This window comes from Vitis riparia, chromosome 5 (genome assembly GCF_004353265.1).
Source record: "Vitis riparia cultivar Riparia Gloire de Montpellier isolate 1030 chromosome 5, EGFV_Vit.rip_1.0, whole genome shotgun sequence".
In the NCBI taxonomy this organism is placed as follows: Eukaryota; Viridiplantae; Streptophyta; class Magnoliopsida; order Vitales; family Vitaceae; genus Vitis; species Vitis riparia.
This window is the reverse complement of record NC_048435.1, coordinates 9,699,394-9,771,482: the sequence shown is the minus strand read 5'-3', so window position 1 is coordinate 9,771,482 and position 72,089 is coordinate 9,699,394. Positions and strand designations below refer to the sequence as shown.

Sequence of the window (72,089 nt, the reverse complement as noted above, 5' to 3'; positions counted from 1 at the left end):
AAGATCTATGGTGAATTAGAGAATTGAGCCTGAATTGTAAAGGTAATTTGATCCAATTGATTGATTAATTGAAATTTGGGGATTTTTCTCTTCAAATTGTCTTGGATGATTACTACAATGCAAGCTAGGTAGATTCATCAAATTCTTAATGCTAGATTTGATGAAATTGAATAGTTGCATTGTGTGAATCATTGGAAGATAGTTTAAGATGAATTGAATTTATGATTCAAATTGATCTCTTAGATTAGATTACCTAATTTTAAGAGAAATTAGATCTAGATCTAAAGCTAAATCAAAAATCGGTTTAGATGAAAATTTAGGTTTTCAATCTAACTTGATGAAAATTAAATCTCAACACCTATTCACCATGGAAATTGCTCTCTAGAAAATCCTAACTCCGAGAATCTCACATCTTATTAATTTTCTTCTCTTTTACACTTCATTTTCCTCTGAATTTGAAATCATTGTTATTTTGAAATTTTATCATGCATTTTCAAATCCATTTCACTTGATCACAATCATTTCTTATCATCTCATTCAAGCCTTAATTACCAAGAATAATCCATCCTTGTGGACGATACCTAAAAACCACTATACTATAGTAGTTTGTACTAAAACCACTTTTTGATCGGGTACAAATTGCTATAGAATAGTGAATTAGGTTATAAATTTTGTTTTGATCCAACAAACGACAAAATCCGAGTGATCAAAGGGTACGTGTAGTTTACTTTGTGTGCCTTTGGATGACTTTGACTTGATCCTTGGTGTAGACTTTCTCTTAAGGGCCAAGGTGGCCTTGATTCCACATCTTGGTGGACTGGTGGTGCTAGAAGAGAAGCAGCCTTGCTTCGTGAAGGCCTTGAGGACGAAAAATGGTGGTAAGGGACAACCTGAGATGTTGTCTGGTATTCAACTAAAGAAAGGATTGAAGAAGGGCCAGGAGACCTATGTTGTAGCCTTGATCGAGATCAAGGAGGGACGGTCAATGGAAGTCCCTAATTCAGTGGTCAAGATCTTTAAGGAGTTCAAAGATGTGATGCCTGCAGAACTCCCCAAGGAGTTGCCACCCCGGTGACCCATTGACCACAAAATCGAGCTGCTACCTGGAACAAAGGCCCCGACTCAAGCCCCTTACCGGATGTCTCCTGCAGAGTTGCTGGAGTTACGTAAGCAACTGAAGGAGTTGCTGGATGCCGGTCTGATCTAGCCCTCCAGGGCCTCATATGGTACACCAGTGTTGTTCCAAAAGAAGCAGGATGGCTCACTCCGCATGTGTGTGGACTACAGAGCCCTCAACAAGGTGACCATCAAGAACAAGTATCCGATCCCCTTGGCTATCGAGCTATTTGACAGATTGTCAAAAGCTTCTTACTTCACCAAGCTGGACCTGAGATCGGGTTATTGGCAGGTTTGAATCGCAACAGGAGATGAAGGGAAGACCACTTGTGTAACTCGGTATGGATCATATGAGTTTCTGGTAATGCCCTTTGGCTTGACAAATGCTCCTGTTACATTTTGTAATTTGATGAATGATGTTCTGTTTGATTATTTGGATGCCTTTGTGGTGGTGTATCTAGATGACATTGTAGTTTATAGTAAAAATCTAACAGAACATGAGAAACACTTGAGATTGGTGTTTTAGAGATTGAGGGAGAACAAACTTTATGTAAAGCCAGAGAAGTGTGAGTTTGCTCAGGAGTATATCACATTTCTTGGGCACAGGATTAGTGCAGGCCTGATCAGGATGGACAAGGGCAAGATGCAGGCTATTATGGAATGGACAGTCCCTACCAAAGTGATGGAGTTACGGTCCTTCCTTGGCTTGGCCAACTACTACAGAAGGTTCATTAAGGGGTATACAAAAAGAGTGTCTCCCCTTACTGACTTGTTGAAGAAGGACAAACCGTGGGATTGGAGCATGTAGTGTCAGATGGCCTTTGAAGGCTTGAAGGAAGCCATCTCCACTGAGCCTGTGCTGCGGTTGCCAGACTTGGACTTGCCCTTTGAAGTCTAAACGGATGCCTATGATAGAGCCTTGGGTGGAGTCTTGGTGCAGGAAGGGCACCCTGTGGCATTTGAAAGCAGGAAGCTGAACAATGCAGAGCAGAGGTACTCCACTCACAAGAAGGAAATGACGGTTGTGGTGCATTGCCTGCAGCAATGGAGACATTACTTGTTGGGAAGTATCTTCACAGTGGTCACGGATAATGTGGTCAACACCTTCTTCAAAACCCAAAAAAAGCTAAGTCCCAGACAGGCGCGATGGCAGGAGTTCCTGGCCGACTTCAAATTCGAATGGCTGCATCGACCAGGAAGACATAACACTGTGGTTGATGCCTTGAGTAGGAAAGAGGTAATTGCCTACATCACGACCCTCTCTGAAGTCATCTCTGACTTCAATGAGAAGATCAAGCTAGCTGCGGAGCAGGATGCTGTATATGGCAAGCTGAAGCAGCAAGTAAAGGAGGGGGTGATCAGGAGGTATTGGCTAGAGGGTGACCTCCTTGTGGCAAAAGGAGGAAGATGGTATGTTCCTGCAGGCGGCCTGAGAAAGGATTTGTTGCGGGAAACTCATGATTCGAAGTGGGCAGGCCATCCCGGAGAAGAGAGGACCCTGACGTTGCTAGCCAGATCCTACTATTGGCCTAAGATGGGTGAGGATGTCCAGGCATATGTGAAGTTTTGCCTGGTCTGTCAGATGGACAAGACTGAAAGGAAGAAGGCTGTAGGGCTGCTGCAACCCCTCCCCATTCCAAAAAGACCTTGGGAGAACATTTCCATGGATTTTATCACTGGATTTCCAAAGGTTCGTGATTTCAAATCTGTCTTTGTTGTGGTAGATAGATTTTCTAAGTATGCTGTGTTTATACTTGCCCCTGATGCTTGCTCTGCGGAGGAAGCTGCTAAGTTGTTTTTCAGTAACGTGGTGAAACATTTTGGGTTGCCTAAAGACATAGTCAGTGATTGAGATGCACGGTTCACAGGCTGATTTTGGGTTAAGCTATTCAGACTCTTGAGTTCGGAGTTGAAATTCTCTATAGCCAACCATCCTTAGACTGATGGGCAGACGGAGAGGATCAATGCATTGCTGGAGGAATACCTCAGGCACTATGTCACAACAACACAAAAGAACTGGGTGGACTTAATAGACACTGCACAGTTGTGCTACAACTTGCAGAGAAGCTCAGCAACAGGGATGAGTCCCTTTGAGTTAGCTATTGGGGTGCGGCCACGGATGCCTTTGGAGGTGGCTAAGTAGAAAACAGGAGGAAGTAGTCCTGCAGCATACAAGTTGGCTTAGTCCCGGCAAGAGATGTTTGATGAAGCCCGGGACAGTCTAGAAAAGGCAGCTAGACGAATGAAGAAGTATGCGAATCGTGACCGCAGACCCTTAGAATTTCAGGTTGGAGACAGGGTCCTCCTGAAATTGACTCCTCAGATCTGGAAGAAGATCAGCAGCAAGACAAGGCAGAGGGGTCTAATTCCAAAGTATGACGGACCATTCGAGGTAATCAAGCGAATTGGACAGGTGGCCTACATGTTGAAGCAGCCTGAAAGGCTTAAGCTTCAACCAACTTTCCATGTGAGCTTTCTGAAGCCTTACCATGAGGATCTGGATGAAGAGAGGGTGCAGACAAAGCGAGCCCCTCCCTTGGTCATGAAGCAGTTTGATCGAGAGATAGGGAAAATCTTGAATCATAAGACCATGGGACATAGCAAAAAGAACTGGCGAACTGATTTCTTGGTTCAATGGAAGGAGACTTCAGAAGCAGAAGCTACTTGGGAGAGGGATGTTACCTTGTGGCAATTTGAGACGTCGGTCCAGACATACTGGCAGACTAAGTCGACGAGGGCATCGACTTCAGTAGGCGGGGGTGGGTTTGTCAGCCCCTTAGACCCTTGACTTAAACATGGAGGAATAGGCCTCATGGGTAGGCCTTGCACCCATGAAAGCCTAGGATGAAAGCAAGGAAATCCTGGAGGTTTGGTCGTTCAAACTCCAGGAGCCATGTAAGGAAGCCATGGGCACCTAGACCTGGCACGGGCTCATACATCAGTGTGAGGAAGGCACACTGATGCACCAGATGCTTGGTCAGATGGGTAGTGCACGCTCCCTAGCTCAGAGGGCCTTGATCAAAGGCATGCTGATGGGCACCTGGTCACAAGAGGCACCTTGAGGGGGAGGGGTCGACTTGTTAGGGGGACTCACCAGCAGCTTGGCGAGCAAGACCTAAGGAGATGGCAATGCAGCTAGCTAGTGGCAGCTAGCTCAGACAACCAGTGACCAAGTCAAGCCGTCATTGACCAACAGTTGGCTGAAGGATGATGGCTGGTGCAAGTGGGTGGCAAGTGCAGGCCACTGTCTGGGTGGTGGGTGGTTATGTAGGGCAGTTGAGGGCAGTTCTGGCCAGTTGCATGACCACCAAAGTTGGCTCCAAGATTTGAATTAGGGAATTCAAATTGGTAACTGCAGATTGAGTCATTTAAAAAAGGCTCATGCAGCCTTGAAACAGAGAGACAAAGTTTTTTGGGCAAAGGGTTCCTTCTCGTATGCCTTGGGTGAGTGCATTATACTCTGGTTCAAGAAGCAATTTTGTCTTGTAAGAGTGATTAATACAAGTTGGGAAAGGATTCCCGTAACCTCGTGTGTCCCTGTTGCTTGTTTATTTCTGTATTCTATTATATTCTTCTAAACGTTGGGAAAGGAAGGTTGGCTAAGGAAGAGTCCTTAGCACCACACACTCGTGAAAAATTAAGTGAGATAACCAGGGGTGTGACACCTACTATTCACGTGCATGGCTACTTCAATCTACATGTGACCAACTCTTGCTTGCTCCCAATCTTGTTGCCCTTCATACCTACCACCATCAGCCTACTCTACATCACTAAACCCATCATACCCCTATCATTTACACCCATTAGCTTATCCCATTGCACCTAACCCACCTAGCCATCAACACCTACCCACCATCATCCTTCCCAACCTGTCACAACCCGTACAGTCACCACTCTCTCTCACCCATTCCACCATAGCTATGGTTTCTCTCCAACAGCTTGATATGCAACCACCATATGCCATACCCCATTATTTTCCTATAATCGCAACTTCGCATGCCACTATCAACATCTCCAACTCCACCGTTTTATTTCTGGGTCTTCTTTCTTCCATTTTGATAGTCATCACCATAGTCGGTGATTGTCGACTCCTCCACGATGCGTCATTGCAATGTTGCTCATCCACTTAAGACCATTGTGCTCCTCTCTCTTGGTGCTCATCACTGTGCCCGAAACTCAGGATAACTTCAAATGCAATTCCAGTCCCACCTTAGTACCCCTCAAACCCCATATTTGCATGGACATGCATGGCCACTTTTGGGTGTGCCATTTTCAAAGCTCACAACTCTTAGTTTCCTTAGTCCCCGACATGTTTCCGATAACCCCACTCTTCCAAAGTCTTGGAATGGTTTGATTGATGGAAGCTCTTACATACTCCACTATTTTTCAACCAAAAATAAACATGGGCTTCTGAGAAATAGTTTGGAGAAAAAGAGACACCATGAAAAACAGACATGGCTTTCTGAGCAACTAAGAGAGAGAAAACTAGAAAGGTAGACAAACATGGCAATTTCAGCATTTGTTTCCATTCTTCTCATTTTCTTCACTCTCTAAGTTCCTTTACTCGTCCATGGAACTTCAGAGCTCAGAACTCTTCAGGTGGTAAAGTCCACATTGGACGCCCACAATCTCTTTTTCTCTTCTTGGACCATCAATATGAGCCATGTGATGGATCTTTTGAAGGTGTGGCCTGTAATGAAAGGGGCCAAGTGGCTAACATTTCACTGCAAGGTAAGGGTCTCACTAGCAAGCTCTTACTTGCCATTGTCAGGCTCAAGCACTTGACGGGTCTGTATTTGCATTATAACTCTTTGTACGGAAAGATACCTATTAAGATTGTCAATCTAACTTAGCTTTCTGATTTGTATTTGAATGTCAATAATCTCTTTGGGACCATTCTTGTGGAGCTTGGGAAAATGGCAACTTTACAAGTTTTGTAGCTATGTTATGACTAGTTAACAGGAAGCGTACTCGTGCAGCTGGGGTCTTTAAAGAAGCTTAGTGTTCTTGCTCTCCAATCTAATCAACTTACAGGTGCAATCCCTATAAGTTTAGGAGATTTAGGGAATGCTAGTGAGGCTAGATTTGAAGCTCTAACTGCCTTTTTGGTTCAATTCCTAGAAAACTAGCTAATGTTGTTTTGCTAGAAGTTCTAGACATTCGAAACAATACTTTCTTTGGCAAAATACCTCCTACTCTGAAGAAACTAAATGGAGGATTTCAACACAAAAATAATGTGCGGTTGTGTGAAGATAGGTTTTTATATTTAAAAGTTTGCAATTCTTTAGATCTTACTAATCAAAGCAAACCTGAACCTTGTGGACCTAGCCCAAATACTTAGTCAACAAGAGACATTCTGGAGAATGCAAATATGCAGTTGCATTATGACAAAGCTTATTGCTCAAATCCTTCTAAATTTTCACATGCTTTAGTGGTTGGAATGATAGTGTTAACTATTGCCCTGTCTGCTATTGGAATACTTTTCCTTGTCCAATATCGTCGCAGGAAATAGAAGCTAGGTAGCTCATTTGATATTTTTGGTAGTCATCACCATAGTCGGTGATTGTCCACTTCTCAGCACGATCCACACACGAGTTATCTCCATTAGCTTCATCTGCGCCATTGTTTTTTTTTTTTCTATGAAGAAATAACTTGAAAATTGAGAAGAAATTGATATATCTCTATGTCTTCATCTCAAGAAGGTTGCATTGGAGTGGCTAGCTTTTTAGGGGTCGAACCTGGTGAAGATGAAGACATTTTTGTATTGTTCAGATGGAAGAAAACTATAATGACCGGGTATTTTAGGTCACGTTAGAATTTTTAGTTTGAAAAGTCTTCTTTTGAGTGGTGGTTGAAAAGTAAAAAAAAAAAAAAAAAAAAAAAGTGATTGGAGAACACATGTTAATTTTGAATTGGTGGAATTCGAAATATTTTGTTGATCAATTAGATGAGTTGAAAATTTCTTAGGATCGTAGAAATTGAAAATTTTCGAAAATGAAAAACGAAAAATGAATTAATTAAAATTAACTAGAACTAATTAAGTAAAAAAAAAAAATAAATTGCTTAATAATAAATTTGAGAAAATTAAAATTTTGGGATGGTGTTTAATAAATTATTTTGTGTGTTGTTTAAAAAAAATGAAAATAAAGCGAAATGGAAAATGAATTAATGAAAGAATTGGAAATGAATTGAAAAAGAAACAAAACAAAAGAAAAAAAAAATTCAAAGGCTTTGGATGTTTGGGTCGTGGGCCACTTGTGGTGGAGAGTTAAAGGCAAAAGATTGTGGAATTAAAAAGGAAAAAGAAGAGAAGAAAGGGAGAAGTGACAGAAAGGAGTCTCAACGGCTGTAGGGAAGAAAATTTCCGCCAATTCTTTGGCCGACCGTTTGGAAGGCCGAACATCGTCCGTTTTGCGTGAAATCTCGAGGAAGAGTTCTACTCGACACAACAAATGTTTCTACGATGGCTGATTTTGGTTTTAACGGTCCGATTTGTAGATCTGTGATAGGAAAACTTAACCCTAAAACTTCAATTAAATGTTTTTTTCTTGAAAAAAAATTATAGATCTTGTTGCTAGGAGTTAAATAGGTAATATTTGTGATACGGGAAATTTTATTGGATGATTTGGGAATATTTTTGGAATTTTGGTGATTACGGGAATTTTTATTTTTTATTTTTGTTGATAAATGACTGCATTTGGGTTGTTAAAATTATTGGAATTGTTGGAAAATTACGAAATTGTGATATAATTTATAATTTATTAATATATGGATTTTTTTTAGAATTATTAGAATATTTTTGGTAATTTTATTTTGGAAAAATAATTATATTTTATTATTGGAAATTATTGGAGTTGTTGGAAAATTATGGAATTTTTGTATAGATTATGTTTAATTGAGATTTGAATTATTGGAAATTTATTTGGTTGTTTTTGGTAATTTTAATGTGGAGAAAATAATTATATTTGATTATTGGAATTATTGGAATTGTTGGAAAATTATGGAATTGTGGTATGATTTTAATTTCAATGATATTTGGACTAGTTAGAAATTTATATGATATTGATGATACTTGTGAATGAGGGTAATTAACCTCATGGCATTTCATTTGCATCATGGTTATGTGAAGGAAGGATAAAAACTGTGAAAAATGCATGAAATGGAAAAAAAATAGTAATGAAAAGTAAAGGCCCGTGTGAGGCGAATTAAGAAGGGAATTAGATCTCTAGGGTGAAAGACCCAAAAGTTTACCTCGGGAAGACTCCGAATGGGGAGTGTATTCGGGTGCGGACGCATATCCTTCGGTGAAAGCCCAATAACGACAATGCATGGTATGATTGTGTGTCACATGTCCATATGCATTTTATTTAATTGTTGGAAATTATGGAATTGTTATAATTATAGAAATTAAAAATGTGGGTGATCAATGCTGATGAAATGATTCTTTTGTATTCATTTGAAACTTAGTAATCCCCATTAACCCCTTGGGTGTTAGGCACCCTACTGAGCAATGTGGAATGTTCACCCCATCCTTTTTACATCTTTTTAGATGTAGATGTCACTCCTGAGGATCCACAGGTAGGGCGAGGAGGACTTCAGGATGCCCTAGGAAGTTTTGGAGCGGCCTAGTGGAGTGTAATGTATTTGTTATGTTGGTTACATTGGAACTTGTATTAGCAAACTGTGAATTATGTATTTGTAATGAAACCTTATTTTGATTAATTTGCTCAACTGTGAACTTTTATTTCTAGACTTTAATGATAATCATTATTTCTTGTTGCTCTTGAGTAGTGATTGGTATATTGATAGTTTGGATTGTTAATTGGAGGGAACTCTAGTGTGATTATGCGTAGAGAAAAAAAAAATCAGAGCGTTTTGGTTTACTACCAGCATGGATTAGGAGGAACCCTTAGGGTCAAACCTTTGACTTGAAGTCGTGGGCCAAATTTTGGGTTGCCCAGAATTTGAGTCATGAAAAAAACCTTGGCAAACATTTTATGTGGTGCTCCCCAATTCAGGCCCATTAATTCTTACATAGATTGGATATCCCTTATAGTGATAAGAGGTTTGCTGAATTCAAGGAGGATGGCAAGCAATTTGATGTTGATGTTCGTCGCAAGTATGTCTTTGGTAGCCTTGTTGGTGCATATATGGCGTCTTTGATGAAGGACATTGAGTTGAATCTCTTCATAAATCCCTAAAATGTTTGGGAAACATCCTTGTTGTTGAAATGAATTGAGAACCTCCCCGAGAAGTAGTTGTGTAGCATGCTAAGCTGGCTGCTTTTTGAAGGCATTAAGTTGAACAAATATCATGAAGAATCAGTTGAACTAGGTGCAAATGGCCTCCAGAATTTGGTTTGAGGAAGATAACGTGAGTAACGGTAGTGCATGGGTTTTAGTTCAGAAGCTTAATCAACCCATGGATGATAAAACAAGTTGAAGAACATCAGAAAAGTGACTCGGAGAAGCTCCCCTGTCTGATTTCAATTTTGTCTTCCTTAAGTGGTCCCTCCAGCTTTCCAAAAAGCTTGTCTCAAAGCATTATCCAGCACCACCACCAATCCCCACAGTGCAGTTTCACTTACGAGCCTATTTCTGCACCCATGCATGGCCACTTTCTGCATGCAATCTCAAAGACCATGTGTTTCCATCCTCTTGTTTCCTTTTTTGCTTTCCAAACTTGATTTTCAAAAATCGTCTTTCAAATGGTTTTAAATCTCTTAAATTTATTTATTTATTTGTTATTATTACTATTATTATTATTATTATTTCTTTTCTTTTTCTTCTTTAAAATCTTAAATCATCAAAACGTAAATTTTAATAAACTTACTATCATATTTCATTCAAACATGCATTCTGTGACTTTCTTTCATTTTTAATCATTTTCATGTTTTTCAAGATTTTTAATAAACATGAATGAGTTTTCGTAATTCCAAATAATGGAATTTATAGGATTGATTCATGCTAAAATAATTGGGCTTTGGTGGGGGCCCTACATGTGAGTATTCTCCTCTGATTATTGATTGCTAAACTTAGTGAACATCGCTCTTTGATATGCATGTGATTATTTTATACTTAAGCTAACCTTGTTTCCATGATAACACATTATTATTTGTTGCTAAGGTATGCTCCCACTCCCACTTTCTTTATTTATTCTTCGTGCATGACTTGTTTCCATGATGAGATTCTTTCTCGGCATCCATTAATTTCCTTATCAATTGTCACAATTGCCTCATCTTATTTAGTAGAAATTGTATGTATACGGGGCTTAGAGGGGTGTTATGACTCACCACCGTACCTTCCCAATAGGTAACCTGACTCCTAGACCTAGACTCGATTTTTCATAGACCTGTTTTTCCTTCAAGAGTCACACTTAGGGTTTTTCTTTCTTATTTTGTTTTTCCCTTTAAAAATAAAACAAAATAAGTGGTGACTCTAAGTTTTTTTTTTCTAAAAATCAAATTTTCATCAAATAAATAAAAAAGCGAATCTCGTCGTCGAGTGGGAATGCATCGTGAAAAATGCAGGTTCACACTCTTTAAAAAAACGCATGGATATGAATTCACCTATATCTATACTATATATAAAAGAGTGAAGTGTTTGTTGATATTTTTTTTTCTAAAATATCCTTATTATCTCACTTATATATTTTTATGTACTAATATTGTTTTATTATTATTATTTAATTAATTATCTTTTTCTATGTCTAAAAATGAAAATATATAAGACAAGCTAAAAAAAATTATTTAGATAATTTTTCTCCTTTAAAAATTATCACAATTTAATTGAGAATAATAATATTTGAGGGTGATAATTTTTCCTCTCCAAAAAAGTAATAATAATTTATGTTTAGTTATAATTATTTTATTCAATAAAAATTTATTTAGATAAATATTAGTTTTTAAACTTCTTAAAAATAAAAATAAAAATAAAAATATCCATTATTTTGAATTAGATAGTTTTTAATCTAAATTTTGAAAAAAAAAAAAAAAAACCTCTTTAATATCTATCTACTCAATTCCCTAATAATAATAATAGTTTTCATTCTTGATTTATTCAATAAAAAATTAGTTTTAATAATATTTTTCCCTTTAATATGAAAATTTGAATGAAGGTTTAGTTCTTTGTACAAAATTGATTCATTCTTGTTTTTAAGAGTTGAAACAAGAATGAAAAGTAATTATGAGGAAAAATGGTTACACATCTAATTTTTAATGATAAAAAATTATTATTATTATTATTATTAGGGAATAATATTTCTAATAATGGTTAATCTTCATTATTGAAATTTAAAAATAAGAGTTGAAACAAGAAATGAAAAGTAATTATGATAAAAATGGTTAACCTTAATTCATTCTTCAATTCAATTTTTTTTTTTTACTTTTTCTATCATTTTCTTAACCAAATCATTAGAAAAATGGTTCACTCATCCTACATTGATACATAATTTATGCATGTGGATGAATTTTGCACCACTGTACAAGGACATTACACTAATTATATAAGGCAAATGTATTAACTGTACAAGGGTGTACAAGACTACCATTTGTCAAGGATTTGATCTGATTTTAAAAAACTCTCCATCTTTTTTCTTGTTACCCAAGGATTGTAAAATTTCCCCCAACTCAAATTCTCTCTTCTAGTCATTATTTCAACTCTTATTTTTAAATTTCATCATCCATATTTTGTGACTCTCAAATTTTCTTTTTGTAGTTTTAGCAATGTTCTTTTTTGGTTCTCAACCAAATAATTGAAAATATGGTTAACTCATCTACACGGACACATAACTTAGGAGAGACATGGAATTTGCACCATTGTATAATGATATTACACTAACTATATAAGGGAAATGTACTACATATACAAGGGATGTACAAGGCTGCCCTTTGTATAGGATTTTAATTGATTATAAACCTCTCATTTTATTTTTCTTCTCACCTAATGACTACACTCTCTCATGTCACACATTCCTTCATCACATACCTATCTTATATACTTTATTTAACTCGCACATGAAAATTCAAATACTTATCACACTAATGATATTAGGAGAAAAAAATGTTCTTTAAGTCTTCCCGCATTTTCTAAACCAAACCATTGGAAATAGGATTCACATATCTATGTGGATATATTATTTATGCATATGTATAAAATTTGTATCAATGTATAAGGATATTGCACTAATGATACAAGACAAATGTACTAACTATACAAGAGGTATAGAAGACTCCTAATAAGTTTTGTACAATTTGTAAACAATATGAGCTTGGCATTAAGACAATTACCAATATATATATATATATATATATATATATATATATATATATATTTGTTTACCAAACTATGTCATTAAGACCTTCCCTACCAAAATTAAAACAAAGGAAATAAATTTAAAATTAATCATGTTTGAATTGTTTATTACAAGTAAATTGAAATAAATTAAATGAAATATATATTTTTACTATTTTGCCCTTATAAACATAATTTGTATGGAATTAGTTTTAAAATTAATTTTTTTTTATTGTAATTCTAGTTTTGAAGATTTCATGATTTTTATATTATTACTTTTAAAATATTGTTTTGATACAAAAATTTTATTTTAATGGTTTTAAATACTTAAATCTTTATTTTAAAATATTTAGGATTAGTGTGGGGGGTAATTAGGTAATTTTGGAATGGAGATTTTGAATATCTTAAAGACTATGAGTGTTTACATTATTTCTGTAATAATATGAAAAATAATAAACACCATGTATCTAATTTACAAGTTAGAAAATAATAATAATAATAATATAATAATAATATTTTTTGAGGTGTTTAAAAATTGTTTAATATATATGAGAAATAATGTACAACATGTTCATTATTTTGTAATTAAGAAACAAAAAAAATATTTTCTAAGGTATTTAAAAAAAATGTTTATTATATATTTTATAAGTTTGAAAAAAAGAATAATATTTGATAATGACTAATTTGCAAGTTAGAATAGACAAAGAATAATAATATTTTAAAAGGTGTTTAAAAATTGTTTAATATATATGAAAATTAAGGTAAGTTTGAAATAAAGAATAACATTTATTATATATTATGTAAGTTTCCAAGATATTTAAAGAATATTTTATAAGGTATTTAAAAAATATTTATTATATATTATATAAGTTTGAAAAAAAAAATTTTGATGAGATGGTTAAAAAATATTTACTTCAAAAATGCATTTGGTAATAATCATTTTTAAACATTTATCTTCAATATGCAATTTGTAGGAGAAAAATGATTGGGAAATCATTCAACCTGGTCTCACTAATAAATAGGTGAGAGAAAGGTGAGGTGAAGAGAGGGAGAGAAAGAGAATAAAAGAGGTGAGGGTGATTGATTAGTTTTTTTATTTGACAGTTAAGGGTATTTTAGGGATTTTGAAAAGTAATATTATTCACCTCAATTTCTACTCCATTACTTATATCCATCTAAATTTATTTTAATTATCTAGTAAACTCTTTATGTGCTTATCCATTTTCCTATAGATAATAACTTTTTCGTTTATAAACTATAATGACCTTTTAATTCATATTAGTTAATTCCCCCTTTTGACACATGTTCATTCCTTTTCTTAACATCGATAGATCCCCTGACTGATTAATTCCCTCATTCATCTCCTGCTTGACATTGATTCATTCCCTCATTCATTCTTCTCTTGACACTGGTTCATTCTCCCATTCATTCATTCTCAACACTGATACATTCCCCCTCTTGGTATTGATTCATTCTCCCCCTTGGCACCACACATATATAGACTTGTGTTCTTGACTTTTAAAAATATATTCGTGAATTAAAAAAACACTTCCCTCTTTATCTTAAAAAACTTCACTTTTTTATTGATTCTATTTGGTTGTATGAAGTTCATCATTTCTAAATGGTGCACTTAGTAATGATAAATGTAAAAGATTAGTGTTCATCTTCGTAGTTGCACTTGTGAACTTCTCTAAGGCTACTACAATTTTGGTGCAAGATAGATACCTCCCTATCACCTGGTAACGTTAAATCCACGTTTTTCTTTTTCTTGTATTGACGGTACTAATTGTTGATTGCTTTATCTCACATTGAATCTATGTTCATTAATTATTGATTATTTCATCTCTAGTCTTGATCGCTTCATCTTTTGATCTTGATTGCTTCATCTTCTAGTCTTTATTGTTTCATCTTTAGTCTTTTCTTTCTTTAACTCTCATGAAATATTGGGTTTTAGTCTTATTTATTTTTATGGATTAGTTTCATGTAAGGATTGATAATTGGATTATATTCATTCTTCACAATTGTATTTGATTTGATTAAGGATTATTTATATTCAGAATTGTATTGAATTTAATGATTCACTAAATAGTTAAATTTCAAAATTATTTTTAAATATTTGTCGACAAATATTTTTATTCTTATTTAATTATTTTAATATTAATTATGAAAAAAACTATGAAAGAAAGGGAGAAGAAGTTGAGAAGATAATTGTGATGAGAGTTATTTACTTCATTTTATATATTCACATATTATTTTAATTAATTTTAAAATATCTAAAAAATTACGTAAAAGAAATCTTAAAACTCTCAAATTTAATTTAAATTATCTTATCTAATATGACTAAAATATAATTCACAACATTTTTATATATTTAAAATAATAAATTCAATTATTTAACCTTTTATAAAAAGTAATGACACATTAAATTTTAATATTTTAAGTCTATAAGGTTATCCTAATAAATTTTTAATTAAAAGTCTAGATGACTATAAAAAATATATATATATGAACTATAAAATGAGTCAAGAAAATTTATAAGCATGAAAATTAAGTTAATTATAAAAATATAAAAAAATTTAAAAATAAAGACAATTTTATATTATTATAATATATTAAAAATTATTATCTATTAACATAATAATAAGTTATAGATAATATAAATGAATATCTAATTTTTACTAAATTATTCATATATTATGTTATTTTATATATTATTTTAATTATTTTAAAATTGTTTATAAATTATTTAAATGAAATAATGTATCGTTAAATTACTCTTTTTGTAGTAAACTCTTAGTTTAATTTAAATTATCCCATGTGAAAAAGAATTCATAAAAGTTTTTAAATTTTAAAATAACAAAAATCTTCATAATTATTAATTATTTTTTTTAAAGTGTTATCTTGTCCCACGACCTTAAAAATTCATATTAAAAACATCATTAGTTGGGAATGATAGGAATACGAAAAGATATAATATGATACATATTATTTATTAAAAATTAATTTTACAATATGAAGGGACTATTTATTAAAAACTAATAATTAAAATTAATTTTTAAAAGTTAAATTATTGATATTTTACCTCTCTAGAATTATCATAATAATTAACCTATAATATAGGTATAAAAACTAAGGTGGTGTCCTTTTTTTTTTTTGTACTTAATTCTAAATAAAACTTTAAAGCTTAATAACATTAAGTATTAATTTGTTTGTTGATTAAAGGCTTGTTGACCGTAGAGGGATGATTAAAAGAGATGAATACAAAAGACTAGAAATTTTTGAAAAGGAAATTACAAAAGCAAGAGAGAATTTTAGAAGCTTGCACTCTTGAGCCCTCAAGTTATGCCTGATGATGAAAGTTGATCCTCTATTTACAGAAGGAAAAATCGGACTTGAGTCGATCTTGAGTCTTCATGCCTGAAAAAATTTTGAAATTTGCCACCACGTGTTAGGACAACTAGAGCATTGATAAATGAGGTCTTTTGGCAGGATGAGACATCTTCAAGTAAGGTAGAAAAGAAAATTTTCTTTTCACACATTTTTTTTACTATTTGAACTATTCAGGCACTATTTGACACTATTTGTCACTATTTGATACTATTCACTACTATTTGAATAGGTTTTTTTTTTCTCTTGTGTTTTATATGCTTTCTTCACAATTTCTTATTTACATACATCTAAATTTTTTTTTATTGGATAAATACAAGAAGACAAATGTACAAAGATACAATTGTACAAAAGATTCATGATATCTCTTAACTGAGCATTTCTAAGAGATATTTTTCAAAACTTTATTGAGCTTATTTTTCAATAGCATACTCCTTTTTGTACTTATCAACAAGATAAGTAAATTGAGTTTGGAACAAAAGAGAGACTTCTGGAAAATCGGTTATAGAGATGATCTTTTGAATATTGTCTTCAACAATGAGATTATAGTTAGAAGAACTATAAATCTCAGAATCAAGGTTTCTTGCAATCATTCTTAACCTCTTATTTTTTGAGGCTGACTTTAGTACAAGGCCAAAGGATCTCTGTACCAAACAATTGATGTTTTCTATAATTGACTTTGAGAAGGATCAAGTGTTGAGCAAGATAAACTCCTCCATCATTCGACCATTCAGGAGGCTTACTTTCAATAATGAGTTCAACATATTTAAAGTCACGGATGAAGGCATTTAAAACACAAACTGCTAATTTTCTTCCAAATCCATTGGTTTGATCAAGTTGGGAGAAATTAGTTGATAAGGCAATCCATAATCCATGAGGAGAGTCGGAGTTAGCTCTATTGATTCATTGTAAAACTTGATGACTACCGGTCTGTAACTGTCTAAGTCAATGTTGGCTTTGTAAATACTACAAATAAGAGCACACTTACAATCATACCTTTCTAGTGGAATTTTCCTACACAAGGGATCAAGCTTTGGACAATCATTATAGGTGTTGTCATAATGAGTAATCTAAGTGAAACTCATCCCTTGGATGGTAATTCCAAAAGTATTACAATCAGTAAGAAATTACATTATATGCTCTTGCTTGGCTTCTCTTGTAGCTTAAGCCTTTTGACTTATTATCTAAGGTATTGAGGAAGATTCAAAATCTTTTGCTTGAAAAATGAAAATCTTGAATTTTGAAATTCTAGGCTTTCATCAGAAAGGGTTGGAAATTCATTTTGAAAATATTTTGAAATTGTAGCTTTAAATTTTTCTGCACTTTTCTTGCAATTGAAACTTTCAAGATCTGTATCCATTGGGGTTCAATGCATATCAAAGCTTGAAGGGTTAGGAAAACTGTCTAAATTATCATTTAACTGTTTAAAATGAAAAGATAAAGCATTTAAAGCTTCCAACTTTTGAATATCACTTTTTGCATTCCAAAGGTTGTCTAAAATGCATTTTTGTGATATGTCTAATCCTTCTATATCTTTATGAATCTGAAATGAAAAATTACTTTTAGGAAACATTGGAAGAGTGAATTTCCCAAACTTAATGTTCTTGCTCCATCTGTAGAGAAAATTCAAGTTTTAGTACCTCTTTTGAAGCATGAATAAGATATCTAATGAGTTTATTTTTATTATACCAAAATTGAAAATATATTGAATTTATGAGGGGCACATAATTGCGAATAAGAATTTTTAAAGGAGTATTTGAATTCTTTGAAATCAAATTTATTGATTTATATGAGCATGCAGAAATACCATCACAATCTTTTTGATCATCTGATTCTTCTCCATCCTGACTAGACTCTTCACTTGATATTTATTGTGTTATTAATATTTGATTATCTTCTTCTGATTCATAATTTTCACTAGAATCTTCATTTTCTTTATCAATCATTAATCCTATCATTAAATTTTTGAGTTTATCACTTATTTCTAATGAATTGATCTTGTTTTCTAATTGACAATCTTTTGAGTAATGACCTACTTTTCCACATTTATAACATGTGGGTGTTTTCTTTTTTAAAGTTGATTTATTTGAAGATTTTGATTTATTAGGATTAAATTTTACAAATTTCTTTTGGAATTTTGACTATGTTGAAGGTTTTTTTTTACCTTTTATATTACTTTGTTTATTTTTTCTTTTAGAAAGTGGCTATTATTATATCATAACCATAATATGAAGAAAGTTTATCTAATTCTTTTTTACTATCTTGTTTTTCTTTTTTCATTTGACTCTTTAGTTTGAGATATGTGGAAATAGCTAATCCTTCATTATTGATGAAAGTAATTAATTCTCCATATGTTAATGACTCATAAGGAATTCTTCCAATATGAATATTTCTTATTCTTTATCTAACATTTTCTGCAAATAAAGTTGGTAAACCAGATATAAATTTTTCTTTCCAATAATGGTTTCCACAATCATTTCTTGACATAACTTTAACTAATAACATATCTTTATACCACTTAAAATCTTGAAATTTTGGACATTTAAGATTATTAAGGATTTCAGAAGTTCTTTCTTGAAAATAGACAGGATCTCCTATAAAGTGTTTTCTTATTGCAAATATTAATGTATTAACAACGTCTTCTTCATATGTTTAGACTGAAGTTCCTTCTTCTTTGACTATTGTCTTTTTTGTGTTTAATATATATTCTATATCATTTTGACTCAAATAATGATCTCATCAACCTTTAAGCAAACCAATAAATCCTATGACTAGGGCACCAGCAGCATGAAAGTTAGAATTACTAGTTTTAATTCTATAAGCATTAACAGTCATCATCATTTCATGAAGTAAATTAATTATTTGATGTTCACTCATTCCATCTATATTGCATTCATAAAAACTACTGCTATCATAGCTAGCAGCTAATTGATAATTTCTTTCTTCTAATTGAACATCAGGAAAATAAGGTTTTGAATAATATTTTTTTCTACTTACAAAATTATTAGAAATCGCATTGATTGTTGAGTGGTTTGAATCTGGAGACATTTTGAATTGTTCTTCTATTTTATTGATTTCTGATTTTCATTTTGTTATAGTTTGAATTTGATTCTTATTTTGATTAATACCATTAATACTGGGTTTATCTAATCTAAGTTGTATTTCTTTTAACATTGTTTCTGTTGGTGTAGCTAGTTGTATATTTGATTTTGCAGCATTTATAGGAATAATAAAAGGTTGTTTTAAAGACTTAGTAGATGATGATGATGATAAAGTTAGAGAAAATTTTGAAAAAAAAGTTGATTTTGATGTTTCTTCTATCTTCCCTCCTAGGGTAGAAGAAAACAAAAATTGAGAAATTTTTGTTGTTTGTTGAGTTAAATGTTGAAGAGAATGATTTTTATAATTTAATTGTTGTTGAACTTGTCTAATATCTTTGTAAATTACGGGACTTTGTTCATCATTGGTTCTTGGAATTTTGAAGGGTGAGACTGAAATTAAATTATTATCAAAAGTAAATTGATGATTATTTAAGGATGGGTTAGAACCTAATTATGAGGTTATTGTTAAAATTCTTTTTTGAATATTTTCTGAGTGTTTTATTCCTAATTGATGTCCTTCTTCATTTCTTAAAGTTATAATTTGTTTTTTTTGTTTTCTAAGTAGGAAAAACCAATGGAAAAAATGAATTTTCATTTTCTTTTGATTCATATATTTTTCATATTGTTTTCTTAATGCATTGCTAGCTTAAGGAAGAAGTGTTTGAAAATAAGCTCTTTTAGTATTATTGCGAGAGGAAAAATAATCTAATTTTATCCATTCTACATTAGGAGTAAAATGAGTCTTTTTATAATTTTTCTTATGAATAATGTTAACTTGATTAGGATACATATCAGAATGAGTAGGTGAAACAGGAGGAGATTCTTGTTGTTGATATACAGGAATAAGAATTTTTGGAGTAAAATCAACACTATTTAAGTTTGTATTTGAAGTGGAAGATCTTGTAGACATAAAATCTTAATTAAATGAATATCTTGAAGTTGGACTAAATTCTATTTGAACAGTACCATATGTATGTTTTATAATTTTTTTAAGGAGTTATTAAAGGTCTAATTGGTTTTGGATGGGTTAAATCTTTTAATTCCCTTTTACCTCCTTGAGTAATTTCATTCAATTTTAGTTTTTTAAGAACAAAGGCTTGAGTATTGTTAGGATTATATTGTAATAATTATGTTTCATCTTTAACAGATTGACACACAACTCTAGGATTTAATTGAATTGTCATGACTTTATAGTATATCCTATAAATTATTGCTATGGTTTAGGCTTCTTCTACAAAATTCATATTTTTGGTTTTAATATTTAAAGTTAAACTTGAAAGAATACTTGGATCATTTATGTTCATGGAAAAGTTTGGAAAACAATTAAAATAAACAGGGTCATTTGCAAGGTTTGAATCAATCATGCTAAGAATAGAATCAGTAAATTTTGTAGACCTAGCACCTCTTAGGTAGACAAACAAAGGAATATCTAAACCTAAGCGAAACAAGGGTTTTATTGTAACTTGAACTAATCCTATATGAATATAATTAAATTTCTTTCTATGATGATTAATAGTGTTTTGACTCAATAATTGAAGTCTTTCTAAATTTTGATTAAGAGAAATAGTTTTTTCTTCAGTTTTAATTGAATAATTTTGATTAAATTCAAAATTTCCTTATTGATATATTGTATTAATTTTCATGTATGGAATTGACCAATTATGTAATTGATTTTCTATTGGTACTATATTTATTTCTTGACTATTAACAATACTTTGAGTAAGTGAAGTGTGTGCAGAATTATCAGATGAGGATGTAGAACTATCATTAGACCTAAGAGATTTAGAATAACTAGCTCTACTTAATTTCCTAATAATATTACTCATTGTTACAGAAAATAATCACAATTTTGTCCTCAATCAATTCAAATAATTTCCTGAACAGGGACCACCACAAGTGGATCAACACAGGACTTACACTCATTTTGCCCTTAAACACCATTATCTAGGCTAACCAAGCCGTTCATAGGAAATTCAATTCGAACTAAGTCAAAACTAAATTATTGATTAAATATTATTCCAACTTGTAACACCACTCGGTTCTCAAGTAGAACGTGGCTCTGATACCATTCACACTAAGGACATATAACAGTTCATCCACATAACAAATTAATTCTGTCTAATGAACTCCAAGCATAAAAACTAAAATAATTATTGTCTAATTCTGTCTAATTTATTGTAGAAATTTAAACATAAAAACACAGATATTTGAATCTAAAAATAATGTTTATTAAAAATATACCTTGATTATAGAGAGTTGTTGATTACAGGCTTGTTGACAGTAGAGAGATGATTACAAAGAGATGAATACAAAAGACTAGAATTTTTTAAGAGGAGATTACAAAGGCAAGAGAGGAAATGTTAGAAGCTTGCACTCTTGAGCTCTCAAGTTCTGCCTGATGATGAAAGTTGATCCTCTATTTATAGAAGGAAAAATCGGACTTAAGTTAATCTTGAGTCTTCATGCTTGAAAAAATTTTGAAATCCGCTACCACGTGTTAGGACAGCTAGGTCTTCTGGCAAGATGAGACGTCTTCAGGTAAGGGAGAAAAGAAAATTTTTCTTTTCACACGTTTTTTAGTATTTGAACTATTCAGGCATATTTGACACTATTTGTCACTATTTGACACTATTTGAATAGTATATATATATATATATATATATATATATATATATATATATATATATATATATATATATATTTCACATTAAAGTTTAATATTTTAAGTCTATAAGGTTATCCTAATAAATTTTTAATTAAAAGTTTATATGACTATAAAAAAAAAATATGAACTATAAAATGAGTCAAAAGAATTTATAAGGATAAAAATTAAGTTAATTATAAAAATATAAAAAAATTAAAATTAAAGACAATTTTATATTATTATAATATATTACAAATTATTATCTATTAACATAATAATATGTTATAGATAATATAAATGAATATATAATTTTTAACTAAATTATTCATATATTATGTTATTTTATATATTACTTTAATTATTTTAAAATTGTTTATAAATTATTTAAATGAAATAACATATCAGTAAATTACTCTTTTTGTAGTAAACTCCTAGTTTAATTTAAATTATCCCATGTGAAAAAGAATTCATAAAAATGTTTAAAATTAAAAATAGCAAAAATCTTCATAATTATTAATTATTTTTTTAAAGTGTTATCTCGTCCCACGACCTTAAAAATTCATATTTTCATATTAAAAACATCATTCGTTGGGAATGATAGGAATACGAAAAGATATAATATGATACACATTATTTATTAAAAATCAATTTTACAATATGAAGGGACTATTTATTAAAAGTTAATAATTAAATTAATTTTTAAAAGTTAAATTATTGATATTTTACCTCTCTAGAATTATCATAATAATTAACCTATAATCTAGGTATAAAAACTAAGGTGGTGTCCTTTTTTTTTCTTAATTCTAAATAAAAATTTAAAGCTTAATAACATTAAGTATTAATTTGTTTTTTTTTTAATATTTTATTTCTATTAAACATTAAAAAGTAAAGAAAAATCAACATGTTATTTTTTTCATTTAAAAATATTCAAATATTCTGACTTTTTTTATTCAACAAAAAAATTATAATAAATCATAAAAAGAAAAAAGAAAAATAAACAATGTAAAGTCTAAATGCAAATTGCTTTCACCAAAAAGTTAAAAAAAACAAACATCTTATAAGTTAATTGCTTAATTATAAAAAATATAAATACTTTAAAGAGACATAAAAGATAATCTTATATTATTATAATATATCTAATATATAGTCTATTAATATAAAATATTTGATTTATCTATTTATAAATATTATTTATTAATTAATATCAATATTTTAAATTTAAAGCAGATAATTTATCACTATTTTTCAATTAATAAATTTAATTCAAATTATTTCATTGCTAAAAAACAAATCACTTGTTAATCGTCTTTGAAAACCTTATGTCTTTCCAATATGACATTTAAATTTAATTTCTTAAATAATTATTGGTAATAAATAAAATGAAAATTCAAAATTCTTATTAAAAAAAAAAGTCATTTCATTCAGATGGTTAAAGATATGATATCAATCATTATTAATTATTAGAAATTATTTTTTAAAAATTCAATTATTAATATTTAAAAATTTGATTCTTAGAATTATCTTATAAATTTGCAAGCATAAAAACATAAATAATTACTGTCTAATTTATTGTAGAAATTTAAACATAAAAACACAAATATTTGAGTATGAAAATAACTTTTATTGAAAATATACTTTGATTACAGAGAGTTGTTGAATACAAGCTTGTTGATAGCAGAGGGATGACTAAAAGAGATTGATACAAATGACTAGAATTTTTGAAAGAAGAGATTACAAAAGCAAGATAGAGAATGTTTTAGAACACTCTATGCTTGCACTTTTGAGCTCTGCTTGATGAAGAGGGTTGTAGCTCTATTTATAGATGAAAAATTAGACTTGAGTCGAATTTGAGTATTTATTCTTGAGAAAATTTTGAAATTCACCACCACGTGTTGAGCCAGTTGGAGTTTCTGTAAATGAGGTCTGCTGAAGAAGGTAAGATTTCATTTCTAATGTCAGAAGAGAATTTATTCTCTTCATTTCCTTTTTCTTCCCATAGCTTTTGAAAGTCATAGTAGTAAACAAAAAACACTATTCATTACTCTTTTTTTATATATATTCATTCTTCACAATTCCTTCTTTACATACTTTTCACATTTTTTTTTATTGGATAAATACAAGGAGACAAATGTACAAAGATACAGATGTACAAAAGATTCTTGATATCTCTTAATTGAGCATTTCTAAGAGATATTTTTCTAAACTTTGTTAAGCTTCTTTTTCAATGACGTACTCCATTTTGTACTTATCAACAAGATAAGTAAATTGAGTTTGGAACAAAAGAGGGACTTTTGGAAAATCAGTTGCAGAGATGATTTTTTCGATGTTGTCTTCAGCAATGAGATTATAGTTAGAAGAACTATAAATCTCACAATCAAGGTTTCTTGCAATCATTCTTGACCTCCAATGTCTGATTTTTTTTTGAGGTTGAATTTAGTACAGGGTCAAGGGATCTCTGTACCAAATAGTTGATGTTTTCTATGATTGGCTTTGAGAAAGATCAAGTGTTGAGCAGGATAAACTCCTCCATCATTCGACCATTCAAGAGGCTTACTTTCAATAATGAGTTCAACTGATTTGAAATATCTGATGAAGACATTTAAAACACAAACTACTAATTTTCTTCCAAATTCATTAGTTTGATCAGGAAAGGAGAAAATTAGTTGATAAAACACTCCATAATCCATGAGGAGAGTAGGAGTTAGCTTTATTGACTCATTTTTTAATTTTTATGACTATCAGTCTGTAACTATCTAAGTCAATGTTGGCTTTGCAAATACTATAAGTAAGAGCACACTTATAGTCATGCCATTCTAGTGGAATTACCCTACACAAGGGATCAATCTTTGGACAATCATTATAGATATTGTCATAATGAGTAATCCAAGTGAAACCCATCCCTTGAATAGTAATTCCAAGAGTGCTACAGTCAGCAAGAAATTGCATTATATGCTTTTGCTTGGCTTCTCCTGTAGCTTTAGCCTTTTGACTTATTATCTGTCTAAGGTCTTGAGGAAGATTCAAAATCTTTTGCTTGAAAAATGAAAATCTTGGATTTTGAAATTCTAGGCTTTCATTAGAAAGTGTTGGAAATTATTTTTGAAATTCATTTTGAAAAGATTTTGAAACAGTAGCTTTAGATTCTTCTGCGCTTTTCCTACAATTGAAACTTTCAACATCTGTATCCATTAGGATGCAATGCATATCACAACTTGAAGGGTTAGGAAAACTGTCTAAATTATCATTTATCTGTTTAAAATGAAAAGATAAAGCATTTAAAGCTTCCAACTTTTGAATATCACTTTTTGCATTCCAGAGGTTGTCTAAAATGCATTTTTATGATCTGTCTAAGCCTTCTATATCTTTATGAATCCGAAATGATAAATTACTTTTAGGAAACACTGGAAGAGTGAATTTCCCAATCTTAATCCGTTCTTGCTCCATCTGTATAGAAAATTCAAAATTTAGTACCTCTTTTGAAACATCAATAAGACATCTAATGAGTGTATCTTTAATATACCAAAATTGAAAATATATTGAATTGATAAGGGGTACATAATTATTAATAAGAATATTTAAAGGAGTTTTTGGATTTTTTGAAATCAAATTTATTGATTTATATGAACATGCACAAATACCATCACAATCTCTTTTATCATCCGATTTTTTTTCATCTTGACTAGACTCTTCACTTGATATTTCTTGTGTTATTAATATTTGATTATCTTCTTCTAATTCATAATTTTCACTAGAATCTTCATTTTCTTTATCAATCATTAATCCTATCATTAAATTTTTGAGTTTATCACTTATTTCTAATGAATTAATCTTATTTTCTAATTGACAATCTTTTGAGTAATGACCTACTTTTCCACATTTGTAACATGTGGGTGTTTTTTTTTTTTTTTAAGTTGATTTATTTGAAGATTTTGATTTACTAGGATTAAATTTTACAAATTTCTTTTGGAATTTTGACTCTGCTGAGTGTTTTTTGCCTTTTATATTACTTTGTTTATTTTTTCTTTTTGAAGGGGCTATTATTGTATCATAACTATAATACGAACAAAATTTTCCTAATTCATTCTTACTATCTTGTTTTTCTTTTTTCATTTGACTCTTTAATTTGAGATATGTACAAAAAGCTAAACCTTCATTATTGATGAAAGTAATTAATTCTTCATATGTTAATGGCTCATAGGAATTCTTCCATTATGAATATTTCTTATTCTTTGTCTAACTTTTTCTGTAAATAAAGTTGGTAAACCATATATAAATTTTCTTTCCAATAATGACTTCCGCAATCATGTTTTGACATAATTTTGACTAAAAACATATCTTTATACCACTTAAAATCTTGAAGTTTTGGACAACTAAGATTATTAAGGATTTCAGAAGTTTTTTCTTGAAAATAGATAGGATCTCCTATAAAATGTTTTGTTATTGCAAATATTAACGTATTGACAACGTCTTTTTCATAAGATTGGACTGATGTTCCTTCTTCTTTGATTATTATCTTTTTTGCATTTAATATGTATTCTCTATCATTTTGACTCAAATAATGATCCCACCAACCTTTAAGTAAACCAATGAATCCTATGACTAAGGCACCAACAGCATGAAAGTCAGAATTACTAGTCTTGATTCTATAAGCATTAGTAGTCATCATCATTTCATAAAGTAAATTAATTATTTGATGTTCCCTTATTCCATCTATATTCCATTCATAAAAACTACTACCATCATAACTAACATCTAATTGATAATTTCTTTCTTCTAATTGAACATCAAGAAAAGAGGTTTTGAATAATAATTTTTTCTACTTACAAAATTATTAGATATTACATTGACTGTTACAAGGTGATTACTACTCAAAAAGTGCTATTTGATAGCTTGTAATTAATCCTTTTAAACACTTTTGAGTAGTAGTTATTGCCTTTTAACCCAATTAACATGTTAAGGCCTCTTGCAATCAATTCTAATCAAATTGTCTTAAGTTTTGGTGTTTTGATAGCTTTTTGATCACCAAAGCAATATGAGATTGAGGAGAGTTACTTGGAATCCTTGGAAAAGCAATGGGAAGCTTAGAGGCATGAAGAACCAAAGCTTTGAAGCACTTTTGCCATAAGCAAAGTTGAAATGCAAGGAGGGGAAGCAAAGAGAATCCAGCTATGAAGCATTCTTGATGACAGTCATTTCAGCCACTTTTTGAGCACTTCCTAATGTCCAATCTATGCATGCTATATGTCATTTGAAAGCTTAGGAAGTCAACAATCCAATGCTTCAAACCGTGTACGATTTGGAGCTGAAATGAGGAAGTTACAGCCTTTGGAAGACAACTGCTCCAAGCTGAAGGAAGGATTCAGCAAAGTGCTGCGAAATCACCCTTTTGTTGCGAAATGATTTCGCAGCCTTTTTGCACAGTGCTTTGGAATTCCTCTGAAGTTTCACGTCACGATGGAAGCCAAACACCACAAGCTGAAAGACCATTTCGCAGTTGTGCGAAATCAGCTGGTTGCTACGAAGTAATTTCGCAGCCCTTTTTGTTTGTCTGCGAAATTTCGCAAACCTCATTTTCTCTTGCGAAATGGTCCTTAGTGCTTCTCGATATTTGTAACCGACACTTGGAGATATTTTTCTTCAGATTTTTGTTGCCTAATTCCCCAAATTCTCCTTATAATCCACCAATTGTAGGATTCCTTAGCTTTTAAGTTAGGAAAATGGCTAAATATCCATGTAATAGCTATTAATGTAATTTTGTTATAAATAGAGCCCGAGGAGCCTGTTCTGAGGATGATGAACCTTTTGTAAAAGTTTCAAAGGAAGTAAAATACAGAGCTTGAGCTTTACCTTACCTTCTCACTTTGATTGTATTTTTCATTTACTAAGTTATGCACTCTCTGAGGAGCTTTCCCCAGAGAATGAGTAACTAAACCTTTTAGTTCCTTGGAGTTAAGGTTGCCGGGAAAGGTTCCAAGTGCAAGAATCAGAAGCTTTGTGGTTTCAGCTATGAATGAAGAGAAAGTGTGTCCCATGAATGGTTTCTATGTTTTTAGTTAACTTAAAACGCCTTGGAGTCACCTGGGCCAACACTTGGTAAGGCAAGTGATCTCTAACCATGGAGATGCACTAGTTTACCCCTTGCGAGCCTCTGGGAGGTGACTTGAAGGTAGGATTTTCTAGAATTGCCAACACTTGGTAAGCTTTTGGATTCTAAGGAGACATCCATTAGTTATCTCTTGCGAGCTTGTGAAAGGAAGTCCAAGGTTAAAGATCACCTTGAATGGTAAAGGCTAAGTGAGAGGCTCAAACCATTGCAAGTTGCATCAGTGAGAGAATTAAAGCTGAAATCCAATTGAGGGATGCATTTGTGCAACACCTGTTAGAGAATTGACTTTATGTTAATTCTCTAATGTGAGGATTTGAACCAACTGACCGGAGCTATGCTATTGCATGAGGAACCTCCCCTGTAAACCTGAATCTCCAAGGAATGCTTTTCTTCTTAAGTAATTTCCATCACTTGCTGTGTTGTTAATCTAAGTCCAAACCTTTTTCAACTAAAGTTTGTGTTTTATTTCTTAAGTTAATCTTAAAATGAAACAGCACCAATTCACTTTGAATTGGTATCATTTTCAGCTTGGAAACCCTTCTCAGTGAACGATCCTAGAGCCACTATGCTATAGTAGCTTTTTCTTTGCTACCCTAATTCATGGTGTAATAGATTATAAATTTTGTTGATTACTCCCGCCATCAAGGAGCACCAGCTGGACACGAATCAGCTGAGACACCAATTAGGCATGAATCAAATGGCGCCGTTGCCGGGGAAGGTGTCAAGTTTATAGTGATACTATTTCAGAGTACTTGTGATTTTCATCACAAGTGTGGTAACGTTTCTTTCGCTTTATTAATTCTCATTCTAGTTTTATTTTGTTTTTGTAGCCCTGTTTTCTTTTGTTGTCCCTTGTTTTCATTCTAGTTACAGATAGTTACTAGTTGTTTATGCCAAAGTGGATACGAGGCAGTGGAGGAAGGCTTGTTAAAAGTGATACACCTCATACTAAGGAATTGGAATTGAGCTTGAATATCATGGAAACTACACCTGAAGATTAGCATAGTCACCAAGGTCGTCAAGACAATCTCAATGAATTTAGATCAATGAGGGACCGCATGCATCCACCTCGTATGAGTGCACCATCATGTATAGTGCCTCCTATAGAGCAGCTAGTGATCAGACCATATATTGTTCCACTTCTACCAACTTTCGATGGGATGGAAAGTGAGAATCCCTATGCGCATATCAAGGAATTTGAAGATGTTTGTAATACATTCCAAGAGGGAGGAGCTTCAATTGATTTGATGAGGCTTAAGTTATTTCCTTTTACTTTAAAGGATAAAGCCAAAATTTGGCTTAATTCTTTAAGGCCAAGGAGTATCCGTACTTGGACTGACTTACAAGCTGAATTCCTTAAGAAATTCTTTCCCACTCATAGAACAAATGGCTTGAAAAGGCAAATTTCAAACTTCTCAGCTAAAGAGAATGAGAAATTCTATGAGTGTTGGGAAAGATATATGGAAGCTATAAATGCTTGTCCTCACCACGGTTTTGATACTTGGCTATTGGTGAGCTATTTTTATGATGGGATGTCATCCTCAATGAAGCAACTCCTAGAGACAATGTGTGGAGGAGATTTCATGAGCAAAAATCCAAAGGAAGCTATGGATTTCTTGAATTATGTAGCTGAAGTTTCAAGAGGATGGGATGAACCAACTAAAGGAGAAGTGGGAAAGATGAAATCTCAACTTAGTGCTTTCAATGCTAAGGCTGGGATGTATACCTTGAAAGAAGAGGATGATACGAAAGCAAAGTTTGCAGCTGTGACAAGAAGATTGGAGGAGCTGGAACTGAAAAAGATGCATGAAGTGCAAACTGTTGCTGAAGCAGCAGTGCAAGTGAAGCTATGTCCTAATTGTCAATCATATGAACACTTGGTGGAGGAATGCCCTACAATTTCAGCTGAAAGGGAAATGTTTGGAGATCAGGCAAATGTTGTTGGACAATTCAAGCCCAATAACAATGCACCCTATGGAAATACTTACAACTCAAGTTGGAGGAATCATCCAAATTTTTCATGGAAGCCTAGAGCATCTCAGTACCAACAGCCAGATCAACGATCTCAACAATCTTCAAGTCTTGAACAAGCCATTTTGAATCTCAGCAAGGTAGTGGGAGATTTTGTTGGAGAACAAAAAGTCATCAATGCTCAACTTAATCAAAGAATTGACAGAGTAGAGAATACTCTGAACAAAAGGATGGATGGAATGCAAAATGATATAACCCAAAGGATAGATGATCTCCAATACTCAATATCAAGGCTCACAAATTTGAATACAGTGCAAGAAAATGGAAGATTTCCTTCTCAACCCCACCAAAACCCTAAGGGTGTTCATGAAGTGGAAAGCCATGAGGGAGAATCATCACAGATGAAAGATGTCAAAGCCTTGATCACTCTAAGGAGTGGTAAGAAAATTGAGCAGCCACCACCTAAGCCACATGTTGAGAAAGAGGAAGAAACAATGAAAGAGGAGGAAATGGAAGACAAAAGGGGAGATATTAGTGAAAAGAAAGAAGACGATGAATCAACAATGAATGCAAAGCCAGAGAAGGAACTTCTGAAGGAAGAAATGCTGAAGAAATCAACTTCTCCACCTTTTCCTCAAGCATTGCATGGGAAGAAGGGGATTAGAAATGCAGCTGAAATTCTTGAAGTATTGAGACAAGTTAAAGTCAATATCCCACTGTTGGATATGATTAAGCAAGTTCCAACATATGCAAAATTTCTAAAGGACTTGTGTACTATCAAAAGAGGGTTGACTGTAAATAAGAAAGCCTTCTTGACTGAGCAAGTAAGTGCAATCTTACAATGTAAGTCTCATTTGAAGTACAAAGATCCGGGAAGTCCTACCATTTCAGTCATGATTGGAGGAAAGGTAGTAGAGAAAGCTTTATTAGACTTGGAGCTAGTGTGAATTTGCTTCCATATACTGTCTACAAGCAATTGGGACTTGGTGAGTTGAAGCCAACAGCAATCACTCTATCTCTAGCAGATAGATCAGTAAAAATTCCCAGGGGAGTAATTGAGGATGTCTTGGTTCAAGTTGATAATTTCTACTATCTGGTGGATTTTATTGTTCTAGATACGGACCCTACTGTAAAGGAAGCTAATTTAGTTCCTATCATCCTGGGAAGGTCATTCCTTGCTACCTCAAATGCAATCATCAACTATAGGAATGGGCTCATGCAACTCACTTTTGGCAATATGACACTTGATCTCAACATTTTTTATATGTCTAAAAAGCAAATCACTCCGGAAGAAGAAGAGGGTCCAGAGGAAGTGTGTATTATTGACACTCTGGTAGAGGAGCACTACAATCAGAATATGCAAGACAAGCTGAATGGAAGTTTTGCGGATTGTGAGGAAGGTTTGTCTGAACCCCCTAATGTGCTAGCTACTTTACAAAGTTGGAGGAGGATAGAAGAGATTCTACCTTTGTTCAATAAAGAAGAGGGAGCAGATGCTAAAAAAGAGATCCCAAAACTCAATTTGAAGCCTCTACCCGTGAAGCTGAAATATACATACCTTGAAGAAAATAATCAATGTCCTGTCGTAATATCTTCATCTCTGACCAGTCATCAAGAGAAGTGTTTACTGGAAGTTCTCAAGAGGTGTAAGAAAGCTATAGGATGTCAAATATCTGATTTGAAAGGCATTAGTCCTTTAGTCTGCACGCATCATATATATATGGAGGAGGAAGCTAAGCCAATTCGTCAACTTCAAAGAAGATTGAATCCTCATTTACAAGAGGTTGTGCGAGCTGAGGTGCTGAAGCTACTTCAAGTAGGTATTATCTACCCTATATCTGATAGCTCTTGGGTGAGTCCTACTCAAGTGGTACCAAAGAAGTCAGGGATTACTGTGGTTCAGAATGAAGAAGGAGAAGAAATCACTACGCGCCTCACTTCAGGGTGGAGGGTGTGTATTGATTATAGAAAGTTGAATGCAGTAACCAGGAAAGATCATTTTCCACTGCCATTTATTGATCAAGTGTTGGAAAGAGTCTCTGGCCATCCGTTCTACTGTTTTTTGGACGGATATTCAGGGTATTTTCAAATTGAGATTGTTGTGGAAGATCAGGAAAAGACCACTTTTACCTGTCCATTCGGAACATATGCTTATAGAAGAATGCCTTTTGGTTTATGCAATGCATCTGCAACATTCCAAAGGTGTATGTTGAGTATCTTCAGTGATATGGTGGAGCGAATTATGGAGGTTTTCATGGATGACATCACCGTATATGGAGGTACATTTGAGGAATGCTTAGTCAATTTGGAAGCAGTTCTTCACAGATGCATTGAAAAAGACTTGGTGCTCAATTGGGAAAAATGTCATTTTATGGTACGTCAAGGAATTGTCCTTGGCCATATCATCTCCGAAAAAGGCATTGAAGTTGATAAAGCAAAGGTGGAGTTAATTGTCAAACTACCATCCCCAACAACTGTAAAAGGAGTAAGGCAGTTTCTTAGCCATGCAGGTTTTTATAGGAGGTTTATCAAAGATTTTTCAAAGCTTTCAAAACCTCTTTGTGAGCTGTTAGCTAAGGATGCTAAGTTTGTATGGGATGAGAGATGTCAAGATAGCTTTGACCAACTGAAGAAATTTTTAACAATAACTCCAATAGTGAGGGCCCCTAACTGGCAATTACCTTTTGAACTAATGTGTGATGCCAGTGACTTTGCTATAGGAGCTGTGCTTGGTCAAAGAGAAGATGGGAAGCCCTATGTGATCTACTATGCAAGCAAAACATTGAACGAAGCTCAAAGGAACTACACAACTACAGAGAAAGAATTGTTAGCTGTGGTATTTGCCTTGGACAAATTTCGTGCTTATTTGGTAGGGTCTTTCATCATTGTTTTTACTGACCATTCAGCCTTGAAGTATTTATTGACAAAGCAAGATGCAAAAGCAAGGTTGATAAGATGGATTCTTTTGTTACAAGAATTCGATCTCCAAATCAGAGATAAGAAATGAGTGGAAAATGTGGTAGCTGACCACCTCTCAAGGTTAGCTATAACACATAATTCTCATGCCTTGCCTATTAATGATGACTTTCCTGAGGAATCACTTATGTTTCTGGTAAAAACTCCTTGGTATGCTCACATTGCAAATTATCTTGTTACTGGTGAAATTCCAAGAGAGTGGAATGCACAGGACAGGAAGCACTTCTTTGCAAAATTCATGCTTATTATTGGGAAGAGCCTTTCCTTTTTAAATATTGTGCAGATCAGATCATAAGGGTGTGCCTGAGGAAGAGCAACAGGGAATTCTAAACCATTGTCATGAGAATGCATGTGGAGGCCACTTTGCCTCTCAGAAAACAGCTATGAAGGTGTTGCAATCAGGGTTTACTTGGTCATCTCTGTTCAAAAGATGCCCACATCATGTGTAGAAGTTGTGATAGATGCCAAAGGCTTGGCAAGCTGACAAAAAGAAATCAAATGCCCATGAACCCTATACTAATAGTTGAGCTATTTGATGTATGGGGCATTGACTTCATGGGACCTTTTCCAATGTCTTTTGGTAATTCCTATATCTTGGTGGGGTGGATTATGTTTCTAAATGGGTTGAGCAGTCCCCTGTAAACAAATGATCATAGAGTGGTTCTCAAGTTTCTAAAGAGAGATTTTTGCAAGATTCGGAGTGCCCAAAGCTATAATCAGTGATGAAGGTTCTCATTTTTGCAACAAGCCTTTTGAAAGTTTATTAGCCAAGTATGGAGTAAAGCATAAGGTAGCTACATCTTATCATCCACAGACTTCCGGGCAAGTTGAGCTAGCAAACAGGGAGATAAAGAACATATTGATGAAAGTGGTGGGTTCAAGCAGAAAAAATTGGTCTATTAAGCTTCATGACTCATTATGGGCATATAGAACAGCTTATAAGACTATTCTTGGCATGTCCCCCTATCGTCTTGTCTATGGCAAAGCATGTCATCTCCCTGTGGAACTTGAATACAAAGCTTGGTGGGCAATTAAAAAGTTGAATATGGACTTGATCAGAGCAAGAGCAAAGAGGAGCTTAGACCTTAATGAGATGGAGGAATTAAGAAATGATGCTTATATCAATTCCAAAGTTGCAAAACAGAGGATGAAGAAGTGGCATGATCAACTAATATCCAACAAGGAATTCCAAAAAGGCCAAAGAGTTTTACTCTATGACACAAGACTCCATATATTCCCTGGAAAACTTAAGTCAAGGTGGATAGGTCCATTCATTATCCATCAAGTACATATCAATGGGGTAGTGGAATTATTGAATTCCAATGGCAAGGACACTTTTAAAGTCAATGGATATCGTCTCAAGCCATTCATGGAGCCGTTCAAACCAGAAAAGGAGGAAATCAACCTCCTTGAGCCTCAAAAAGCCTAAGCAAATAAGGGTTTGATGGACTTGGTTTTACCAAAGTCCAAAATTTTTGTAAATTTTGTAAATTTTAAGGTTTTATCCATACTTTTGATCTTAGTTTTTGATCTTAAATTGTGTATTTATATGTAATTTCATCTTTTTGAATGATCTCAGGTAGGAGAAAATGCAAAGGAAGAAATCGGAAGAAATCGAAGCGAAAACAAAGCAAAAACAGAGCAAAAACAGAGGAGAAAAAGAGTTCTGCGAGATCTCGCAGCCAAAGAGGATTTCTCTGCGAAAACGACCATTTGTTGCGAAATCACTTCGCAACACTTTTGAATCCTCTGCGAAAGTTTTCGCAGCTGCGAATCCAAGATTGGCACACGAGTGCCACTCCGCAGCACAAGAGCCCCAATTTCGCAACTGCGAAGTGGGCTGCGAAGCTCTAAGGCGTAAAAAACCCCAATTCCGCAGCAATAACTCCATTTCGAAGGGTGTTTCGCAGCTGCGAAGTGGGCTGCGAAAGTGGTTTTCTCTTGCGAAACCCCCAATTTTGCTGCGGAATCGGCTTTCTTCTGCGAAACCCAAGATGACCTTTAATATTCCGTTATTCTTTATAAATACCGGTCATTTGAGCTACGAAAGCATTTCAGAAAAGGGAAAAGTTGCAACAACCATCTGTTCATCTTCTCTCCAAAGCCCGACGTCGCGCGCACCTCCGTTCATCCCTTCTAATCATCACCGCCGCCCAAACCTTGTCAGTTCGTAATGGCACGAACCAGAGGCGCTAAATCTTCCTCTCCGTCCAGCCGAAAGCCAGCGCCGCGCGAGGCGCCTGTTCAAGCATCTACCTCTGAGCCTTCACGGCCGGAAGTTGTTTCGCCTCCTGTGAAGCCCACGCCAAAGAAGCGTCAGGCCAAGCCGACATTACAGATGCCTCCAGCGAGGCGTTATCTTACCAGGTCAGGGGGTCGTCCCCTGCAAAAACGAGCTAGAGTGGAAAGCTCGGAACCCATCGACTTGACAGGGCAGTCCCCTGTTCCATCTCCAGAACCCTCTCTGGTGCCATCTCCGGCACCGCCGGCGAAGCCTCAAGCAAGCCAGCCGCCACCTTCTGAGCCCCAAATTCCGTCTGGGCCAGCTCCTGAAGTGATACTCAAGCGTCCAATGCTCACTCAACCACCAATTGAAGGCAATTTGGACTGCCGAGCTCGGTCATTTCATTCTGAGCTGTGTTTTGACACAGCCGCCTTCCAATTGCGGCTGGAGCTTGAAGGGTCATTCCAATTGCTGCGCAGACATCACATGGAGCAGCTGCTGACCCCACGAGACTTCTTCTATCCTAGAGTGGCCATGGATTTTTATCAGTCCATGACTACTCAGCAGGTCAGAGATCCTACCTTAATCCATTTTTCCATTTATGGTCGACATGGCATTCTGGGAGCTCGTCATATAACTGAGGCCCTGCGTATCCCATATGAGCCAAACCATTTTGATGATTTCCGAGCATGGGCTAGCCCTTCTCAGCTGGAGATGGTGCATATCCTGTCCAGAGAAGCCTCTACAAATCCACATCTGTTGAGGGGAGAACTCCCTCCAAGGATGTTCCTCATTGATGCACTCTTGCGTCATAATATTTATCCACTCCAGCATTGGACCCAGAGGAGAGGAGTTCTGTTGGAGGCTTTGTTCAGAATTTTTGAGGGGTACTTTTTTGGCCCTCACCACTTAATCATGGCTGCCCTTCTCTACTTTGAAGAGAAGGTGCATAAGAAGAAGTTGCCGCGAGCTGATGTCATTCCACTTCTCTTCCCGCGGCTGCTATGTCAGATTCTTGAGCATCTGGGATTTCCATTAGAGCCTCAGCTGGAGCGTAAGAGGATATGTCGAGAGGTTTTTACTTTCGACAAATGGAGCAACATGACAGCTTATAGGATGGAGCAGCCAAAGCTCCCATAGCCAACTCAGATACCAGCTGCTAGGAGAGCATCTCCACGTTTTATACCTGAGGGTATACCTGTTGCCTCTCCTACCATAGCCAGAGCCCCTCCAGTCCCTCCAGTTGCCCCAGCTTCATTACAGCCCTCCACTTCAGCTGAGCCAAGGATGGTCATCCCTATTTCTGAGTATAGAGATTTATGCAAGGCATTGCAGATCTTGACAGCATCTCAGAGCAGCCTTGCTCAGGAGATGGCAGCTTTGAGAGCTAGCCAGGAGCAGATGATGACCACTCAGGCTCAGCACACTGCCATCTTGAGGCAGCTCCAGCATCATCTTGGTCTCCCAGCAGCTGATGAGCATCTCACTCCTACCACTGCAGTGCCACATTCTTAGGCCACAGAGCCTCAGGCCCCTCACGAGTCAGCCACTGAAGAGGCAAAGCCATCCGCCTAGGCTATCAGCTCCAGCATCACCCTCTTATCTGAACATATATATATATATATATATCTATTATATATTCCTTTTATGTATTTTGTTTTAGTTAGTCATATATGAAATCCCCCTCATTTTGATATCACATATGGGGATTACTTGGATTACTTGTATTACTTCTTTTCCAACTGTACTCAAATGATTAAAGTAATACAAAGTCTAGTTTTTTGTTAACTCTTGGCATTAATTTATTCTTATTTCCTTTGCTCACACCTTTTATTCTTTTTGAAACATGTGGTTTTTCCAATCAGTAGTCGAAATTGATATCACTCAAGAGGTACCACTTCCTCCCTTTAATTTCAATCACCCATATCACATTGAGGACAATACTCAGCTCGGTTGGAGGGGGGAGAAAATGAGGAAGGAAGTTTGCTAAGTTGAAGGAAGTTTGCTAAGTTAAAGGAAGTATGCTAAGTTATTTTGATATTTTAGCCTTGCCTAGTAAACTAGTTATAGTTTTTTGCTTGGTACTATAATCTCCATGGATTATGAGGAAAAATTTCAAATTAAAACAGGAGAAATTGAACTTTTGCTTTCATCTAACTTAGAGTTTGGATTATGCTTGCTAAAGTGGTTCAATTGTTGAAACTTCTATTGAATTCAAGTTTAGTCCTTCCACTTTAAGCTATCCACACACTGTGCACAATAGGTTCCGATTATAAGATGAAAAACTATTTCCCCCTTGACTTAGAAAATTTTAGGACTTGGTACCTTTGACCTCATTTTAATGATATTGAGACATCCTATGAAAGGCCAATGAGCCTTTGAAAAAAAAAAAAAAGCAAAATGTTTGCTTGCCTTGAAACCCGAGCAAGGTCTGAGGGGTATATGGTGAAAACCTTTAAAACCTGGTGTCCTAAGCCTTAATTGGTTGGGAGTCACCGACCTCAATGCTCGTTACAAGGGTGGATAGGTGGAGTTAGCATATGGTAGGCAAAAAGGGTATATGAAAAAGTCCGGGGTAAAATCCGAGGAGCTAGTGGTTGAAAGATCCTTAAAGCTTGATGCCCTAAACCTTAATTGGTTGGGAGTCATCGATGGACCCCCGTTACATGGACAAAACAGAAAAAAATGCCCCTTAAGCCTTGTACCTTCTAAAAAAAAAAAAAAATGTGTTCTCTGCCTATTGAATTTGGTTAGTTTGCTAAGTGTTGAAAAGAGATAGGTTGGGGGGAGAGATTAGTTTAGCATGCTATATTCGGAAGCTATCATCTTACACTTAGATTTTTGTGGAAGAATAAAGTTTGGTTCTTTGGAAGTGAAAATGATTTTAAAACTTCAATTTGCATAATGCATTCCCTTGATCAATGGTATTTAGCAAAGTTTTTGATAACTCTTGTTGAAATTTGAGGTTATATTTCTTTAATGTTCCATGTGAGAGTTTGTCAGTCATGTCACTTAAATATTTTTTTTGGAAGTGATTAGCATGATGTTGTAAATTATGGTACTTTTATTTTATTTTTCTCTCCTTCATTGCTAAGGGACTAGCAATATGTCAGTTGGGGGGAGTGATTACTACTCAAAAAGGGCTATTTGATAGCTTGTAATTAATCCTTTTAAACACTTTTGAGTAGTAGTTATTGCCTTTTAACCCAATTAACATGTTAAGGCCTCTTGCAATCAATTCTAATCAAATTGTCTTAAGTTTTGGTGTTTTGATAGCTTTTTTATCACCAAAGCAATATGAGATTGAGGAGAGTTACTTGGAATCCTTGGAAAAGCAATGGGAAGCTTAGAGGCATGAAGAACCAAAGCTTTGAAGCACTTTTGCCATAAGCAAAGTTGAAATGCAAGGAGGGGAAGCAAAGAGAATCCAGCTGAGCATTCTTGATGACAGTCATTTCAGCCACTTTTGGAGCACTTCCTGATGTCCAATCTATGCATGCTATATGTCATTTGAAAGCTTAGGAAGTCAACAATCCAATGCTTCAAACTGTGTACGATTTGGAGCTGAAATGAGAAAGTTACAGCCTTTGGAAGACAACTGCTACAAGCTGAAGGAAGGATTCAGAAAGTGCTGCGAAATCACCCTTTTGTTGCAAAATGATTTCGCAGCCTTTTTGCACATGCTTTGGAATTCCTCTGAAGTTTCACGTCGCGATGGAAGCTAAACACCACAAGCTGAAAGACCATTTCGCAGCGGTGCGAAATCAGCTGGTTGCTACGAAGTAATTTCGCAACCCTTTTTGTTTGTCTGCGAAATTTCGCAAACCTCATTTTCTCTTGCGAAATGGTCCTTAGTGCTTCCCGATATTTGTAACCGACACTTGGAGATATTTTTCTTCAGATTTTTGTTGCCTAATTCCCCAAATTCTCCTTGTAAGCCACCAATTATAGGATTCCTTAGCTTTTAAGTCAGGAAAATGGCTAAATATCCATGTAATAGCTATTAATGTAATATTGTTATAAATAGAGCCCGAGGAACCTGTTCTGAGGATGATGAACCTTTTGTAAAAGTTTCAAAGGAAGTAAAATACAGAGCTTGAGCTCTACCTTACCTTCTCACTTTGATTGTATTTTTCGTTTACTAAGTTATGCACTCTCTGAGGAGCTTTCCCCAGAGAATGAGTAACTAAACCTTTTAGTTCCTTGGAGTTAAGGTTGCTGGGAAAGGTTCCAAGTGCAAGAATCAGAAGCTTTGTGGTTTCAGCTATGAATGAAGAGAAAGTATGTCCCATGAATGGTTTCTATGTTTTTAGTTAACTTAAAACGCTTTGGAGTCACCTGGGTCAACACTTGGTAAGACAAGTGATCTCTAACCATGGAGATGCACTAGTTTACCCCTTGCGAGCCTCTGGGAGGTGACTTGAAGGTAGGATTTTCTAGAATTGCCAACACTTGGTAAGCTTTTGGATTCTAAGGAGACATCCGTTAGTTATCTCTTGCGAGCTTGTGAAAGGAAGTCCAAGGTTAAAGATCACCTTGAATGGTAAAGGCTAAGTGAGAGGCTCGAACCATTGCAAGTTGCATCAGTGAGAGAATTAAAGTTGAAATCCAATTGAGGGATGCATTTGTGCAACACCTGTTAGAGAATTGACTTTATGTTAATTCTATAGTGTGAGGAATTGAACCAACTGACCGGAGCTATGCTATTGCATGAGGAACCTCCCCTGTAAACCTGAATCTCCAAGGAATGCTTTTCTTCTTAAGTAATTTCCATCACTTGCTGTGTTGTTAATCTAAGTCCAAACTTTTTTCAACTAAAGTTTGTGTTTTATTTCTTAAGTTAATCTTAAAATGAAACAACATCAATTTACTTTGAATTGGTATCATTTTCAGCTTGGAAACCCTTCTCAGTGAACGATCCTAGAGCCACTATGCTATAGTAGCTTTTTCTTTGCTACCCTAGTTCATGGTGTAATAGGTTATAAATTTTGTTGATTACTCCCGCCATCAAGGAGCACCAGCTGGACACGAATCAGCTGATACACCAATTAGGCATGAATCACAGGGGGTTTAACTAAATCCGGAGACATTTTGAATTGGTATTCTATTTTATTGATTTCTGATTTTCCTTTTGTTATAGTTTGAATTTGATTCTTATTTTGATTAATACCATTAATACTAAGTTTATCTAATCTAAGTTGTATTTCTTTTAACATTGTTTTTATTGGTGTAGCTAGTTGTATATTTAATTTTGCAGAATTTATAAGAATAATAAAAGGTTGATCTAGAGGCTTAGCAGAATATGATGATGATGATGATGATAAAGTTGGAGAAAAATTTGAAGAAAAATTTGATTTTGATGTTTCTCCTATCTTCCCTCCCGAGGTAGAAGAAAATAAAAATTGAGAAATTCTTGTTGTTTATTGAAGAAAATGATTTGTATAATTTAATTGTTGTTGAACTCGTCTAATATCTTTGTAAATTATGGGACTTTGTTCATATTTGGTTCTTGAAATTTTGAAGGGTGAGGCAAAAATTGAATTATTATCAAAATTAAATTGATGATTATTTAAGGGTGGTTGGGAACCTAATTCTGAGGTTATTTTTTAAAAAAAAATTGAACATTTTATGAGTGTTTTATTGCTAATTGATGTCCTTCTTCATTTCTTAAAGATATAATTTGTTTTCTTTGTTTTCTAAGTAAGAAAAACCAATAGAAAACAGGAATTGTCATTTTCTTTTGATTCATATATTTTTCATATTGTTTTCTTAATGCACTTCCAGTTTGAGGAGGAAGTGTTTGAAAATAAGCTCTTTTAGTATTATTTTGAGGGGCAAAATAATATGATTTTATCCATTCTACATTAAGAGTAAAAGAAGTCTTTTTATAATTTTTCTTATAAATAATGTTAACTTGATTAGGATACATATCAAAATACGTAGGTGACACAGGAGGAGATTATTATTGCTGATATACAGGAATAGGAATTTTTGGAGTAAAATCAACACCATTTAAATTTGCATTTGAAGTGGAAGATTTTGCAGACATAAAATCTTGAGTAAATGAATATCTAGAAGTTGGGCTAAATTCTATTTGAACAATACCATTTGTATGTTGTATAATTTTTGAAGGAGTTGTTAAAGGTCTAATTGGTTTTGGATGGGTTAAATATTTTAATTCCCATTGACCTCCTTGAGTAATTTCATTCCATTTTAGTTTTTTAGGAACAAAGGCTTGAGTATTGTTAGGGTTATATTGTAATAATAATGTTTCATCTTTGACAAATTGACACACAACTCTAGGATTTAATTGAGTTGTCATGACTTTATAATATATCCTATTAATTATTGCTATGGTTTGGGCTTCTTCTACAAAATTCATATTTTTGGTTTTAATGTTTAAAGTTAAACTTGAAAGAATACTTGAGTCATTTATGTTCATGGAAAAGTTTGGAAAACAATTAAAATAAACGGGCCCATTTGCAAGGTTTGAATCAATCATGCTAAGGATGGAATCAGTAAATTTTGTTGACATAGCGTCTCTAAAACAAACAAACACAGGAATATCTAAACCTAAAAAAAAAAAAGGTTTTATTGCAACTTGAACTAATCCTATATGAATATAATTAAATTTCTTTCTATGATGATTAATAGTGTGTTGATTTAATAATTGGAGACTTTCTAAATTTTGATTAAGAGAAATAGTTTTTTCTTCAGTTTTAATTGAATAATTTTGATTAAATTTGAAATTTCCTTGTTGATATATTGTATTAATTTTCATGTGTGGAATTGACCAATTATGTAATTGATTTTCTATTTGTGCTATATTTATTTCTTAACTATTAACAATATTTTGAGTAAGTGATGTGTGTGCAGAATTCTCTGATGAAATTGTAGAACTATCATTAGACCTAAGAGATCTGGAAGAACTAGCTCTACTTAATTTCCTAATAATATTACTCATTGTCACAAAAAAAATAATCACAATTTTGTCCTTAATCAATTCAAATAATTTCCTAAAAAGAACCACCACAAGCGGATCAACATGGGACTTATGCTCCTTTTACCCCAAACACCGCTATCTAGGCTAACCAAGTCGTTCATAGGAAATTCAATTTGAACTAAGTCAGGACTAAATTAGTGATTAAATATTGTTCCAACTCGTAACACCACTCGGTTCTCAAGCAGAACGTGACTCTGATACCATTCACACCCAGGACATATAACAGTTCATGCATACAACAAATTAATTTTGTCTAATGAACTCCAAGCATAAAAATAGAAATAATTACTGTCTAATTCTATCTAATTTATTGTAGAAATTTAAACATAAAAACACAAATATTTGAATCTAAAAATAACTTTTATTGAAAATATACCTTGATTATAGAGAGTTGTTGAATACAGGTTTGTTGACAACAGAGAGATGACTAAAAGAGATGAATACAAAGGACTATAATTTTTGAAAGAGGAGATTACAAAAGCAAGAGAGAGAATTTTTTAGAACACTCTATGCTTGCACTCTTGAGCTCTACCTAATGAAGAGGACTTGAGTCGAATTTGAGTCTTCATTCTTGAGAAAATTTTGAAATTTGTCATCACGTATTGAGCTAGTTGGAGTTTTGGTAAATGAGGTCTGCTGAAGAAGATAAGATTTTATTTCTATTGTCAGAAGAGAATTTATTCTCTTCCTCTCCTTTTTCTTCCCGTAACTTTTGAAAGTCATAGTAGTAGACAAAAATACTATTCATTACTTTTTGATTTTTTTAATAATTAAAATTGTTTATAAATTATTTAAATGAAATAACGTATCATTAAATTACTCTTTTTGTAGTAAACTCCTAGTTTAATTAAAATTATCCCATGTAAAAAAGAATTCATAAAAGTATTTAAAATTAAAAATAACAAAAATCTTCATAATTATTAATTATTTTTTTAAAGTGTTATCTCGTCCCACGACCTTAAAAATTCATATTATTCATATTAAAAACATCATTCATTGGGAATGATAAGAATACGAAAAAATATAATGTGATACACATTATTTATTAAAAATTAATTTTATAATATGAAGGGACTATTTATTAAAAATTAATAATTAAAATTAATTTTTAAAAGTTAAATTATTAATATTTTACCTCTCTAGAATTATCATAATAATTAACCTATAATATAGGTATAAAAACTAAGGTGGTGTCCTTTTTATTTACTTAATTCTAAATAAAACTTTAAAGTTTAATAACATTAAGTATTAATTTGTTTATTTTTTTTTAAATATTTTATTTCTATTAAACATTAAAAAGTAAAGAAAAATCAATGTGTTATTTTTTTCATTTAAAAATATTCAAATATTTTGACTTTTTTATTCAATAAAAATTTATAATAAGTCATAAAAAAAGTAAAAAAAAATAAACAATGTAAAGTTTGAATGCAAATTGCTTTCAGCAAAAAGTTAAAAAAATAAACACCTTATAAATTAGTTGCTTAATTATAAAAAATATAAATACTTTAAAGAGATATAAAAGATAATCTTATATTATTATAATATATCTAATACATAGTCTATTAATATAATATATTTGATTTATCTATTTATAAATATTATTTATTAATTAATATCAATATTTTAAATTTAAATCAAATAATTTATCACTAATTTTCAATTCATAAATTTAATTTAAATTATTTCATTGGTAAAAAGCAAATCACTCGTTAATCATCTTTGAAAACCCTATGTCTTTTCAATATGACTTTTAAATTTAATTTCTTAAATAATTATTAGTAATAAATAAAATAAAAATTCAAAATTCTTATTAAAAAAGTCATTTTATTCAAGTGATTAAAAGATATGATATCAATCATTATTAATTATGAGTACTACACATGTTATAAAAAATATAAGATGATAAATCATTGATAATCGTTAATTGAATATGAATTTATTATTACTTTATTTATTATAAAAATATATGAACATTAATTTATTAATTTTCAAAAACATATAAATATTAATTTATTAATCTTCATTGTATCAAACCAAGTATTACTAATAGGTAAATAAATTTAATATGATAATATTACTCGGTGAAAAATAAAATAAAAAATGCTATAAAAAATTGTCATAAAATTATAGGAAATTTCAAAACTGTCACTATATATATGCATTATTTTGGAATTTTCAACCCGGCATGTCGGAGGGTCATCTCAGAAGGGCATTTTGGTCAAATATTACGTTCCACGCCTACCACAGAAATCAATAGAAAATATAAATGTCCGATGTTCTTAGGTTTTCGATCCTTTGGGAGCTCTTGCTACAGTGACTGCACATAGCAAACGACGTCGTTTCATCATCGCCTCGATTCATCGATCTCCATATTCTTCCCATTAATTTATCGTTCTCTCCTTGGATCCAAAAAATTTTACACAAATTTAATTTCGCCATCAAATTCTGCACAGAATGCCGGAAAACTTTGGAGTATGAGATTTTCTCGAGAAAATTATGAGGAGTTCTTTCTGGGTGGACGATGGGAGTGTGAATGTGACGTCGACCTCGAGTTCGCAGACTCGTATTCCTCAGGCTGTTCCAAGCCACCCCAATTCCAGACAAAGGTGCAAATCAGCAGCGGTTTTGCATTTTCCGATTTGGGGTTTTTTGAATTTTCGCTGGATTTTGGGTTTCCTTTCTTTTTCCCATTTTTGGGTTTTGGAATTTGATTGTTTTAGGTGAAGATCTGAGGTTTTTATTTTTTATTTTTTATTTTTTTATTTTTTTATTTTTGAGGCAGGTTTTGGAGATTTTGTTGGATTGGTGATGTCTTCATGTGCAATTCAACCTAGAATTATTGTTTGATCCTAGGTTGCAGATAGGGTTGTTGCGTGTGAACTTATGTTATGCTTATAATTATAGTTTGATTTTGTAATTATCGCAATATCCTAGGTATTGCAGTTTTATGTAGTGTTTTCTCCCTTTGTTTGGGTTATTTACTTATTTATTTTAATTTTAGAAACATTTGTTTGATTTTCAATAAGCTAGGGTATTGTGCCTATGCGACTCTTTTAGATGTTATTTCTACATTTTCATTTTCACCATGGTGTTCATTTCAAATGATCAGAGGTGCAGCTAAAAAGCAAAATTGAGTTTATATATATAAATATATACATATTAGGTAGTTTTCTTACTTGAACCGTGCACTTAGGGTTTCATCTTGATTTATCTGGGGCCGAATATGGAAACTGATATTTGGGAATTTTGAGGTAAGTATGGGTTTCTAGTTTGACGGTGGTGCTAATTATATGTGTAGAAACCAAGTAGTAACTTTTGATAATTTTTGGTAGAGAAAGTGCACCAAGTTGTAGCATGAAGGCATTTTGCAAAACAGTTTAGTTGAAGAAAGACCAGAGGGAGTGAAATAGTAGAAAAAATAAAGTTTGAAATGTTTCTCATAGTTTTTGTTTGAAAGGTTGCTGCTTTGAAATGGAAAATGCAACTTGCCCAGAAAATATTAAAAGGAAAAGGATACTGTTGATGTAGGAGATTTCATTGAGCTATTTGCCTGAGGTAAATTTTCCTTTTTGCACATGCTTCTTTTCCTGCCGATTTAGTTTGGTTTTGTGATTTTGGCAGTGGAAGCAATGTCTATCGACTGCTAGCACGGAGAGAGGTTGCTCCGCGAACAAAGCATTCATTAAAAAGGTTATGGGGAGACGCTTCTAAATGGCATCACAATTCCATTGGTCCAAGGTGTGAAGCAGCGAGAAATGCAAGATGTGGTCTTATCTCATGGTAATGCCTGTGTGGCAAGTTGCTTTTTTGTGATCTTCGTACTTTTTTGGTTGCACCTTCATTTGGAGTCTTTATTGGATAGTTCTTTATCCTTAGAAAAATTTGTTTGAATGCCACACAGTGATGGACACACTCTGTCTGTTATGAAACCTATGAACTGGAATTCTGGCTGGTTCTCTTGAATTTTTGTCCTTGTTTCAGGGTGGAGGCAGAATCATTGCGGCATTTATCTGCAAAATACTGCCCACTGTTACCTCCTCCAAGGTCCACTATCGCAGCTGCCTTTAGTCCTGATGGAAAAACACTTGCTTCTACACAGTAAGCTGCTGTTGTTTGACTTTCTTGTTGACGTAGTGGGTTGGGGTTCAGGGATAATTAAGTTGAGTTAAATTACTAGTATACCAGAATGGCTTTCATTTTCCTAAACTGCATTTTGGTTCTGTGCCTGCAGTGGAGATCATACAGTGAAGATTATTGATTGCCAAAATGGCAGCTGCTTGAAGGTGTTGAGTGGTCACCGGAGGACACCTTGGGTGGTAAGCATGTGTTATGAATTTTGCACATTTCTGTTATTAGATCTTTGGCCCATTATTTCAGCCTTATTCAATTTTTCTAAATTATTCCTGTTTTAAGTGAAACCTGCTAGAGATCGAGTGTTTGTACCTTAGGGCTTTATTTCATTTTTATTTTTGAATGGATAAGGGCCAATATTTTAAAAACAAAATTGGATATAACTCGAGTATGTAGGGAGTATGCAAACATTTATTTGACTTTGCAAACAAGAAAGGAACCTGTGAGATAATAAAGAAACAAGTAAAAGAAGAAATCCACTTTTTTTCACAAACCCCAATTAGCATCATTCTAACAATGAAATCAAGAAAAGAAACTCTCTTACTCAAGGTAGCTTCTTCTTTCCATCTGACGTGCTGGTGGAACTTTTATAGGTTAGATTTCATCCGCTCTATCCTGAAATACTTGCAAGTGGAAGTTTGGATCATGAAGTTCGATTGTGGGATGCAAATACTGCAGAGTGCATAGGGTCACGTGACTTTTGTAATGATTTCTATGGACCTCTTTTTCTAACATTTCAAAGACAATATTATGCTCAGATGTATACTTTTGTGTATTTGATTGATTGATAATTTCCTTTTCCTCCATGCAGACCGTCCCATTGCTTCAATTGCTTTCCATGCCCAAGGGGAGCTTCTTGCTGTAGCTTCAGGACACAAGGTGAGAATTTATTGTCTGGAACTTTGTATGGAGTTCTATTTTGGATTGTTTTGTAAATGGTTTTGACCTTTTAAATTTTGTACTAGCTATACATATGGCACTATAATAGGAGAGGAGAGACATCCTCACCAACCATTGTATTGAAGACACGACGTTCCCTTCGGGCTGTGCATTTTCATCCACATGCTGCTCCATTTCTTTTAACTGCTGAGGTGACATACTTGTGGTTTCGACTTAGTTAGCCATTACATTTTGGCTCTTTTGTTGATCCTATTAATATGCTGATTTGCAGGTCAATGACCTTGACTCTTCAGATTCCTCAATGACCCTTGCAACTTCTCCTGGTTACTTGCGCTATCCTCCTCCTACTGTATATTTGGCTGATGCTCATTCTAGTGATCGTTCTAGTTTGGCCGACGAACTACCACTTATGTCTTTACCATTTTTTATCTGGCCTTCATTTGCTAGAGATGATGGGAGAATCTCTCTGCAGCATACTGATGGAGTTGCTGGTCCAAGTATTGCACAACAGAGAGTGGATCATTCTACTTCAGTGCGCCTTTTGACATATTCAACACCATCAGGGCAGTATGAACTGCTGTTATCTCCTATGGAACCTAGTAGCTCCTCCCCTATGCCAGAGGAGACAGGAACCAATTCCTTATTGAGGGAAATGGAAAATTCGGTTCCTCAACCTGCAATGGATGCTATGGATACAACAGAAGTGCAGCCTGAAGAGAGAAGTAATCAGTTTTTCCCTTTTGGTGACCCTTCATATTGGGAGCTCCCTTTCTTGCAAGGGTGGTTAATTGGCCAGAGCCAAGCTGGCCAACGTACGATCCGTCCACTTAGTGGCTCTGGTCATGAAAATCCATCTTCATTTGGTGAAACTGAAACTCCTGCTCCCATGGTTTCCTCAGTAATGTCAACTAGTATTAGCCAATCTAGGGTTACAGGAAGATCAAGTTCGCGACATAGATCTTCTCGTTCCCGGGCAGCAACTGGGTCTGCAGAAGGTGCTTTTTTAAACATTGGACAGGATGAAAGTGGTTTGCAGCCTGTTGTTAGCAGGATCCAATCTGAACTTGCCACCTCCCTGGCTGCAGCAGCAGCTGCAGAATTACCTTGTACTGTGAAGCTGAGAATATGGCCACATGATATCAAAGATCCATGTGCCTCTCTTGATGCAGAGCGATGTCGCTTAACTATACCTCATGCCGTTCTTTGTAGGTATATCCTTTATATTGTGTCAAATTCATGACATTCTCTCCCTATGCTAACCTTTTAAATTAATGTTTGCTTATTCATTAGTTTTGTAATTTTGTAAACAATCAAAATCATATAAGGGATGCATCATTGGTTGGCACTTACACTATTTTGACCATAGCTCTTCATGCCATCATTATTACATCTTGATCCTATTGATGTTGAAGTCAATAAGCTTCCCCATCTGGTATTTCATTTTTATATTATGGTCCAGACTGTGTAGTATTATAGGCTACATGTTTTTGAATATTTGCAGTGAAATGGGAGCCCATTTTTCGCCCTGTGGGAGATTTTTGGCAGCCTGTGTTGCATGCATGCTCCCTCATTTGGAAGCTGATCCTGGATCACAGGGCCAGATGCACCATGGTGTCACAGGGGCTGCAACATCCCCAACACGCCATCCTATTTCAGCCCACCAAGTTATGTACGAGCTTCGGATCTATTCTTTGGAGGAGGCAACGTAAAGCTTAAACCTTTTATACATCTCTGATTGTAGTCATATTTTTTCCAGATTTCAGATCCCTTTCCATTTTTCATTATAAACCTGATTCACTTTTTGTTCATCTAGATTCGGTTTAGTGCTTGCGTCACGAGCAATACGAGCTGCTCATTGTTTAACTTCAATTCAGGTCAGCTGCTTTCTGGAGATTTGTGAGCCATAGTGCTTTATGTTTTATGCTGTTATGAAAAATGTTCAAGCAGTACAGTTGTATTATGATTCTCAAGAAAAGGATATGATAATGTGTGCAAATTATATTTGCTAGTGTTTTGTTGCCTATTTTCCTTTTCTTGTTTCAATGTGAAATTTGAACTATTACTATATTTTATTGACTGAATAGGATAAGATAGGATAGGATAAGAAACACGTATCCTAAGATATTATTTTCAAGTGAGATATTCATATCCTAGGATTTCATTTGTAGTGGGATATGATATCCTTGGATGTTATTCAATAGATATGTTATACCATGCTCATGTTTGGTTTGTATACTAAATAAAAAATGGAATGGAAAACATATTGTATTTCAATGTTCTATATTTATTTAAAATAAAAATTATATCGCATCCCAATATTTGTTATTTAAAAAAGTATGAAATCTCTCATATTTAGTTTTATTTGGAAATGGTTCTACAATTTGTTATTTAGTAAGTAATTTTTTACATTTTTGTTAAAAATATTCATCATTCAAAATTTTAAAATTAATAAATAAAAAATATTATAGTATTTAGATGACATCATTTGAGATCAAACCTTAGTGGTAAGAAAAGAAATCTACACCATTGGGCGCAAAAAGCGGTAAATGACTAGGAAGTTGCCATTCTTACTAATCTCCAACCTAATCTGTTGGAACAATCTTCTCTCTTAGCTATTGGTTTGATGCACTAAATAAAAGCTTGCACCATCTGGTCCATCCCAAAGTCCCTTTGAAGTTTCTCTAACATGGTTTTATAGAATTAAATGGAAAAACATATCACAATACATTTTTGAAGGAGTATCTGTACTAGGGTTAAGAGAATCTAAAGATCCTAGCAATTGATACTTCTAAAACTCTTAAACTTATGATCTTATCTCTTTGCTACTTGAATCTCATGAAAATTCAGAAATATTAGTAACTTATTAATAGTTGATAAATATGAAATAAAAAATGAAATTCAATAAAAACTAAAGGAAAGGAAATTCTGGCAAAGATCAAAGAAAAGCATAAGTTTCAAGCTGGGATGGTGGTCCAAAACTCCAAGCTAAGTTAAATTAGCTAGTAGACTACTTAGCTTGTGCACTATTGATGTGCTCTTCCATTAGACTAATAGACGGGCTTGATTGTTTGAGAGAAAGTTGGTCTCGTGAAAGATGGGTCATGTGATAGTTGGACTATGATAAGAAGCATCTTCTCACTTTTGTATTCTATTTGTTATTAGTTATAACTTTCTGTCCTGGTTGAAGTAACAATAAGGATGATTAAATTATGAAGATGTATATTTGCTTGTTAAGGAGAGGATTTAAAAAAGAAGTGAAGCATTAAGTTCCATATGTGATTGCAATAAAGTAAGATCAAACGGGGTATGTTTAAAAGGTTGAAGGTTTGTTTTGGTTCCCTATTTTTGAGGAGAGTGCTAGTAATTTAAAGTGATCCTTTCTTTAATCAGAAACAAAATATATATTTAAATATGAATAAAAGTACATGAGAAGGATGAGGGATCCTCCCCAAAAATACAAAAACTGATCAAAATGTACGTCATTGAACTCCTCCACTATATTAAGGAGATCCATACATTAGTATTGTACCACATAAGAGTATACAAATAAAGTATCTCATCACTCCCTAAGGGTCAACATCCTGAAGAAACCTAATGCTCCTCTCCTTGTTAACCAAACCCTTTTGTTCTACACACCTAGTGTCAATCAAGCTGAATAACATTGAAAGGAATGCCTTTGAAAACAGTGGTGTAGGATGGTGTGGAAGGAAAGGAATAGATTAGCCTTTAGGGGGGGGGACTTAGCTATACAGAGGTTTAAGCATTCTTTTGTTTGTAATTTGTGGGGATGGGCTAAATTGTACATGGAAGAGGAACCGCTCTCCCTTTTAGATTTCCTGGAGTGGTTGGCCTCCAGTTGAGGGGTGGTTTGTTGTTTTTTGGTTTTTTGCTTGTTTTGGGTCTTGTGGCCTGGTATACGCCCTGTATACGGTGGGGTTTTTTCCCCTTTTAATGAATTGTTGTTTGCTTATCAAAAAAAAAAAAAAACAGTGGTGTAGGAGGTCCCAAAAGAGGAATAGAAATGAATTAGATCCCAAAGAGTTTATGAACTCATCAATTTGTCCTAAGAAATCCTACAATTTCACCCCCTAACACAATCCAAATCAAAGTGAGATAAGCTTTTTGCTAAAGGACCTTGCCTCATGATACTCCCAAACCCCTATATGAGATGGTTAACATGTCACATATACTCCTTGGGGGAACCCAATCCAAATTGACTTGTTTGAATAATTTGTTCTATAGTCTCAAAGCCAACAAACAATGTAAAAAAAAAAAAAATGATCAACCGTCTTTGCCTTGCCCATGTGCAAAATGCAACATTTAGGACTAAGGGTTTGTAAGGTCTTCTCAACTATAGTGTTTCATTGGTGTTTACTTTCTTGTGTGCCACTAGCCAAGCGAAGACCTTGACCTTAGATGAGACTTCAGATTTTCATCAAAATTTAGCTAGAGGAAAAGGAATTGGATCTAATAGATTGGACAAAGTTAAAAGGAAAGATTTTATTGTAAGCCTAAAGATGATAATGATGAAGGTCTCATTCATGGGGCAAATGGAGACATGTACAAGAGAGAGATGGTATGTGTCTTTCAAGGTTCTCAGTCTCAAGTGAATAAGGTTAGGATGGAAATTAAGGTTCTAAGAAAAAGAAAGATGCTAAGGCTAGTTGAGATAGGGAGATTTTTAACTATGATGATTTCGAAAATACTTGGATGTTATGAACACAAAGGTTGGTGCCCCCACCACAAATCTTCCTAAAATCAAATTCTTGCCTCATCATCCACCACAAAGTGAGTGTTTAGAGAAATCCTAGAAAACTTGTGCAATGATTTTCCAAGGGCTTTGATGTGATCATTTGACTATAATGTTGACAGCTACCTATTAGGATGAGCCCCATAAATACTTAATATGACTTGATGCCAAAGAGTAGAGTTTTCCTTAGGAACCCTCCAAAGCCATTTCTGTAAGAGGCGTTTTGGAGCCTTGTAATTAGTCTCAAGTATGGCGAAGAGGAGGGGGGATGGCGTACTCGGGAAGTAAATGGGAGAAACGGTTGTGGGCTTTGGAAAGCAATCAGGAAGAAGTGGTTGCTTTTAGATGGTAGGTTAGCTTACCATGTGGGTAGTGGGCAAAGAGTGAGATTCTGGATGGACAAGTGGTGTGGAGATGAGCCACTTTGTGAGTCCTCCTCTCTTTTCTTCATCTCCTTGTCTAAGAATGCTTGGGTTTCGGAGGTTTGGAACCCCGCTGGTAATGCGGATGGCTGGACTCATTTTTTTGCAAGGGCGTTTAATGATTGAGAGATTGAATTGGTGGAGCTTTTGTTGCAGAAGATCCATGCCTTCCGGGTACAAAGGGAGGAGGAAGATAGAGTGATCTGGACAGCTTTAAATGATGGCACTTTCTTAGTTAAGTCTCTTTATTCTATTTTGGAGCGTGGGGGTTCTTCTATGTTCCCTAGCGAAAGTATTTGGAAGGTAAGAGTGCCTCCAAAGGTAGCTTTCTTTGCTTGAGAGGCTTCTTGGGGTAAAGTCTTAACTTTGGAGCAACTTCAAAGGAGGGGGTTCTCTTTGGCAAACATGTGCTTTCTTTGTCTATCTGAAGCAAAAACGATGGATCACCTCTTACTTCATTGTGTTAAGACGCGGGTCTTGTGGAACCTTCTTTTCTCCCTTTTTGGTGTGTCTTGGACTCTTTCGTGTACAGTGAAGGAAACCCTTCTTGGATGGAATGGAGTGTTTGTGGGGAAAAGGCGCAAGAGGGCTTAGCAAATGACTCCTTTATGTATATTTTGGTCAGTGTGGAAGGAGAGGAATAGACTAGCTTTTAGGAATGAGGAGCTCTCAATTCAAAGATTGAAATATTCTTTTGTATGTAATCTTTGGTCTTGGGTCAGAGTTTCCTTAGTAGCGAGCCCTTCTTCTCTTGTAAGTTTTTAAGACTGGATAGGCTCCTAGTAAGGGAAAACAGTGTGTATACTCCCTGTATACTTCGAGGGCACTAGTTTTTTGTGTTTCCTCTTTTTGATTAATATACTTCCTTTTTACTTATCAAAAAGAAATCTTCCCAAACCCTAATCCCTCATCTTCTTTAGGCTTGCATACTAGGTCTTCACTACTAAGGTGATCTCTCTTACCTTCCTTGACCCTTGACTAAAGAAAATCCTTTTGTAAATTCTTAATCTTGGATGCTACTAAATTAGGAATCTTGAAGAGAGAGGAAATTGCTAGAATGTGGGACAAACATGATTGAATTAGAAGTTATTCTTCCCCTTGGTGATAAAAAAACTTTTTTCAGTCATCCAATCTCTACGAAATTTTGTCTATCACTGGATCCCAAAATGCGTTTGCCTTTAGGTTCCCTCCTTATGGGAGATCCAGGTAGATTAAATGCTAGTTGGAGACAATGCGTTAAAAGCATTAGAGACAACCTTGTGATTTGACTCTTAACTTATGTTGATACTAGCAAGACTTCTTTTTTCTACATTGATTGAGTCCTGATGTGTTCAAAAGCCAACAAGATTAGTTTAAGGTTTTGCAAATCTTCCACATAAGCTTTAGAAAAAAGATGGTGTCATTTGCAAATTGCAAATGAGACACTCTAGTCCTACTCCTTTCCATTAGAAAGTGTTCCAGTAAACCATTCTCTTCTCTCAGCAACATCATGCTTAAGACATCAATTATACTGGTGAAAAGAAGCGGGGATAGGGGATCTCTTTGTCCTAAATATCTAGTTGCTTTAACGATCATTTGGCACTTCTATTCTAATTTATCTCAACATTAGTATTTTAATTTTTTACCTCATTAGTGTGAAACTCCAATAACACCCTTAGTAAATCCTCTATAACATGCCCTTGAGGCCTAACTCAAGTGGTAAAGGGATGGGGACAATTTGTGGAAGGTGAGGATCTAGTTTTGACTTTTACAAGTTCTATCTCATTTAGTTCATTCTTCAAAGTTCCTTCTAATTTGACTAACTTTGCCCTTTTTACTTTGGCTAACTTTATTTGGATATTTGAACCTTTCATTTGAATTGGTCTATTGATAATATTGAGAATTCAAAACTCTACTATTTCAAGCTGAATTATTTTTTTTACTAAAAAACATATAATTACATTGTTAATAACACATCGAATGATGCATAGGTTCAAGGTTGTTGTTGTTAGTATTGTGATGAATTTCATTTTTTCCCCCCTTCTTGCTCCTACTGGGACTTGAAGCTGGAACGTCCTGCAACCTAACCCCAACACCTTACCAATTGAGCCAAGCCTCAAGGGCATTCCACCATTGTCATTTTTATGCTAAGGAGGACAAATGCCCATGAAAGTTTAATGGATGGCTTTGTAAATTTTTTTTATATTGCTAGCTGGAAAGTTAAGAGTATCCTTTTGACCAGGTTCCTTGATTAGCCAATCAAGCAGCTAATGCTTTGGTTTTTTCATCCTTTAGGTGTCTCTTGTTGGGAATATTTTTCATCCTTAAGCTGTAGTTAGTACTGCGTTGGCTTGTTTTTGGATTGTTTTTTGTAATTTTATTCAGCTGTGTAGCTTGTATTGCTTCTCTTTTTGAAGCTTTTTTTCCTCGCATTTATTAGATTTAGCATTCTGTGGGAGAATGTCTTGTTCTTGTTCATATTTATATTTAATATAAATGGATTGGTTTGTCTCCAATCAGAGAAAAAGGGTAAGATCAATGAAGAGAAACTATATACTTATTCTTCGATCTTCTTCATTTTTATATTTAATAGAAATGAAATGATTTGTTCTGATCAGAAAAAAAAAGTGGTAAGATCAATGCAGCAAAACCTTATATACTTGAGAGAAGCTGAAAGGTTAGCTTTATTAGGAAGGCTATGCTGCTTAACAATAATGTATATTACTCAGAAAAAAACGGTAATTATAAATTATTGTTGAAAATAAATATTTGTAATATTTATTCAACAAAAATTTCACATGGTGTCTCACTGAAATTCTTTAATCTGGATGGATGATGAGACCATGTAATAATCCTTTTGTGTATGTCACTGATGCATGCTATCTTATCCATAAAATGTGAAGCAAGGCTTCATGCTCATTAAATGTTTGTTGATCTTGTACATTAATGTTGTATCTGCAGTTCTCACCCACATCAGAGCATTTATTACTTGCCTATGGGCGTCGCCATAATTCACTTCTCAAAAGTATTGTCATTGATGGGGAGACAACAGTGCCTATTTACACAATTCTGGAGGTAAGTTTTTCATGCATTTCTCATTGTTGTACTTAACTTTTGCCATGTTGATTCTTTGTATTTTTGAGTTTGATAATTTGATTTCTATATTTTAGAAAGATGTTGATCAGTTTTGAGCTGATAATTTAAGATGTTTTGTCCTTTCAATTTTGTCTTACTTCTTTTGGGTTCTAATCGAAGTGCTGCATGATCCCTTCAATAACACACAAATATGTACGAGATATATATATATATATATATATATATATATATATATATATATATATATATATATATATATATATGTTGATAGACAAAGACACAAAAGAAGTATATTAATAGAAACGGGCGCCCAACGGCTAACCCAAAGCATACAGGAGGTATACAATAGGCGCATAGGCAAAAGACAAAATAAAGAGGGGTACAAAAAACTCACCCCCCCTCATTAATAGCCCAACCACTCAAAAAAGTTAATTAAAAAATTAGGTCCTTCATCTATACACAACTTAGACCAAGACCACAAATTACAAACAAAAGAATATTTCATCTTTTGGATTGAAAGATCCTCATTTTCAAAAGTAACCCTATTTCTTTCCCTTCCAAACCATCCAAAAAAGACACAAGGGGGCTGTTCTCCAAACCTTTACTCGTTTTTTGCCCACAAACGAACCATGCCACCCAAGAAGGATCTCTTTCACTGACGATGGGAGAACCCACGACGCACCAAAAAGGTTAAATAACAACTCCCACACAACCCTAGCCTTGGTGCCATGAATTAGAAGATGATCAATAGATTCTTCAGCAAAAAAAGGTAACATTTGTTTAGAAAATACCAGCCCCTCTTCTTTAGTTGGTCTAACGTTAGAGCTTTATTGCAAGAGGCTTCCCAAGCAAAAAAACCAATCTTAGTAGGAATAGAAGTGCTACAAATGATGCTTTTCGGGAACGGGATTGTGCTACTACCCTCCATAGCACTATAAAAGGAATTAACGGAAATATTACCATCCTTAGCCTCCTTCCACTGTATCCTATCCCCCAAATTAGTAACCGCCCTCTTCCCTTGTAAGGAGAATAGGAATCTCTCCACCATCTCCATCTGCCACTTGTTAAATGGCCTAGAAAAGTGTGGATTCCAGCCCCCCTCCTCCCCTGAAGCATCCCAAACTTCTACCGCCCACGCCTCTTTAGAAGTCACCAAAGCATACAAAGAAGGGAAAGAAAGGCTTAGAGCCTCGTCTCCACACCACCTATCCTCCCAAAATCTCACTCTTCTTCCATCCCCTATAGAAAAGACGAATTTGCTTTTCATAAAAGGCCATTTCTTCCTAATTTTCTTTCAAAGCCCCACACCATACCCCTCCCTTACTTCTCAAGTACACCACCCCCCTTCTTCTACCCCATACTTCCTACTAATAACTTGATTCCAAAAAGCCCCCATTTCTTCCACAAAGCGCCAACTCCATTTGCCCAAGAGGGCTATATTGAGTTTAGAAAGACATCTAACACCCAAGCTACCCTTTCTTTTATCTGAACAGTGACATATACAACATAGACATGAAGTATATGGGTATACTTGACAAAGTGCTCCGGATGAGGGTGATCCTCCCTCCTTTAGAAAGAAATTGCCTCTTCCACAGGGTAAGGCTCTTCCACATGGCAAGCCTCTTCCGGAACCTCTCCTCCACCCCATCCCAAATTGCCACCGAATTATGTGCAACCCCCATACCAGATATTAGATTTATGCAACTTAAATAACAGGAAATTGCCAATCCACTCTAATTCTTTGGGCTCTAATTGAAATGCAGCATGATCACCTCCACAACACAGACCAGATATTTAGATATAAGCAACTTAAATAGTAGAAGACTATTAATCCATTATAATCCTGCTTCTATGTAGTGACTATGTTGCCTCAGTTAGCCAGAGTGCCTACTGCCATTGGGGGCAGTGTCTTTAGCTGTTGGAAACAAAGCAACCAGCTGGTCTAAGGAGTTCTTTAGTTGGTAAAAATGTGGAGCAACTTGGTCCTGGTACCAAGGAAATTATGTGCAATTATTATTGTATTTTGGAACTTATTTTTAGAAGTCTGCAAACACTCTTTAATTGTTTCCTTGAAATAGTAACCAAAAAGGGAAAATAAATTTAAGCTAGATTTAAAAGGCAAATCTATTTGCACATGTACTACAAATCATGGAAGTAAAAAGATCTCCTAGAAAAGAAACCAAATGTCTTGTTGCTAATGCATCTGCTGCATGATAACATGGGTAAGGAACTTGACACCAGGAACATCCCAAATCTGAAGAAATAAATAATTTGGTACAAACACTCGTCAAACTTTCACGGTCTTCCCTTTTTCTTGATCAACATGTTGATTTCTTAGATCTTTTTAACTTCTCACCTTTTGGGATCAAGATTGTATGTTAGAGGAAGCACGGAATTAAGTCAGATTGAAGACATTTGGGGCTTGACCTACTTCAGTAGATTCATGAACTATAGATTATAATTTCTTAGATAGATGCATATTTTCTATGCTTGGAGGTTTTGACATGTTAAGCATTCCATATGCTATTCAGCAGAGTATAATTAATTGGTCCTCATATTGGTTGGCTTGGAAGTTTCATAACCCCCAAACAACTTAAACCAAGTTTACTTGTAGTCTTTCGTAAATTTTCAAATAATCTAAACACAAAAAGAAAATCCCATAAACCTGACCAAGTTTTGAACTTGACAAAACTCCTAAAATAGGCCCAACAGATTAAAGAAATTAAAACTAACTCCTAAAACTTAAATTAATTCTAAGCTAAAGCTAAAGCTCAAAGAAACTAGCACCCAAGTTTTCCTTTCTGAATCTCAATCAACTGCCATTTCATCTAAAAATCTCATATTTGATCTTCACTGTAGCACTCTGGTTATTAAATGATTGATAGTGAGAATCTTGTAAAAAAGTGTCCCTAAAATTGAAGTAATTGAGCTTTGGAGGAACGTGCACTGATAATACTTTGATGAATTCCCCCATTTTGGAATTGCACCAAAGCTTGGATGCCTGATATATTGGAGGCTGAATTCCCTACTGGTGATTCATACTTTGGAAGGGTTTCTTTTTTTTCTCCTCTATGAGTTCCCAATTCCTTCTATTAACTATGAAATTACGTTCACGGACATGCAAAATGTGCTTGTATGGGGTATGGGTCCTCTCTAATGTAGAGTATGGGCCTCCCCTATCGTCCTCACAAGGGAATGAAACATAGAGGAAACTTAGATCTATAGTTTATATGCATAGACACTGTAAGAGAGTAGAATAATTGTTCTTTTTAATTGATCACAGTAAGATAGTTAAGTAAATTTTTATTTTAGTTGATTATTATTATTATTATTAGTATTAGTATTAGTATTAGTATTAGTTTTAGTTTTAGTATTATTTCTATTATTTATAATTTTTGTTTGTATACTTGACCAAAGAAAATAAAACATGGAAAAGTAACACTCAAGTTTTGTTTATTTCTTAAGATTATCTAAAAAATACTAAAATTAAAAATCTATTTTTTTTCCAGTGACTCTTTTATTTAAAAAAGAGTCGATATTGAGAAATAAATAATTTTTTTTTTCTATAATATCTTGTTAAATTCGCCAAATATGAACATGTCTTTGTTCTTTATCCTAAAATTTGATTTTCTTTCAATTGGAAATCATAGATTTGCAAAACCTGCACGTGTCATTACATTGTGAGGAGGATATTAGATATCCTACCCTCCTATGCATTAGAGAGGAGCTGGATCCAATTAATGTCTTTGTTGTATCTAGGTTGAACAGCTTGATGTGCTACTTATGTTGTGATTATAGGAATAAAACTCTTGGATTTTTTATTTATTTGTTTATTTCTATTTTATTTCAACTTTCAAAATCTTTTTATCATGCAGGTCTACAGAGTTTCTGATATGGAACTTGTGAGAGTTCTTCCTAGTGCAGAGGATGAGGTTAATGTAGCTTGCTTTCATCCTTCTGTTGGAGGTGGCCTTGTCTATGGAACGAAGGTGAACAAATAGGATTTAATATGGATATTGCTTCTTGGTTTCTGCAGCTGTTTACCTGACCTTATAATATTCACTTGCTCAAATACAGGAAGGGAAACTCAGAATCCTCCAATATGATAGTTCTCATGGCATGAATTATACATCATCCTGTTTTCTTGATGAGAACATGCTTGAGGTAAGAATAATGCCAAGTCTGCAGTTTATTTCTCCCTCTTTTTACTGAAGGAAGCTAGGCTTATTTATTTATTTCTACCTTTGAAATTGTCTGACAGGAGAAATTGGTGTAGGTTCTATTGGCATGATAAACTTAATGTAAAGATTCTACTGTGATATAACAAGGATAATATGCTGGTAGTTTACTTATGGAAATTGATCAGGAAAATACATTGTCTCACATTGCATGCTATTAGTTTCTTATAGAATTTTCATATTTATGGACTAAGGGTTGAAATCAGTCTATAAATGCTCATTAACTATAATTAAATCAGCTTATAATTCTATCCGTTTCCTGACCATAAAATGCTTCTTGTTTTCCATTTGAAACTTTCATGTCTTGCCCTTCCTAGAACAATATTCAAATATTTGTAAAAACTTTCAAATATTACTTGGAAGAACAGTGTCAAGATAAGGAGGAAGGTGGCTCAAAATTTTTCTATTTTGCAATGGTGTTTCTTAAGGCAATTTTCTTTTTACCAGAAACAAACAAGTTAATTTTATAGAAAATGAATATAATAGTATAAGAAGGATAAACTACCCCCAAGGAAAAGATCAAAAGGAAATGAAGATAAGGAGAGGCCAGCATGTTAAAACAAAGGATAATTTTTATCTATCAATAAATCTATGTGTCGTTTCCAATCAAAAAAAAAAAAAAAATGTTAAAACAAAGGATATATACTCAAGGTGGCAAAAAAAAACCCCCCACAAAAGACTGTAAATGATTTCTTTGAGGCATAGAATTCTCTTACCAAAGTAGCTTAGGAGGTTTCCTAGGGAAAGTACTATTTTGGCATAAGGTCGTATCGAGTATCAATAGGAAACACCCTAATGGTTGGGATGCTAACATTTTAGTCAAGTGGTCACATTGTTGCCCTTAGAAGGCCATTTGATGAGGATGAGTATTCAAGATATATATCAAGAAAGGGAATTAGTATTAGTTGTAATTAAAGTAGCATTAATATTACTTAGAATTAAATTAGGATTAATATTTATTGGAGTCTAATTAGGATTACCTAGTTGAGTTATAATATAATTAGAATTTGAGTCATGATAGGTTATTAGAGTCTTAGTAGACTTTGGATGTTATAATTAGAATTAGAATCATAATAGGTTATTAGAGTCCTAGTAGACTTTGGATTTCTTAGAGAAACCTATAAATAGGCTAATCAATGTAAATCAAAGGAATGAAATTTGATGAATAATATTATACTTTCTTTGATTGCAAGGTTGCAACCCTCAATGGTGAGACTCCATTGATTTTCTTCTAGGTGAGACTCCTAGAAAGCCTTAGTGAGACTCTAAGGTTTTCCATCTTTTCTTCATTGTTCCTTCTTTCTCTCTATTTCTTATCTTATAATTTTCTCTACCATCAAATTTATTCTTTGTTCCTCTCCTTACACCCTAAAAATAAAACCCTAGCCCACCTACCCTTAAGTGTAGGCAACCATCCTAGGGTTGTCCTACATCACCATTGCACATGTTTTTTCTATTCCTCAAGTCATACTTGATTTTTAGTGGGTGATGGGATTACCATTTGTTTTTAGGAAGACTTGTGGTGAGGGGATCAAACACTTTGCTCTCAATTTCCAAACCTTTTCAGAGTAGTGACAGTTTGAAATTCTCCTATTTTATCTTCTTCTGTTTGTGCTGGAACTTTGAACTTCTGCTGTAACCTTGCTGACTTGGAGATTGCTGATCTCAAAATCCTCATGCCCTCTTTTCACTCATGTACTTGTCGCCATTTTTCCAAATGTGTAATTTTGGTTATTATCATATTTAGACTATTTACTGTGAAATCTTTATTTTTAGCTTCATCTAATCTAACTACTTGAATCTATTTTTTTTTATCAAATATAGAATTCTAAAGTCTCACCTAAGGTTAAGGCCTTTGCATGGCTGATGGCTAATAAGGTTAATGCTAATGACTTGCTACAAGTGAGAAGACTTTACAAAGCCCTTAGTCCCAGCTGTTTCATTATGGCACAAACCTCCCTCCACCACCAAGGCTCAAACAGGAGAAAAATGCCAAGAGAATTAGAGCCCTCAACAAGTGCCCAACCAATTGAAGAAACTCACTAAAGTCAAAGGACAATCATTTATAAACAGCTTAGTCTTTGACCAAAGAAAGCAAACAAAATCCCTTTTCAACCTTTGGAATGAAAACACCTCGACACAATTCTATTCCTTGTCTTCCAAACCGTCCATAACAAACATAGAGGGCTTGCATTCCAAACCTTCTTGTGCCTTTTTCCCCAAAAGAACTATGTCACCCCAATAGTGTCTCTCTAACCAACGAGGGAAGCACCCGAGACACCCCAAAAAGCGCAAAGAACAACTGCTGTAAAACCCTTGTCTTTTCAGTGTGGAGAAGCAAGTGATCTATGGATTTTTCATACAAATGGAAAAAGTAACACCTATTTGCTAAGGACCATCCTTGTTTCTAAACTTAATCCAAGGTTAGAACTTTACCTTGTGCTACCTCCCACGCAAAAAAACTAACTCTAGGTTGTCCCTATGAAAGCCAAATTCCTCTCATTGGAAAAGACCCAAACTAGTTTGGCTCTAAAGTGTTGTAAAGGGAATTAACTATAAACTTGCCACTCTTTGTCGGTGTCCAAAGCATTGTATCTTTCGCATGCCTACACACTCTCCTCTCATGCAAACATGCCAAAAATATTTCCATGCAATCTACCTCCCAATCATTAAAAGGTTTAGAGAAACAAGGATTCCCACCCTCTCTTTAGTTGAATAATTCAAAACATCCTCCACCCACACATCCTTAAAATTGGCTAAACCAAATAAAAAAGGGAAAGATGCACTCAACAAATTGTCCCCATACCACTTATCCTTCTAAAATTTCATCCTCTGCCCATAACCTACCAAGAATGAACACCTAGTTCTCACAAGATCCCAATCCTTCCTTATCGCTTTCCACAACCTAACCTCATACCCCTCTCTCACCCCCTGAGAAGACCACCCCCCTCTTTCTTCTCCACCTCTCCATACTTCTCATAGATAACCTAATTCCAAAAGGCCCCTCTCTCAGTCACAAAATGCCAACTCCACTTGCAAAAGAGAACCTTATTAAGAATTAAGAGACTCTTTAACACCTAAACCCCTTTTCCTTTTGTCTAAGCAAACAATCACCAATTTAATAAGATGTGGTTTAACCTCTAATGCCCCGCCTTCCTACATAAAGTCTTTTTGAATCTGTTCTAGTCTCATTCTAACAATCCTTGCAATACAGAACAAAGACATAAAATAAATGGGCAAGCTCGATAAAGTACTTCAAATTAAAGTAATTCATTGTCCTTTGGAAATGTATTATCTCTTTCACATGGATAACCTCTTGTTGAAACCTTCCTTTTTTTCCATCCTAAGTTGTCATAGACTTAAATGGTGCACCTGAAGGGAGACCCAAATAAGTGGATGGGAGACTACCCACCTTGCACCTAAATTCAGTAGTTAGGTTATCTATATTTTCCATGATTCTAACAAGAATTAACTCACTTTCTTTAGATTTATTCTCAACCTCAAAATCACCTTAAACCACATGAGCAACCAACATAAATAAGTGATCTGATCCTGAGAGACCTGACAGAAAACAAGAGTGTCATCAACAAACAACAAATGGGAAATTTGAACACCTTCCCCAATCCTACCTTGCACCTGACAACTAGATAAGAAACCTCCAACCACTACCCTCTTTAAGAGGCAACTAAGCACCTCCATTGTGAACACAAATAAATAGGGGGAAAGTTGATCCCCCTATTGCAATCCCTTACAGCTTTGAAAAAATCCTATGGGGGGTTGAAAATTTATCCTTCATTTGTACTTATAAATTCATACCAATGAATTAGTTTGTTTCTGATAAATAAAAAATAAATAAAAAAAGTTATAAATGATATGCTCCTTGCTTAGCCAAAATTCCACAAAGTGGTTTCCTGACCTAAGCATCAAAAGGAAGCAACATCTGTAAGTTCTAGCAAAGTCAATAGAGTTGCACAACCATGATGCATGAATCTAACTTCCGTGGGCCATGCTTTCCATGAGATACTTGTGCTATAATGCCAACTACCGCTTTACCATAAGGTTGTCAAAATCTGATTAGATAGTAATGCATAAACCTTCCAACAAAGCAAGGATTTCAGCCTCAATTGTCAATCCCATCCTTGTATGTTTGGAGAAGGTTCTAACTACATGTCCTCTATGATTGCTGAGTACACCAACTATAACCAGTTGCTTGGATTGCCTAGTCCCTACATGTTGCAATGGGGCTTTGAGGGGATATTTTATTAAAAGAGAGAATTCTTTTTTGGAGCAAAAGCATGGCCATGATAAACTGGAATATGTTTAAAAATGAGAAACATATACCTCCTAGGTGGTTGGGCATTGTTAATGTTAATGGTTGAATGAAGAATGGAAGTGAGTGATAAGGAATTAAGGATACACTATGAATCTATTGATCTTTGTTTGAAAATTTGAGAACTTTGGCATATAAAGATACCTTTTTACAATACGAAATATTTTGATAGAAGTTTTTTACCAAATTGAGTACAATAGAACAAGGGAGGACAAGGTAACAATGTTAAGCTAGCAGGAAGAAAGAGAATCTAGCAAAAGCCTACAAGCTTGTTTGGGAACTATTCTTGAAAACAGTTTTCTAATTACAAAAGTACATTTTGTAATTTTTTTACTAAAAATAGTCTTTTGAGAATTTGTTCCAAAAACATGTTTTTTATGACAAATGTTAGGTTTTTTCATGTGTTTTCTGTAGAGTATTTTGAGAAACAATGGAAAAATATGGTGAATATTTTGGGGACTTTTGCATTATAAACAAGTGCATGGTATGAAAATAACCTGAGAAAACTGTTTTTTTTTTTTTTTAATATTGGAGGTTTCAAACAAAATTTTGTTCTTGAAAACATTGAAAACTACTTTTAGGAACTGCTATCAAAAATTGTTTTTTGAGATTTGTTTGGGAAAACAGTTCCAAACAAGCCCTACATATTTAGGTTTGACCATCTTTGCTGAAACAAGCTAAACATTTTAGATGTCACTCTATGAAGCCAAACAAACCCAATTAACCTGAATCAGTTCATGTTAAAGAACAAGAGCTACATCAGCCACAGCACAAAATAACAACATGAGGGAGGCGCACATGAATCTCACATTAAAATCTGTTGTATATGAGTGTGAGATGGTAGTATATTGAACATAATCTTCACTGTATAATTTACAGACTGTCATAACCCATATCAAACAAAGCTAGGTAATTTGCTGAATAGAAAACAATGTATGTGAATACTAAGATGTGTAGATAATGTTGCCATTACACGCAAATGAACTACTTTGAAAATAACCTAGTTGCCTAGGCATGCGACTTTTGAGTGACTTCTGTGACGTTGTTGGATTAACTGGTATTTTACTTGTCATAGTATGATGAAGCAAGTGTTTTGTAATTTCAGAATTTGTTATTGTATTTTGTTTACTTACGTTACCTTTTCTTTTTTTGGTTGTAGGTCCCAACATATGCTTTAGAATGCTAGTAACTCCGGATTACTACACACATATGAGATGTACAACCTGACTTGCATGGTTTGTTTTTCTTTCTGATATTGTCTCTGACTTTGAATGGGGCTACATTGGGTTTTTTACTATTATTCCATCATTTAGATTTTGTTGACCATGAAAGCGCTAGTTGGTTATTGCTATTAAGTAGCACATATCAGATGTTGCTATACTCTATCAGCAAAATATCTATATGGTGTGAAATAAAAATATTTCAGCCACCTTGTCCCATAAAGAAGCAGTCCAATGGGATAAGTATATGAAGGAAATGACCATTGGTGTTGTTGCAGTACAAAATCTTTCTGCTAGGCATAAGCTAAAAAATTAGATGTGTTTTAACTCTGTTATTTAGAAGATTGGATGGTGCATAGTTCCTAGAAAGTAGGCTTTTATTAGAGTCACTTAGATTAAGTTCACTTACCTTCTTTTACATTTTACATTTTCTGTTCCAGTTGGGTAGGTTGAGAGACTGTTGAAGATGGTTAGATAACTGTACTAAGTGGTTGGAAGATGGCTTCAGTATCCTCGTGAAGAAAAGGTCCTGGGATCCATCTTATTATTCCCTTCAAAAAGGCCTTGCCAGGAGAGTGGATTTAGACATCTTGTCCAAAATTAGGTGCCTTGTGGCATCATAATTAGTGTGTGATGCAGTTTTTTTTGTTCTTCCCAAAACGAGAGTCCTAATCATTGGTGTGCTATTTCCTTGTGGTCTTAGCTTTCCACTGTTCATTTTGGTTGCAGAGGAATTTGAAAGCCTAATGCAGGTCTGGTTGTATCTTGGGGATAAAGCTTTGTCATGGTCAATTTGATGTTTCAAATGGATACCCTCAAGGCTAGATATGTTACCTGCTAACTATAGTGTATAATCTATAGGTCTTGGTGTCTCAGTATGAGCTTTAGGGAAACAGGGTGTGGCTTCTTTCTTGGTTTTTCAGGTTTAGGAGGAATTTTAATGATTAGGACTTGATTGGTATCTTCGACCTTCCAGCATTGTTGTATTGATCACCTGCATTGTGGTGCCTAAAAGGAGAGGAAGTAGAAGAGAAATGATTGTATATAGTCTCATTTGGAAATATTGATCACCTGCATTTTGGTGCCTAAAAGGAGAGGAAGTAGAAGAGATGATTGTATAAAGTCTCATTTGGAAATTAGGAGTTTTAATTTTGCTTAAATTAATGTCAGAATTTCCACTAAGAGTGCTATCCTAATGCAAGAAGGTACTTTTCTTTTTAAGTGTACTTTTTTTCCTTGATTTTTTTTATTATTTTTATTTCTAATTCAAGACTTTGGGATGCTGTAAGTCTGCTTCGGAATTCTGCCTTAAATTTATCGTTTTGGGCATTAAAACACAACCTCTGGATGTACCATTCATCTTAGAATCATAAAAATCCCAAACCTTGTAATATCTGTTGTCGTAGAGGTGTCAAAAGAATCTGGTTTTATGGCTGCCTGTTCGGTTAGTGGGTCTCTAGACAGGCTGTAGACCTTTAACAATTTGGAGGGTCGGAAGATGTTTTTTTTTTGCTAACAGACTTTTTCCTTGTATTTGACATTACTATCATATACCCTATGAAGTTATACTAGTCCAATTGAACTCACCAACTAGTTTAAATTTGTGCTTGGATATATTCTGTTATATATATATCCTCTATGTGAGTAAAATTTTTATTGATTTTGTGTTGTTGTGCTTCAGGATGAGATCAAGGCATATCCATCTTATGTTTGTTGCGCTTAGTTGTCGAATTGCATCAATCTTCATCTCCCAGCAACATCAGACCCTAATTCATACTAATATTCCTTCTTCAAATGCCTGTGAAATGCTCAAGAAATTGTATCTCCCTTTGTTGTCTAGAAGGAAGTATGTTGTCCACATCATTAGGAAATCCAGCTAACTTTGGAGACAGACAGGTAATTGCCAAGCAAAATATGTGAAACATCTCTGTAGCAGCTTGTTCAGATTCCACCCAAGCTTGTACGGTCTCTGCTTAAACAGCAATGCTGACGACAAAAAGGAGAAAAAAAAAAAAAAAAAAAAAACAGAAAGAGGGAGAACAGAGAGTTTCCTATGTTGAGAAACATCTAGTGTTTAGTTTATTTACTCTTGTTAGATTGTCATTGTGTCTTTTAAAGCCCCTAAAATGGGGTCTTGATTGTAACTTGGAAAAAAAGAAAAAAGAAAAAAAGAAAAAAAAAAAAAAAAAAAAACAGCCATTGAGGTATTTGATTGTACATGATTGAAAAGATATATTTGTACGCTTTTATTTTTTCAGCATTTTTTTTTTCTCATTTGCTGGTTACTTACCATGTTTAATGTTCAAAAACAATTTCCATGAATTTTCCTACAGGTGACATACGACTGAAGCCAGTTCTTTGTATATGGTGAATTTGGTGAGGTGAGGAGTTGAAGTTCATGGATATATGTAAAAACAAGCTCTCTATGGTTTGTGGTTTATAATTAGGAATCTCATCAGTTAATTTTTAGGAGTGCCTCCTAGGGGTTTACTTTTGTATGTCGGCTTATCAGGCACAAGTATTGTCATGGCCTTAATTCCTGAGGGGCTTTGATATAGCTGATAACTTTTTGGGGGATTCTGAAAAATCAAAATTGGTTTATTATGATTTTTTTTTTTTTTTTTTGTTTATAAATAGGACAGTTTTCAAACTATTTTCAAATCTGTAATATTTTTTAAAATAATTTCAATAAAAGATAATTTTCTATTAAATTTCGAAAGTCAGTTAAAAGTTATCTTCTTTAAAAGATAATTTCTTATTGATTTGAAAATATTTTTTAAAATCTTTTATTTGAAAAAAAATTAGAAGTCCTCCATATTTTATTTAATTTTTTTTTTGTTTAAATATCCATTTTTTTGGTATCTATCCACCTATTTAAATCTAGTAAACTACTGGCCACAAGCTACTTACACTAATTTTGTTCGCTACCTTTTAGGTGGTCAATGATATTTGGATATCGTATAGTTGCTTGTATTTATTAAATTCAAAGGTCTATTAACACTTGGTTACTTAAAGGAGGTAAAAATGATGATGCAAGGTACCTATTAAAGGGGTCATATTTGATATTTGTGTGCATCTCAAAATGTATCAACATCACAACCTTTTTTTAATTTGTTATTATTTATAATTGAACATGATATTTAACAATTATTTAAAATGAGAAATTACAATTATAACACTATTTAAGAGATGCAAAGAGGTAGAAGTTTGAATCTAACCATTCAAATTGTTTGTATATGTGAGGAAGATGAGGTTTCTTCTCTTGGAGAATATATCGAAGGAAGAATATGTATTTTTGTAATTAAAAATATTGGGTTAAACAATATTAGAATATTCATTAGATTTTTCTTTGTTATTTTAATTAATAATAAATAAATTATTTGTTACCTTTAGCAAAATTAAGACAACATTATTACCTATTTGTTCTTAACTAATTTCAATGGATTGTAAAACATTATATATAACATTTCTAGATCAAGATTTGAGATATATTCTTTGTAACCACTCTTGCATGTTTTTAGTATTTTTCTCAAGATGCAACTACTCTCAATTTGAATGATAACAAAGCAAAAATTAAAAATATATTAAGAAGTTCCTTTTTTGGTTTTTTTTCCTAGGCAAAGCACTTGAACTGCTTGTTGGCTGAGATGTTGCACAGAATAAAGGGTAATCGGAATTCCATGCATCTACTTGGCCAAGCAAACAGATACAGGCGAGTCTGTTCGACCAACATGAAGAGCAGAGGGCAATCTTTATCCTCCCCGAACCATTACAAGGGAAGAAATCAATGACCCATGTTACAGTATTCCTAACTGTAATCCATCACCCACAAGTTTTATTTCTGACCAGAAGTCCATCTTGAATTATTCTCAACCCTGGCACTCACAAGCTGCAATCCATCGCCCACGACGTGGTCTCTAACTACAATATCACTAGTTAGAGACCACATTGTGATCCAACTGGACATTAGGATCTGCAATAGGGCATTACCCACCATCTATGTTCCATATTATCCTTTTTCCTAAGCCATTTCAGTCTCCTTCCTGATCCTCAATGCAATTCATACAAATTTATCCACACACAGCATTCAATCCATATAAAAAGGAACCCACAAACATGTACAATTAGGTCTTTCAATCTTATAAGCAGCAGTCATGCAAACAACTTCACATCACTGCAATTCCTTCATCTGTAGGTATAATCAATAACCACCCAATTGGGTACTGGAATGGAATAAAATATGCATAAAATGGAAATGAATATTAAACCCTAGAATATGGCATCAGCATCTCCTCTTCCTCCTTATGAACATCACCATAAAAAATGCATCCTGAAAAAAATGAACAAACTATTGATCCGATGCTACTGGAAGTGTTTTCCTCCAATGCAGCCATGGAGATGGCATCTCCAATAATTATAGATGTCCTCTGAAGATCAAGATCCTAAAATAATGTCAGTAACACCCATGAATCAAATCACTGAGCCACTTCTATGGAAGAAGCCCTCGAATATTAAAAACTTCTAACTTCCCATAAACCAGTTCAGGGTTTCTATTGCAGACACCAACGAGAAAAGAAAAACTCTGTTCATGCCATGGGAGGTTGCCCTAACTCAAAACAAGTCCAGGATTGCCTGACATTCAAAACCTCCCTTCCCTCTACTTTCTTGTCCTCTAAAACCCACAAAAAAAGATGGAAGTCAACTTGAACCCATCTGGACTTTCTGGAATCCAAGAAACAAAGAAGCCTTGTAGAATATAAATGCACCAGCATCAATAACAACATCCCCTTAGTTATACTATTAATCAAACAATCCTAATATCCCTGAGACAAGCGAATGAGTTGCAAGTAGAATAAGCCTCTTGGAAGATGGCTGCTACATGCTCTAAAGAATGCATGTGAATTTAACTTTCTTCTTATCAGCTTCTACTGATGCAGATAGGCAATTTCAGCCCTCTTCATCCTGGAAAGTATAGACTCTGAATTACATAACTAATATTCTGGCAATATAATCAAAAGATCATTCCGTTGGATTCATTTCTAATTTTCTCACTCAACACAAAAACACAGTAACTTCAATATAAAACCCTAATACCCAAAAAAGAATTAAATAAAATGCGCGCTGCAAAAATATATATTGTTTGGTGTCTAAGAAAATAAAAGACGCCAAAATCATCGCTATCAGATCAATAAACCCCTAAATAGAAGTATTTCGCTAATTAATTCCAATCCCTTCTACGAACTAAAAGGAACACTACAATAAACATTAGAACCTAATTTTCGGTTTTGTTTCTTTTTATAGGTAAAAGAACAGGGGCTTCATGTCGGAAACCTTAATTGAAACAAGCATCCTTCACTTCCATCAGAAACATAAGGCAAATTCAAACGAAATTCCGATTGATATTCACGTAGAGATACAAAAGAGATTACCCAAGAGAGAAATATGAAGAAAATTAGAAAGAGGAAACCCTAGAAGTGAAAAGAGGAAGCAGTGATGGCGAATAGGAGATCAGTTGATGTCGGAATCATCGAAATCGTCCTCGAAGCTGTTGAAGAAGTCGGCGTCGGCGAGCTTGTTATCGACGGAGATGACGCCCTCACCGAAGATCTCGAGAGGATCAACATCGTCGACGTCCATGGCCACCGTGGCTCCCTGGTCGTCTAGTTCTGCGTAGTACTCCATCGGTGTGGGCCTCATCTCTCTCTTCTCTCTCTCTCTTCTCTCTTTCTCTCTCCTTCACTTCTCTAGTGCCCGCCAGTTGATGTCGGCGTACATGGGCGACAATGCTCTTGAAACGACGGCGTTTCCCTTTTTATGATTAATAATAATAATAATAATAATAATAATAATAATAAAGGGTGATTTGATTAAAAGGGTTTTTGAAAACTATTTTTTAAATTTGACATTCCATCCTTTTCTGCCCTCATTTAGATAAAAATGCTTTTATTAATTTCTTATAAAAATAACATTATCTTTTAAAACATAGACATAAATACTTAAAATGATAAAGGGTATTTATGACAAAAATAGATTACTTTTCAATAAAAAAAAACATGGGAGGAATTAGATTCACAATTTAGAGATTATTTTGTCTATTTTAACCAAATATTTCAATAAATAATAATAATAACAATTTTTATTTGTCAAAGGTTTTGCAAAAAGTTATAAATTTTTTAGAAAATTTTTTATGTCCAAAATTGATATTTTATATTCAATATCAGTAGTTTTATTTCTTTCTCTATGCCAAAGTTTTTAAACGTGAAAGAATAAGATGAGACGTTTTTGTATCTGGGATGTGAGGTGTAAGCCTCGAAATGTTGAGACGTAAGCATTTTTAGGCCATTATTTTACAATTAATAATTTTTTTAAAATAATTTAAAATATATAAAAATTAATAGCATAAATGAAAAAAAAAAACATGAAAACAATCCATTAGAATTATAAAAAGTCATAATTAAGTCACAAAATAACAAATAGAGTTAACCATACTAATAGTTTCATACTTTTACAAATAAAAACCATAACTAAGGTGGTGTTTGTTTTTTTTACTTAATTCTAAATAGAACCTTAATGTTTAATAGTGTTAAATATTATGTTGTCTGTTTTTATAATATTTTATTTCTATTAAGTATTAAAAAGTAAAGAAAAATCAATATATTATTTTTTTATTTAGAAAAAACTACATATTTTGGTTTTTTCTGTTTAGTAAAAAGTTTATAATAAGTCATGAAAAAATAGAAAATCAAACAACCTAAATTCTAAAAACAAATTGCTTTTAGCAAAAAGCCAAAAAAACAAACACCACCTAAGTCACAAAAAAAATATCCTCATCTTTGATGTCATTATTATCCTCATCTAATGTATCAATAGTAGGAAAGTTTCCACCATCAAATCCTCTCATTTCATCTAACTCCTCATCTTCATGAATTAATGTCAAATCAACTCCTCTTTGCCTTTGCCTCCAACTTTTACCTAGCATAAAGTATAAATTAAGTGTAAATATTACAAATTTACAAGTTCATTAATAAATTTAATCCAATTTATAACTTCCATTTTTTAGTACATACTTGCAAATTCATCATGTTTTCTTTTATGGGAATGAAAAGAAATTATGTTGGCTAATGGTGTTTGACTCTCCTGGTCTTTAGATGACACAAGTCTAATGACATCAACATTAAAGAGTTCATTATCTTCAGGCCAACAA

The 72,089-nt window shown here is 34.0% G+C and overlaps 2 protein-coding genes across 3 annotated transcripts; one reads left to right on the top strand and one right to left on the bottom strand.

Moving 5' to 3' along the window:
* The first annotated feature begins 44,096 nt into the window (after positions 1-44,096).
* Positions 44,097-67,309, top strand: LOC117914342. Of its 2 annotated transcripts, XM_034829644.1 has the most exons (15): positions 44,098-44,425; positions 45,441-45,599; positions 45,801-45,917; positions 46,051-46,135; positions 46,544-46,652; positions 46,762-46,829; positions 46,916-47,041; positions 47,122-48,059; positions 48,352-48,555; positions 48,664-48,724; positions 54,963-55,076; positions 58,973-59,086; positions 59,175-59,261; positions 64,825-64,900; positions 66,567-67,309. In XM_034829644.1, exons 1-14 carry the CDS (start codon positions 44,316-44,318, stop codon positions 64,849-64,851), a joined length of 2,319 nt encoding a protein of 772 aa, XP_034685535.1. In that variant the 5' UTR covers positions 44,098-44,315; the 3' UTR covers positions 64,852-64,900; positions 66,567-67,309. The 2 variants fall into 2 exon arrangements, with proteins under 2 accessions (XP_034685534.1, XP_034685535.1); XM_034829643.1 differs by lacking the exon at positions 64,825-64,900 and having other exon boundaries at positions 44,097-44,425.
* A 2,830-nt stretch (positions 67,310-70,139) lies between these two features.
* On the bottom strand, positions 70,140-70,654 carry LOC117914008 (small acidic protein 1). Its single transcript, XM_034829155.1, has one exon. It carries the CDS (start codon positions 70,580-70,582, stop codon positions 70,394-70,396), a length of 189 nt encoding a protein of 62 aa, XP_034685046.1. The 5' UTR covers positions 70,583-70,654; the 3' UTR covers positions 70,140-70,393.
* Between the last annotated feature and the right edge of the window lie 1,435 nt (positions 70,655-72,089).

What these genes read in the sequence shown, in the direction of transcription:
- LOC117914342 (XM_034829643.1), top strand. Translation starts at nt 44,316, where the DNA reads ATGAGGAGTTCTTTCTGGGTGGACGATGGGAGTGTGAATGTGACGTCG. An exon ending in CCTCATGCCGTTCTTTGTAG is followed by an intron (nt 48,060 to 48,351) that starts GTATATCCTTTA and finishes GAATATTTGCAG; the next exon opens with TGAAATGGGAGCCCATTTTT. An exon ending in TTGATGAGAACATGCTTGAG is followed by an intron (nt 59,262 to 66,566) that starts GTAAGAATAATG and finishes GTTGTGCTTCAG; the next exon opens with GATGAGATCAAGGCATATCC.
- LOC117914008 (XM_034829155.1), bottom strand. Translation starts at nt 70,582, where the DNA reads ATGAGGCCCACACCGATGGAGTACTACGCAGAACTAGACGACCAGGGA.